The sequence below is a fragment of the Saccostrea cucullata genome, unplaced genomic scaffold (genome assembly GCF_032062105.1).
Source record: "Saccostrea cucullata isolate Sc308-1 unplaced genomic scaffold, CSIRO_AGI_Scuc_v1 ctg4650, whole genome shotgun sequence".
Taxonomy (NCBI): Eukaryota; Metazoa; Mollusca; class Bivalvia; order Ostreida; family Ostreidae; genus Saccostrea; species Saccostrea cuccullata.
Genome location: NW_026918471.1, coordinates 921 through 73,009, shown reverse-complemented (window position 1 = coordinate 73,009; position 72,089 = coordinate 921). Strand labels below are relative to the sequence as shown.

Below are 72,089 nucleotides of genomic sequence, written 5' to 3'. Positions count from 1 at the left end.
GCCTTTGCATTCAACAATTTGCATTAATTGACACCTAACCAAACGCATCCATATCAACAATCGCACGTGCAATATCGTCTGTCTCTTTCGTCAAGAATTTACGGCTTCTGGAGGACAAAATTATCTAATTTATTTAAACATAATAGACCTTAAAGGATATTCAATGAAAACAAATAATTAGAGCAAACTAAACATAAGGGTAGAGGACAGCCAAAGGTGAGAAAAGCCATGTAGGTAGCTGGTGCTTGGTCACGGTAATTACTGTATAAACACTGCCACAGGCGATAACGGTCATTTAGAGGCACAGGAAACCCTAAATACCCTATGTACAAGTGCAATGAACATTTTACGTTTCAAAACCGATGTTTTAATGCATTAATAAATAAGCTTATAAATATTTAAAAATATACATCCGAGTAACCGAGTACCGTTTTTAGTATTCGATACTCGGACGTTCGATCGAGTACCCGGTTAACCGGGTACTCGTTGACATCCCTAATTTATATCAGAGCGGGGTTTTACTAGCGAGCATTGGTTCAAAGACTTGTTTGTCCAGCCCTGTTTTTAAAAATATCAAACAAGTATATAGTTTACTTGCATAAGATTATCCCGAATACTTTGTTTATGTACATGTACATGAACGTATGTTTTGAAAAATCAATATATAAGAGTAAGTGCAACACTTTTTTTTATAAATATTTGAAACGTTGACTTGATAATGAAATCATTCAAATTTGAATTAACCTACATCTTTTTTAACATGATATAGTCGTTTCTCAGTTTTTTTTTTCCCTTTCAATTGTGTCTGTTTTTTATTGCTGTGTAAGGCGGAAAGAATAAAATTGTATTTTTACGAATTGGAATTTCAATCGAACAAGAAATAAGATTAAATGTAAATTTTAAAAACAAAGCTTTATTCTATGAACAGAACCTCTTTTCTCTTCAGTTGTATGAGTATAAATTAACTTTTCTTTTTTTCTTTTTTGTTTGTTGTAATTTTACCCATTCTTTCTGTCAATTTTTTCACACATTTTTATCAAATATTTACATAAAATTTCATTTGTAGAATTTGATCAATTCTGAATCAAAGGTCCCATCTCACACAATATTGGGGACAACCAGATCACCAACCCAGTGGTTCAAGTGGTGGGCTTATTTAGTGTCAAAAGAGAGACCTTCTTAATTTGTCTCGCATCCCCAAGTTTCGTTTTATAAATCGAACGACTCGGACATATTAAAACGAGGAAAAATATTCTTATTTGCGAAATATATTAGAATGGAATTTTAAAAAATTATTATCTTATCGTTTTTTGTCAAATCATCACAACTTTACGTGGTATCAGAGCAGAAAACGTCAAAAAACGCAATGTGCGTTAAAGTGCGTGATTGTGGGGTAAAGGTATATGCGTTAAAATGCGTGATTGTGGGGCAACGGTATATGCGTTAAAATGCGTGACTTTGGGGAAGGGGGTTAAACGTTAAAATATAAAATCAGAAGATACATTTTATACTTTTGACCACAAACAAACCGAAGTCCAATATACATAAAAAAAAATAACCGAAATTTTTACTTGCTTCATTTGTAATGAAAAATTTAAATTCACCATACTGTTGTAAAAGAAAAAAAGTTTGATTCCAGAATACCGACAAAAAGATACCGTACTTTTAAAAGTGTGAATAATATGAAAGCGGAGTTGTCATTTAGTTGTCATGGCAGCCCTTAAAAGTATGTGCACACATATGCTTATCACAAGTGCCAGTAGACAAGACAACCTCCCCATACTCACCTCCAATATGCATGCCGGGTCCCAAGATATTCATATTTGTCTTCTTTCAAAAATTAACCGTCTAAAACATAATTACAATGTATACGTATTTCATATGAACAATCCAAAAAGTACATAGAAATCACTTTTTATTTTAAAAAATTATGTCTAACAAAGAATCTCAAATTATTTAACTTTTCAACTGCATGTATCAATTTTGTATGTTGGAATTTTAACTGTTATTAATAAAAGACAGCCAAAAATATCTTTGGACCCGGATTTATATATATTCCAGGGGTTGGGAGAGGGGGGATAGGTCCTATGATGGCATGATTATATGGAACTTGCTCTCATATATCTTAAATTATGTCAAAATCACAATTCACTAAATCCATTTTTACTCCAAACCCCTCCCCCGTGAAAGATGGGGATATTAATTTCGGTCTGCTCGTTTATCTTATAATTATATCCGTCTGTAACACGTTTGTTTCCAGCAATATCTCGAGGAGCCTTTGAGCTTTTACAGTCGTGGTGAAATTAAAAACATAGTTTTGGGTCTGGGATACTAAGGGGGCAATGTCCTGTCCACTAGCATCCGTGAGAATTATATGAAGTTTTTTTAAGATACATGTTTGTAAGGAGAAGCTTTATCAACCGACAAATAACGAACGGACATCCCCCTGGATTTATAATATGGCTATGAAACCAGTGTATTAAAGCCATATTATTTCTTTTTTGCAGCATATAATATTTTGAAGAAGAATTTTGAGGTTTTTGCAATTTACTTTTAGACCATAACTCCTTATTGTCTCGACCGCCCTTCGTGAAGCACCCCACCCCCCATCGACCCCTATTAGATCCACACATACTATTAACTACTATTTTTTATTATATATTATCTTGTTCAAGCGATGTGAATCAGTGAAAACAATTTAGGATTTACAATTCATCCTACAAAGTCAGTTTCTCAACCAACAAAACAAATAGTGTTCTTGGGATTTATTCTTGATTCTAAGAAATTGATTGCGAGTTAAACGTGTGACAAATCAAACGATGGATATGGAAATAACAAACAGTATTTAATCTCAACGTCCATTAAACAATATACAAAATAAGAGCAGAGCAAACACGGACCTCCAAAACATCAGAGGTGGGATCAGGTGCCATGGAGGAGTGAGCATCCCCTGCCGACCGGTCACACCCGCCGTGTGCTCGTCGCAATAATCAGAAAATAACGGAAAAAATCCGTCGTCAATACAGTGTATAAATAATGGACTAACAATTGGTATGAAAAACGTCAGTCAGCATTTCATTCAATGATAAATTTTATTTGCTGACAAGGTCATTATATCGACCATAGAATTTACGAAATGATGACTTTAAACGCGACTGTTGATATTCTTGTTTCATCAACTTGCTTGTCAATAATTTACCTCGTTTAAGAAATTGTTCATACGTAGAGCATGCTCTTGCGTATAGAATCAACTGAGATATATATACTCCAGGTGTGATACGATGTGATACAATTATGTTCTCAGCTTCTAAAAAATGAAGTTAGTATTCGAAAGTTTGTAAAGGTGATAGGAAAATTAGTAGCTTGTGATCCAGCAGTTCAACATGCACCACTGTTTACGAGGTCTTTAGCACATGAAAAAGAAACCAATTTACGAATAGTCAAAGGAGACTTTGAAATAATAGTATCTAATACAAGCAAACAACAACTCAACTGGTGTGTTGACAATGTTAAGCTTATTTGTCTAACATAAGAAAGAAATCAGCCTACTTCATAACTAGACTAGGAAAATGTGGCTTTGTTGTATTGACAGAAATACATGGCTCAAAGTGAATCATGTTACCGGAACTAATTTCTACCAGATCCAACAGCATTTGCAATTGATGCTTTTTATATGAAATTGGATTGTAATATTTTATATTATTCCTTTCCACCTTTCAACTGTATCGACAGACTGTTGCAGAAAAACAAAATAGACAGAGCAAAGGTGATTTTAATAGCACCATTAAGGAACACGCAACATTGGCCCTTGAAAATGATGAAACAACTGTATCCGATCCAGTAATTCTTCCTCCGACTCAAAAAATATTGTCAATTCCAATGAAGCCAGAGAGAACCCATCCGTTAAAGAAACTGAGACTTTTGCATGCAAACTATCCGTCAAGTTCTCAGACAACGTGGGATACCACAGGAATCTTCCGAAATCATTATATTATCTTGGAGATCTTTTACCAAGCAGCAATATTGGGTGTATATCAAAATATGGATGTTTTTGTGAACAATGGAAGATTGATTACTTTTATCCATCAGTAAATAAAATTCTATTATTTCTAACAGAACTTTTTAAGCAGGGGCTAGGATACAGTAGCATCAATATACTGCTAAGTCAAGTTTTGCATTGTTTCTTCAAATGTAAATGAAGAGTCAAATTTAGGTGTAAATAGTAGCATTGGGAAAAGATTAACGAAAGACATTTTTCATATCAAACGTTTATTACCAACATATAGCAATGTTTGGGTGTTTCTTTAGTTATAGAGTATATAGAGCCTCTAATGCTTCTCCATACTATATCACTAGATTGTTAGCTCATAAACTTGTAACTTTGTTGGCCTTGTTATCAGGGCAAACGCTTCATCTAATGATGTTAGAAATATAAAGTTTAATGATTCTGGTGTGAAAATTCATATTTGTCATATTTTGAAATAAGCCCTTCTAGGTAGCTCTGGACACATCTCGAATTCAAGTATTTACTATTGAAAACTTGTGCGTTGTGAAAACTTTGTATATTTATATTGAAAGGACAAAAGGATTAAGAAAGGATGAAGCAAAATTATTCATTAGTACAATTAAGCAATTCCATAGGATATGTAAACAGACAGTGGCAAATTGGATAAAACTGTGCTATGTAAATCAGGAATTGATGTTAAACAGTTTTCACCCCATAGTACTAGGAGTGCAGCAGTTAGTGCAGCAAAACAGTGTAATGTCCAAATTAACACTTTTCTCAAATCTGCACGCTGGGCGACAGATTATGTGTTCAGGAAATTCTCTCAGAAAAATTTAGTTTCTCAAGATACCATGGGAGAACATTTATTGTTGCATTGTGCGAAAAGACTGCCTCAGTATAATTACATTATAATGTTGATGAACCGTGTACATTTTGATTATAAATATTAAATACATATTTATAGGAAAACGTGTACTTTTGATGCATTTCTCTCAAATCCCATTGGTTCCTCAATAAAACTGTTTGGTAAAATTGAAACTTGATGAATTTTATATTGAAGATGAACTTTAATGATAATTTTACCAGTAATCAAATGCATTTTATGCTGGTTTTTAAAATCATAAGATTCTGCTGACGGTTAAAAATCAGTTGAGAAATTCTATCAAATATCGACACAGTAAAAACAATTAGCTTCCAATACCACCTTCACTGTAATAACGCCAATGACCGTAATATAATTTACGGTCATCACAACGTCGCTCGTGTCGATCGGTTGAAATTTGTTGACGGCGATAACAAACATCATTCGTTAATGCTGAGCATTGTAAGATTATGATTATGCAAATATGGATGTTATCTTCACAACTGAATAGTTGTTTTTTACCCAAACAAATGAAAATAAAAATATCGACTTTGAAATTTGACAGTATTATGACCGTAGCAAACACATTCAAACTAGAAGATGATAAGCGTAAAACAAGTATACTAATGACCGTTTTCAGGCAATTCAAGATGTATTAAAAATCTTATTTAAAACCATGTCATGTTCTATAATACCCCTGTTATTACGCGATCGACAAAGTGGAAGGGAGCTGCGTACTCCTACTCCCCACCCAAAAACTCTTTAGCCAAACATGACCTTTTATTAAAAAAGATCCTTGAAAAAGCGATCCCCCCTTCCAATCAACTTTTAGTTGCAATATAGTCAAAACATTTTCCCCCTTCCAAAATTCCAGGATTTTCGAGTTTGGAACGTAACATAAAATATCTCAACTGATGTGCATGTTTTGATAACCGCGCGTTAACTACTGAGTATATATTACGATCAAAGGCTTTTCTAAAGCGGACCTTGGACCTGCTGTAAAGAAATTACGATAATGAGAATGAATTCTTACATCGAACCATAGTCTAAACAGGTAAGTAACAGCTTATAACAATAGTCAAATGCATTTTTTTTTGTAAAACACATTTTGATTCGCTATTGCAATGATTTTCTGAAGCAGTTAAACGATCATTAACGAGCATCAAGGCTTTTCATTACGATGTCATTATAGAGCCACGCAAAAAGACAATGCTCCGTTACAAATTTCATATAAAAAAAACCTTAACAAAAGAAGACGTAAACAACAAACAAAATGCATAGATTGCATAGGAATAGGAAAAACTATATTCTAATTTGGTACTTGCATTGCAAACATCCGTTTCAACGACTGCGCTTAAAATTACCGGCAGGTAAAATGCAGGTTCTGACCTTAAATCAGCATTAAAGGTCGCAAATACCAAATTAGAAGATATCAATTCCCTAATTCTGCATATAAGTCTTAGTCTTCTATACACTGTACATGGAAAAATATATACCTAAAGTATATTTGTTATGAACGAAAGGAAAACATATATTTGTGATACTATTGTAAAATCTTTCTTTAGCACATTTTATCTACAATTGATTATCTTCTCAGACAATTTTAAATTCTGTTAAACAAAATTTAACAGATATAATTTCAATTTTGGGATATGATATCTTAAGCTGTTAACTATCATTTGACAAAGAAAAAATTCATAAATTTTAATTTTAAAATTTGATCATTTTATAATATCTTTATATGGAGCTCTTCTTTTAAAGGAGATCAAAATAGTCTAAAAATGGCCACAACCACCCAGCCTCTTAAGTAACAATTTTTCAAACACAGGATCTAATAAAATGACACCCTTAAGAGAAAAGGGGAACTCTGTAGGGGACATGTATTGCTTATTCAATATTCGCAGAATGCTTGTAGTTGTACTACTCCAAAGTGCAACAGCACTACAAATTAAATTCCGATTGTCGCCCCGCAGTCAGCACTCTTTATCCAGAGGAAAATTGGAAATGATTAAAACTTGTATTAATAATCGTCTTGAATTATATTGTTATCGGCACCCTTCATTTATTACACTTGAAAAGTATTTTTTGATTAATACTTTAATTTTTACCCCGAAAAAATAGTTATACACATAAATGTTCTTGTAAAAAACGTTTGATATTTGACATATCTTCCCCACACAACAAAGAGGAACCTTGCATTAATGATAAAGAACTGTATTCCTTAAGCTACGTGAAAATTGATGATGCGATTTATAAAATACAGCAATACGGAAAAGGAAGCATCTTGTGTAAAACAGATATGACAGACGCCTTTAAACAAACCCTTGCCCTAAAAACTTTGAAAATAAGTCGTTTTGATGGATTATAGATGTTAATTAAATTATTAATTATAATCTTTATCGATAATTGCATTTATTATTTTTGACTTCAATTTCGAATCTTCACCGTTTAAATTTTGTACAAGAATCTTGAACAACAAGCGTTAATAGAGATGTTTTGAGCGTTTACATGTAGCAAGAAGACAACTCTGAATAGAAAATGCAACGTCTGATGGTCTACGCCAAACTACGATAGTGTGACACGCCAAAATCCTATGATGCGGAAACCGGTTAAATTTCATGACCTCATAGTACCACTGCGCAGAAAATGCAATGCCGGTGTAACGACGAAAAGTGACCCCCGTAGAATATTGACCGGGGGGTCATTTTTCTACGTAGAAAAATGACCCCCCGGTCAATATTCTACGACAAGTAGGGTCATTTTTCGACTGTAGAAAAACATTCCAAACCATTAATTCTACGACTTCACACACGTTGAAAAATGACCCTCATAGAAATTTGACCCCCCTGTATATTAAACAATAAAACCTTGTATATGTGTCTCCTGATTTTTTCATACTTTCAAATCCAAGTAGGGGGGATTTTTTATACAATCTTATCCTTTCCAAATTATATTCAATTGCATATCTTAAACGTAGCATCACAACCAATGCATGTGTCTGGTATGGGTATATTTTTTGCTTGCAGAATCCCAATGAATATTTATTCATCGAGAACATAATTTATGATTATATATTTTGTTTGTTTTTTTTATTCAAAGGTTTTATTCCGAAAATGGCATGATACGTTTCTAATTACTATAATCTTTGAAAATTCTTGCAAGAAAAAAATAGCACAGAAGCAAGAAAAAAGGATATGGAGATACCAAACAGTATTCAATATCAAAGTCCATGAAACAATACAAAATAGGAGCAGAGCAAACACGGACCTCCGAACATCGATAGCAACATTGTTTAACTATATAAATTCAATTCCATTGGCTCTTACCTTTAAACTTACATATACATCTGTATGCATTTATTCTGCTTTAAAATACATACTTTTTAACTACCTTATATATTACTATACTTTTTACTTTATATACAGGAAATACAATACACATCAAGAAGTTCTTATGATGATATTACAAATTTCTCCAAAACTGGCAAAAATTTACACCTGAGTGAAAAATAGTTCAACCTTCAGAGATATTTATAAATTAAAATAAAAACTTAAAAATCTCTTTTCAACACTTTCTATCCCACAGATACGTGACCAATGGTTGCTGTTACATCCACTTTCTTCTGGAATTTTATAGACACTGGTAACCTTTGCAAATTAATGAACTCTTAGTTGTCATGCCCTTACTTCAAAATAAATTTCTAGCCCATACCGTCCAAAAGTTAATGTTAAAATAAAAGTGTGGAATTGTTGATTTTTTCAACAATGCATTAAATGTATCAGATCCATGTAAACGCTGCGTATTCAAAGATTGAGGGGTAATATGAAAACCCTCATCCATAATGTGTTCAATAATCCAGAAGTGAAAAAAAATAGATAGATTATATGATCAGTACGTACTGGTCCTTGTCGACAAAGCAGGTAACAACATTGTCTTCGTTTGTAAGGCTCATTAATTGTATTTCAGAAGAACTTTTAAGATTTAATTCTACAAGTGGTAATCCTACTTATACTCAGACTTCCCTTTCTAAGGAAGAAATTCTTCAAAATTTTAGGTCAGTTTTAAGTATTTTTAATATTACACAGAACAAAAATAGATTTGAAATACCCGATATATATTGGATTCCATACAAAGACTCACTGCGGGTTCCAGTAAATGTTCATTCAAATCCCTTTTGTACTCCGCACTAAAGTATTGACAGTAGAGAAGGAAAAACTCTTAGTGTACTGCGCAACAATATATTCAAAAAGTGGTGTGAACCAGGATTTTTTTATTTCAATGACAGCTGCTTTTTTAATAAGACGGAACTTGTAAATTTACAATGGTCATTGGTAATTTGCAAAATTATTTTGTTAAAACACATTGCACACACAAGTACTCTGAAGTTGACGTGAAAGAGATGTTTGAGTTACTGATCGACAATATCTATTTTTTTTTTTTTTTTTTTTTTTTTGAAAAACCAGATATTCCGACAATAAATTGGAATTCCCATGGGTACCAATTGCGCTCCGTTATATGTAAACTATTTTTATATTCCCTTGAAACAGAATTTGTGCGAAGTCTAATGCGTGAAAAGAGGAAAATAATTTCTGTGGCCTTCAACTCAAGATTTAGATATATATATCGACGACGTATTGTCAATTAACAATGGTAATTTTTATTCCTACGTCGATACGATATGTCCTTGTGAGCTAGCTTGAGATGAAAGAAACCACAGAGTCTGACGCATCTGTCTCACCCATGGATATTTTACTTGAAAAAAATTTTACTTGAAAAAAGACGTTAGTGGTAATCTAACAACTAGGCTTAATGATAAATGTGATGACAAACATTTTTCTATCGTCAAATTTCCTTGGTTATGCAGCGATTTACCTTCACCACCTGCAAACGGAGTGTATATATCTCGGTTGATTCTATACGCAAAGTATGCTTTAGTACTTATTTTTACAAATTTAATTATCCCTATTTTTTTTAAAGAAGTTTGAAACTTCATTCATAGAAAATCAAATATTTTTATACGATTTTTCTATGTTGGAACACTTTTTCGAGCCCTTTTTAAAAAATATGGATACATTTTTTTAAACTTTTAAAAAAATTATGTATCCAGGGTAAAATCAAAAAGATTCATTATTGATTAATAACGGAAACTTTTCTTTCTGACACCATACTGTCAGCTAGAAATGACCCATACTACCCATAGTCTTCTGCTTCTCCGCAAACAGAGATTTGAGATTTGGTTTGGTACAAACGAACTCTGGCGGTAGTTTGGAAATAACCATTTTTTTAGAATTAAAATGGCAACTGTGGAAACTTATTTACTGGTATAAAATTACTGGTATAAAATTTAATAAAAGTTTCTATGAATTCTCGTATCTTTGCTCTTATAGCCCTTAGGTTAGAACATTTTGATACCGTTTTCCTCTAGTGGAGATATACAGTTTGTATCATTAATGCAAGGTATTTTATCGCTTTGATTTCGTTATCTTAGCTTAAAAGTTTTCAGAAATTAACACTTTAAATCATAAGTCAGCTTGATATTACCCGCTTGCATATGCCTAATAAGAATATTCCTTCTAAAATGAATTGTTTTGGCATCAAAAATGACAGGGGGTCATTTTTCTACGGGGTCAATTTTCTACAATGCACACGGAGAAATATGACCCCAAGGCCATGATTTCTACAGAAAAAGGGGTCATTTTTCTACGTAGAATATTGACCAGGGGGTCAAATTTCTACGTAGAAAAATGACCCCCGGTCAATATTCTACGGGGGTCACTTTTCGTCGTTACACCGGTCGTGCAATGTCGAAAACCGATTGTTTTAACAAAAGACTAACCCAATTTCTTATAGGTGCGGGACTAATCCTAATAGTTAAAATGTGTGTCAATATTATATTAGTTGGACTTAGCCAAATTCTCTAATGTTAGTTCCACGTTACTCATTATCAATCAAAAAATGTGCAAGGACTAACCCTTATCACTCGAGTGATGTGTGAGAACTAACCCTCTGATGGGTGTAAATAATAAGTCAAATTTTAAATAATGCGAGGACGAATACAAATTGAATTGATGGCTTTTGAATGCAAGAAAAATGAAGTCAAGGGTTGAGATCAGACTACTGTAATGTCAAACACATTGATTGTTCCTCCGCACTTTAGCGCATTGTGTCTCGTTGGAAAAGTCATCGGACTTTTCTGTTCATAAAGACAGCGAACAACGTTAACCTTCACACTTTCTGATAAGTTTAAATAAAATTACATTAAAAATAAAGATTTATGTAGACCTACTTGATAATTTTGTTTTCCATATATCATAGCCTCCAGTAGGGGATGGTTTTTTTGGACCTGCACAAAAAGAAAATATTAGATGAATTCTGTGTTCTCTCTCTCTCTCTCTCTCTCTCTCTCTCTCTCTCTCTCTCTCTCTCTCTCTCTCTCTCTCTCTCCTATTTGTATATCAGTAATAGATATCCAAAAATGTTAAATATTGTCATGTACTTGAGGTATACATGTATTGAGTTGACCAGATTGACGTTTTTAGGACAAACGGAATAATAGTAACACGGACAAAGAGACAGACAGACGGATCATAAACAGTATACATGTAACCCTGAATATTTGATCTCTGTGGCATAAAGATGAAATAAAAGTTTCGGGGTTGTCTTCAGTGTATTGATAAGGGGATATGTCAAAACATTACTGAGCTCAAGTTGGTTAATGCTGCATATGTCATCAATCTGAAGATACAGCTTACACTTACTTATTGTTTTATCTTTTTAAAGCCGCTTTTTAACCATTTAAACCTTTTTATATAGATGAAGTATTTTTATGATAAATTTAAACATTTCTCTTCTGCATGAACTTATGTATCATAGAATTTCTGAAGAGAATAAACTTTTGTTTGAATGACGCAGCTAAACGGTGTTATATCATTTTTTCAATATTTACATTCGCTTTTTTTTCTATTCAACCAACTGTGAAATCGATATGAAAACCATTTCCTTGTATATCTCTACGAGATATACAAGGAGAAACTTGCGTTAAAGTGTAATCAAGATAGGGCTACAGCGATGTTAATAAAAGTTTAAGGATATAGGACAGGAAGAAACTCAAATATTTAGTATATTTATAGTGCTTCCAAACATTTAAATGTAAATATAAGGAATGGTTTTAAGTTTTGCACAGACTTGCATGTAAGCATATTTTTCATGAAGCGCTAGCGTTCTTCATGAAACATACCTACGTGACAAATCTGTGTGTTGCACACACCAATAACACACAAAAAACTTAGAAATATTCCTTAAATAATACAGTGTATGAAGGATAATTTAAGATAAAAGTAACTCGAACAAGTCAACCTCTTTGTTTCAATTTACCATATCGATCATCTTTTTCGATCATCTTCCTCTGTTCCTCTATATCCTTCTCTGAAAACATTAAGATTTTTAAGAAAAAGCACAGATGCAAACAGTTTCAATTGAAATAATTTTAGTAACATTTTTTTACACAAAGATCTACTCAAACAGGAATTTTGAACATTTCGCTTTTTAAGGACATATACAATGTACCTTACCTACTGATAATTTTTAAGATATTCTAAATTTAAACTTATAATACCATTACATGTTCTTAGACACAAAATCAGCATGCATTACCAGGGGTTTTGAAAAGATATCAAATTATGAATTTTTTGCATTATTCAAAGAAAAATGTACAAAAATTAGGAAGCATAATTTCCAGATTTTTTTTCATCAAAATTTGTTTGAGAAGAGGTGTACAAATCCATATATACACATAAAAAGTATTGCACCCAGGTCCTTCATTTAGTGGAACTCTTCAACTCCAGGGAAGAACCCAGTAAATGATATTTAATTCATTCTTCAAAACTGAAAACCCGGTCCTTCGGATGAGACCGTATAAACCGAGGTCCCGTGTCGCAGTAGGTGCTGGCAAGAAAAAGATCCCTCACTGCTCAAAGGCCCTAAGTGCCGAGCATAGGAAAAAATTTGTAGCCCTCCACCGGCAAGTAGTGGAGTCTCCATATCAGTGAAAAATTCTCGAGAGGGACGTTAAACAATATACAATCAATCAATCAATCAAAACTGAAAACAGATGTGTGACAGAAGGGCTATTTTTCAAAAATAATCAATTTTATAATTTATGTATATTAATTGAGTTAGTGCCCTGTTCCTGAAAAAAAAACGTGATTGGAAGATAATCTGAAGTCTTAAAGAAGAGATAGGTGTCCAAATGTACAAGCATGTTTGAAATTTTATGTACGTAACTTGGTGTCTACAGTGACTGTTTTTTAAATTAATAAGCTATTTTTTTCTGGTGAATCCTTTTTGAAGTACTATATAAAGACTAGTTTGCATGTTTTATTGCATGACTTATTTCTGCCTTATTTCATTATTATCAGAAAATATATCCAAGATTTCCAATGGACACCGTTACTTACATTAGCACTAAACAAGTAACATATTACTAGAGATTAACAAGTTGTTAAAATATGAAAATAATGTAATAAATAAGGTATGATGAAATCAGGTTTAATGTTATATTAAATGGAATTTATTTAAAACGTCACAATTTATTTCTAGTTTCAAAAAAGGAGAAATTATGTTAGTAACATGGACACCTAATTAACTCCGAATCAGGCCTTAAAAAGGAAGAAAAAATAACAAGACAATCGAACACTTGTCTTTAATACTTTTAATATTTCATTTCAAAGCTTAATAATAGACTAGCTTTCAAAGAGAATTAATACAGACAAGTTAATTGACAAATGGATTGCTAAATATCCTAGGTCTTCTTTTTTGAGTCTTGTGGATCTTTGCGACATTGTTAAGAACATGATTCAGTCATTTCTTGTAAATCTGAAAGAAAAAAAAAAGATATAAAACAAAACACACCATGATGTAATCAATAGATATGCTGTTTAATTATATTTATTATATATCCTTGAAAAAAAACAGAAACAAGGCAATCAAAGCACAAATATGTCACTACTTCAAGTTTCTGTGACTCCTTTACGAACGTAATTTCGTAAACGATATGGCAATATTAAAAAAAAAATATTCAATAAGTATTCATCTTTGATAAAAACAGAACAAAGCTAACAAATATAGAATAAAATATAGTAAAATGTAACTTTATATTATATAAATAATGTAAAAACACTTATGTTCGTAACAAAAGACACGAATCAAAAGTCAAATGTTAAACCGAAAGTACTCGACTCGGACAGATTTATGCATTTTGTATGGTCATAAACGACATATTTTAGATTCTGATAATTAGCTACATGATATGAAGATACAATGACACATTCACTCAAATTGATACAATATGAATGTACTTACCGAATCTATTATGTACGTAACTTCTTTTTTCCTCATGGACACAATGAGCATCGCCATCATTTCTAGCAGACAGCTGTGTCACCTTTCTACTTTCGTTTTCAATTTATAATTATACCACTGCTACGGACTTCCTTTGCCAAACTTATGATTTATTGGTCGTTATTTTAGCAATCATACTGAAAGCTATTGTGTTCGTAACGGTCAAGACACCAAACATTTTCAAATCAGAGATCATTTTAAAATTACAAAAAGGAACTGAGTTATGTTCATTAAGCATATTGTTTTTAAAAATATATCACACATACTCATTTATCAAACACAGAAATTGAACTTGACAAATTATTTAGTGTTTGTAGAGAGGTGGCAAAAAATTCAATGCATATGGACACAATCCGTTATGAACATTAACCATATATTTTTAAGCTGTTTGACAAAATATATATATTATTTTATATATATACTATGACAATGTACACATATATTATCCCAAATGATTTTATTTTTTAATGAAACAATATCTTTATGCCTATTCGTACGAAAACAGGCTTATTCGAAATACGAGTTTCGATTCAAGATTCGAAATTCGAGTTTCGAGATTCAAGATCCAGATTTACCAATCAAAAGGGGGTTCAACATTTGATTACTCCCCTTTATTATGAGTTTACTATTAAGAAATCGTTTAATATATTTATAACAAATGAGTCATTTGATTAAATTACAATGCAAGAAAGAGTGTTTTATATATATATATATATATATATATATATATATATATATATATATATATATATATATATATATATATATATATATATATATATATATATATATATATATATATATATATATATATATATATATATATATATATATATATATATATATATATATATATATATATATATATATATATATATATATATATATATATATATATATATATATATATATATATATATATATATATATATATATATATATATATATATATATATATATATATATATATATATATATATAACTCTGATTTATGGAATAGGGAGACCATACCTTTATATATGGCTTAAGGAGACAATATACATTTTTTTTAATTATGCATTTTTCTAAAGAGGAATACCAGATCTATGATCTATAGAACACCATTTAGCTGACTCTAGCTTTATTTTTTTAGTAAACCTGCCTACTAAAAATATATGAAAAAAGTGGTCTCCCTAATATTTTATGTTTCTCTCATATGGCTTAAGGAGACCAGTGTATATTTTCATAAATATAACTTCTGGCTTAGGTAGACAATTTTTTTTTCACAGTAATTTCTGTGTTTATACATTAATTAACATATTGTATCCATCCAAAATAGTTGCTGATGATCATCCGTCAAGGTTAGCTGAAAGATATTTGTGGGTGATTCCACAAATTTGAGACAATTTTCATAAGTGAAGGAGTTAATATTGCTCTTTCTTCTTTCTGTGTCCAACATGCTTCAATGAGCTTTGCAATACATATGCTCTTTAATTTCAACGCTAGTCACGAGTCAAAGTAAACAGATTTTATTAAATTTAGGAAATAAAATCAAATTTTTTATGCTTTGGTCATGACCGCAACGATAAAAAAACATGCAGTTTATATTTTTCTATATATTGAAAAGAAATATTTCTTTTACCAATGAAAAGAAAATTAATACTCTGTTATATAATAGAAGTTGTAGAATTTTGCAATACGTTTCTATTCTGTGGGGGGCAAAATAAATCGCCAGATGTAAAAATATGCTATTTGAGTAATTACAAAATCAATTTTTGTTGTTGTAAAAAAACAATATTAATACGTTTTAGGAAGTAACATGCATAAAATGAAGTAATTTATATCACTAAGGCTAATTTTTTACTTATAATCAATAGCATGTAATTTTATTTGCGTGAAAAACTAGAGCTGTGGTCATGACTAAAATTTTCGGTCATGACATCAAATTTTTGGTCATGACATTGCTTTGAAATACATGTAAAAATGTCAATGAATAATTCTAAAATAAAAACCCCAAAACACCAATAAAAATAAAAATAAAAAACAATGTAACGTCGAATAAATTAAACGGTCTAATTCTGCATGATTTTTGTCTGTCAAGTCCAACTCTTTACGAAACACTAAAAAATCAATTGTTTTATGCTTTATTAAATAAAAAATCAATTATAATGTTGATAGTTTAAAATATTTAATGATATATGTTGTTATTATAGCAGAATTAAAAAATGATAAAAAGTTTGAGTTGAAAATTGTAACTATTGTCATGACCACAACATATTAAGTTGCGGTAAATGACAGTTTTGGTCATGACATAAATTGAGTTATTACTTGATCAGCTCACCATACATACTATATGGATGGTACAATGATGTACATAACATTGCAGAAACATTAAATAAAGCCGTTTGGAACAAGTTTACAAAGTAAAATCATTGTATTATCGTGTTTTAGAACATTCGGTCATGATCTAACATAAAGGAACTAATAAAAAAAGATACATACAACGGGATTTTTCTTCTAAACCCTTTGACCTGCACTGTTCCTTTCCTGCCATCAAAACTTTTGGTAGTTTATTAGCCTTCTTTTATGGAGAGCAATAATTCAAAGGGCAGTAACTCTATTTTAAATAGCAGATTGCACAATCGTTTCGGTCATGACGAAATATTAAGTGACACAAAAATATACAACTAAATTTTAGTGGTATGATCGATAAAGCTACTGAATAAAAAAAGAAACATATTTAGGAGAATATTATTAGAGTAAATAAGACAAGTGAAACTGAAAATCAAAAACTAGACGCGTCAAAAAAACTACAAAAAGTGTTAAGTCTATCACAGGGACACTGATATACGTCATTGATACATGAATCAGAGATATTATATTTCATTATTAAAATCAAACTTTAACATTTTTGCATATCAATACAAAAAAGAATATCTTTTTATTTGATTTTGGAACAAAATCAGGGACATTTTGTTATATATAACAGGAATATTAGGGTGTTTTTCATGAGGGACAAAATTTGTCTCAAATTTGTGGAATCACCCTTGTGCTAATATGACTCAACATGATCAGTTAGGTGAGGTAACCTTGTACATGTTGTATATAAAAATATAGTCATTGCATTTAAATCTTATATAGAGAGTACAGTTTATAAGCGTACAGTAGCTTGTTGCTGTCACCCACGTAGTACAGTGGTAAGGGCCTATGCTCAAAAGTCTATGAGTTAAGAAGTTGATCCTTATGACATGTGTTTGAATTCCACTGCGGGAAACAAATATCTATATCTGTTTAAATACTTTGTGATTGAAGAATATTTCTATTTGTTTTCAGTCTCTGTGATGACTCTTTGAAAGTTTTCAAATCTAAATTAACAATTTTTTTTTTCACAATTAAATGGAAATAAAAGGAATCACTGTCTAGCTAGTAGTTGTGGACTATGCCAGGGCTTCTATTAACTGGACAGTGATACCTTTAATACAGTTGACCAGTTGAAACCATGACCTCATGTTCTGCATGTACAAAAAATTTCAAAGTTATGATTAAGATAATAATATTCGGTAAAAGCTATGCCCCATATGCATGAAGTATAGCAATATGTGGATGCCATGTTCAATATGCATATTTGCAATCAATAAACATGCAGAGACCAAAAACAAAACAAAAAATCAAAATAATTCAAATGCTTAAAAATTATTTTATTTTCACCGCATATGAAAATACACTCACTCAAGCATATCCTTTGCTTATTAAAAAAAAGTAGTTGTTTAACATTTAATACCATACCAAACTACAAGAAAGTGCATATTTGACTGTTTAGACTTTTATTTCATTGACAGTTCAATATACATGATATACCAGTCCCATGTGCCACTATAAAACTAGAATAAGCTACATGGTACTTTTTACTTTTTTACTTCTTAAAAACAGAATAGTAATCAAATCAAAATTATGACACATCTACTGATTGCATGTACTAAAATATCAAACAATGTATCAAAAGAGCTTATACAAATTGAATAATACATTCAAAGGTACAAAAATCGAATGGTTTTCATCCATACTTTTACATTAAAGATGCACTACAATTAGTTAACTTGCAACTTAATGATAAATTGAACTTGCTTTAACAATTAATTTACATGCAAGTTTACACACATGTATTCATATCCGATATTCTAGATAAATTATTTCACAATATCAAATTTGGACAATAATATTTTTTAATCTAGCTAGGAAATTATCATTCTTACTTAAATTTCATGAAATAATTGAAGTATGCGAGCTACAAATTATATATTTTAAGATTGTACTAAAGTGTTTATTGTATTTATTATACATGACTGATGACCTAGTAAGACATACCAGTTAAGTCCAGATTTCAGCTGAAAGGCTTCAAGATTTCTAGTGGATCTTTCTCTCATCAATATTTTACACTGAATATTTTCATTTTTTTTTTCAAGACACTGTTTTTTGTCAAGGTCTGTAGGCAGTATGATGCAATCCACGAACTCCTAGGGCAATTTTAGAATTTCTGAATTTCTCTCTTACCTGGCACAAATAAAAGTTTTAAAGTTCAAAATACATTAAACTTACATGAAGAAAACTAATAAAAATAATGATGATTGTAATAGAACTTTCAGACGTTAGGAAGCAACTTCATGTACCTAATTTAAAAATCAAAGGCCTGAAGAGCCTGTGAGTTGACTCGCTTGAGTTAATTGAGCTATTTTCATACAATTGGACACCATACCTTATATTCAGTTTATTTTGCATCTTAAGAGATTTAATATTATATGTCTCCATGTTCAGTTATAAAAAAAAAAAGTGTATATTGCTTTTCCTATATATATATATACTGGTTGGCACTAATGGGCTTCCGTACATATTATTGTGAAAATCAGCACTGCAAACCTAGATTCTATAATGAATTATAAACACACTAACTGCAGTGGTCAGTGTTATGGAGTAATTAGTTTAAAGATTCCCACAGCAAATCTGGATTCTAAAAATAGATTTTTTAAGTACACTAGCTGCAGCTAATGAGAGCAGCAGGTGTTTGTGTTAGGGAGTATTCTAGATCAATTATACATAAACTTCAGATGGGAAGATTAGATCCGCCTAACATGCTTGAACATATATTCATACGCAGTGATTGTACAACATACAGATATTTAATCAAAAATTTCTTTAAAAGCATGAAGACATAAATAATGAAACAGTATGAAATTTTATACAGTTTTTACCTCTTAATTTAAATCTGTTCATACAATCACTCAAACAAAAGCATGTTTTGCTAGAACTATCATATTTGGCGTATGGATGACCTTGATGAATGTGTGAAAAATTTTACAGCTCTGAAACGGCTATGCCAGCAAAGAGTAGCTCGCTACGCGAGCCAACTCAAAAATCAAAGATTGAAGTATTGAGAGTCACCTGTATTCTTAACAAGGGATATGTTTATTTGACAGACAGATGAATGAACAGACTGATCACTATGAAGCATCAAATCTTTTTGAAATAATTTTACTGTTGATATTATATAGGAACTAGAGTATTTTGAGGAATGTATAAGTAGCCTGCTATGTGGCTTCGTTAAAGAGATAAATAAATCTAAGAGTGGCCAGATATTAATATAACATAAGCATGGAGCCTTGGAGGTTCATGCATTTGTCTGCAAGGAAAAAAGGACCAAACGGAAAAGACTGGGATAGAATCTGGCAATCAAATGAATAATTTAATTGAAATTGTGAGAAATAACTATTTATCATTTTATTAATACACATGTAGGTGCTTCCAAAAATCCTCAGAAAGAGAGGGTTTCAAAGTATAGTATCGTGAGCTCATAAACATGTATAAATGCTAATTAAATTCTCTCAAAATTTGAAAGCCATAATTTAAAACAAACTGTACAGAATATTTTTTGTAAAGAAGGGCAAGTCAAGTAAATTGTAATAATAGCATATTCATTTTCAATGACAATCAGTGCATGAGCTAAATAAAAATGCCATTGACTTGGTGCTTTCCTCATGATTAAATTACCAAATTTATCGGCAATATAATTTTGCAAAGTAGGTCAAAGGTCATGGGGTCAGTAACCATGGTGATTTACAAAAGCCCTAGTGCCAAGAAATATATTTGCAAAATATCAAAACCATACCTCTTACAGTTCTGGAGATGTAAAGTGTGACAGACGGACAGACAGGCACCAAGTAAAGTTATCTCTAAGTGTCGTTCTGCTCTGAAATTGACACAAAAATGAAAGTTAGTCAATTTTTGACCATTCACATAACTTCAGTGACAAAAAGTACACTAGTTTAAGAGTGGTACATATATGTAAGTTTATCCTAATTATTTGAGAATATGTCGACACCATTGGTCTGAATATAAGTAAACAAACAAAAGAAATAGCAATTTACTGATTGTAAAACATTGACCTCAAATTTTAATCAGTGAAACCAGAATGAAAATCTTATATATATATCAAAACTTCATAATTATAAAAAGGATATTGAGATAACAAACAGTATTCAATATCAAAGTCCATAAAACAATACAAAATAGGAGCAGAGAAAACAGACTTCTGAAACATCAGAGGTGGGATCATGTGCCATGGAGGAGTGAGCATCCCCTGCTGACCAGTCACACCGGCCGTGTGCTTAACGTCACGATCATGAAATAACGGAAACATCCATCGTCAATTCAGTGTATAAATAATATAATGGACTAACAATTGGTATGGAAAACGTCAGTCAGCATTTGACTCGATGATAAATTGTATTTGCTGACAAGCCATTGTATCGACCATAGAACTTACAAAATGATGACCTGAAACAAGAATGCTGATATTCTTGTTTCATTAACTTGTTTGTCAATAATTTACCTCCATTTAGAAATTGTTCGAATAGCATTTAAGAAATAGACAATTCGTTTAATGATTTTCAAAGTGTCATTGGAATTGGGTTTGATTAAAATGACGTCAAATGTGTAACCGGCGCACAGAGATGTAATTAATTGTTTTGGATATGGTTTATATACACCAAAGACGGGAAAGAAGAGTACATAAGTGACATTACAAACTAGATTTTAATAAAGAAGTAATTTTAAATGTCTTGAGATTCAATGAGAGTTTCTCCTCTATACCAAAAATAGTATGTATACTAAGAATAAGAGAACAGTTATTTATATCAGGCAATGCAGTCACAATGAAAAGCCTTCTTCCTCGTTCATGCTCATTTTACTAATTCACACATCAGTGCATTAGCCAATCAAAGCGTGTCAGATATGCAGATTTACATGCATACACATGTACTTGTCTTTATTCCATATATAATATGGAAAATATGCAAAATAAAAAATGGAAATGGTTACGAAGTTACAAATACTTATACTAGTTCCTGTTTAGTATATTGCAAAAGGAGGTATTTTGAGGTCTAAAGAAAAATCATCTGCGTAACCAGCTACTTGAACTGAAAAGTAGGCGAGTACCCGGTTACTAAAAATCATCCGATTTGACAGCACTAATCGTAGGTCAACTCATACTAGTACATTAAACTAAAAGTGCTCCCTTGATATATTATACTTTACTTATTTTCTACAGACTTATTATACCCTGAAAAAAAAAAAAGAATAGAGAACAGAGGCAATTTGTTTAAATGACCAGGACTACAAGTATAGAGATTAATCCCTACCTCAAAAACAGACTGCCATGGGCAGTCAGCAACTTCCAACTCTGATATGAGATGCTAAACATACTAATTGTCCAAAATTAACAATTTAATTCTTAATGCATTTATAATATATTAACATTCTTAAATTCATGATTCGTACTTGTAGATTGGGACAGATGATAAAATCATTTCTAATTCTATATTTCATGATAATTTGGCTGTTGACTTGTGTGCTTGAATTGAAAGAACAAGTCAACGACCACTATCATTCAGAGTATATTTTGATTTTCACATATTATAGATACTTAAATTTACATAATATCAGGCTTGGGGTCAATTACTTTGAGATGTAATTAATTACTTTCAAATACATTGATAATTTTGTCAATTGCTTGCAATTACAATTACATTGATTTTTTCAAATGTAATTAATTACTTTCAATTACTTTGACAAATGTAATTAAATACATTTCAAATACTCGGGTTTTATTTTTATCAAAAAAAAAAAAAAATGCAGATTTTTTTATTGAAGATTTTTTCTACAGTGAACTTTTATTCAGTGTTTTTGTCCTTGGGTATGAGGGCTTCAAACCTGGACAAAAATAGACCTTTACCTAATTAATGCACTGGGCAGTGTGACACACTGTATAAACAAATTACACATCATAAGACATTGAATTATTGTACAAACACAACCCCATGCTACACCAGTATGGTGTATTCAAGATCTTTTTGGTTAGTTTCTCAAATCCATATTTTTGAAGGATAAAAATATTTATTACAAATCCATTCATTATTTTCTATCTTAAAATGAATAGAGTACAGGTAAATCTAAAGAGGTATGTATAGTTAGTCTAATTACTGTAAAACAAATTAACTATCCAAACAATCTATTGTTATTTGCAAGTGGGAATAGGTGGAAGTGAGATTTTTAAAATGTGGGAATAGGTAGCATAAACACATCAGAATAAAAACTGTGTATCTTTTTTATATACTTTTATTTTCCAAAGAGTAATTGAAATGTAATTGAAAAATAATTGAAAATACTTGACCTTTTTTGAATTGTATTTAAATACATTCAATTACTTGTAATTGAAGGCTCGCTCAAATACAAATTACTTCCAATTACTTTGAAAAATGTAATTAATTACGCTCAATTACAATTACTTTATTCAATTACCCCATTCCTGCATAATGTACAGTATGCATAAGGGAGACCAGATATATTATTACTGCATTAAGGAGACCAACTACTATCCACATGCAAATCAGCATTCACAACTTCAGATATATTTCAATACCCTAGTTAATTACATGCTTTAATTATTACATGAACCAAATTTATGAGGGACATTAAACAACAAAGAAACAAAAAAAAAATGCATGTCAGTCTTTAGATTTATATAATACAGGGTGTCTGAAAAGAAAGGTAACATTTTACCATTTTGATAACTTCGCTAAATCTCGAGCTATTTCTCACAGTGAATCGGATATCATTAGAAAGGGCTCAAATGAAAGTTTTTACCATGAGAAAAAATAATGTGCTAAAACTAATGACGTTCCAACACTATTACGTCATTTCAATTAAATGTTATTTCAATATGGCGTGACTTACGTCAGAAAAGTGTATTTTAATCGTTAAACAATTTTTTGAAACAAAATGTGTAACGGACTTTAAGCGAAAGTTTGGATCCCATTTTAAGAATTGTAATGAGCAGGAAACATGTCTACAAAATTATATCTAAATTCGAGTGACATGGATCAGTAGCAGATGCGCCAAAAGCAGGTCGACCCAGGTCAAGTGGGAGAACTCTACAAAAATGTTAGTACGCTTCGAGAAATGCTTTCTAACAGTCCAGAGAAATCAATTAGACATTCCTCCTCAGAGACTGGAATCCCTAAAACTTGTGTTCATGACATATTTAGGAAGGATCTCAGACTTTTTCCATACAAAATTCAGATAATGCAGAGTTTGAGAATTTCAGATCAGGTTCAAAGACTTGATTTTTGTCGTTGGGCAGCTGACATTGCTGACAATTACACAGATGCATTTCAAAATGTTTGGTTTTCAGACAAATCACATTTCCTCCTCTCTGGACATATATGTAAACAAAACATGAGATTCTGGGGAAATGAACAGCCTCATTGTTACACAGAGAGACCATTGCAAAGTGAAAAATTAACTGTTTGGTGTGCCATATCATCACATGGAGTGATTGGCCCTTACGTGTTTACAGACACTATTAATTCACAATGATACCTGTCAATTTTGAAAAACAAATTTTGTTCCTGCGCTTCGAAAACGAACAGCAAATATGCAAAATGTATGGTTCATGCAAGATGGTGCTACAGCACAAACATCATGTAATATTGAATTAGATTATCTCAATGAAATCTTTAGTGACAAGGTAATTTCCCAGCGATACCCAAAAGTGCAGAAGTGTGGACAATATTGGCCTGCGCACAGTCCCTATTTGTACCCGTGCGATTGCTTTCTCTCAGGATACCTCGTCTTGCGTTTACAAACTAAAAACCAGTGGACACAAATATGCTTTTGTCAAATATTAAACGAGAATTTAAGATCAGCAAAGAAATGTGTCAAAATGTGATTGATAATTTCAAAGTGCGAGTTAGGGAAGGGAAGCTGGTGAAAGGACGTCACTTAGAGAATGTCATTAATTATTGAAATGACGATTAGTACTATGTACTTAAAATGCTGCAAAAATAATATTCTTTGACATATTAATTAAATTAAGCTATCGGATTAAACTTACTTGCTTGCTTTATATGTGTACATATTTTGATATAAATTCTTCTATATTAAAACTGCATTCTAAAAGTTTGAAAGTGTTACCTTTAATTATTTTCGGACACCCTGTACATGTATATTTTATGCATAAGGGAGACCAAATGTATTATTACCTATTATTATGCTTCCTGTCAGTTTGTCTCTATATAACCCATATCCTACTATTCTGGCATAGTGGTCTTAGGATTTAAATAATGTAAGCATACTATGCCAAAATAGTGCACGGACTTACTTACTGAATAAAATTCTTCAAAGCTCACGCCGGGAAACGAACTCACGACCGTAAGTTTAACCGTCTGATGCCTTATCGATTACGCCACTGAGACGATCACTGATTTGTGGAATTTAATTAAATATTTAAACTTAATTTATACAATTGACACAATAAGGAGAAATAGACAAATATTATTTGAATAGTTTCGAACTAATTACATACAGACTGTTAGATGACCTGATGTCATGAAGTCATTAAAAGCTTTTTTATTTAACTCTTAATTTAAGGGTGTGAAAGAAAAATTTCAATGAGAATTGACGTATGCAAACAAATCAGTCGTAATAACAAAACAGAAAATAAAGATGAGTCGCTTTGGGACAGAAAATCCTGACTTATTTAGAGAAAATAACCTTATGTCCTAAAAAAAACCCCTAAGCATGTAACCAATTTTAGCATGAAGATTTTGAATGAGTTCTTGCAAGAGCATCGTGTTAGCACCGATATTTTCAGGAAAAAGTCAAATTGCCACATAAATAATTATAACAGTCAGCATATTAATAACAATAGTGTTGCATTATGCATGTACTATGCCTAAATAGTAGGCAAGGTTTGACACATAGTGCACTCACCTCTGGCTCATGCACCATGTCTACTATTTAGGCATAGTACATGCATAATGCTACTCTATTATTTAAATGTAAGAGACCAATCCAAATGTAAGTCAGTATTCAAAACTTGAGATTTTAATACTCTAGTAATTATATGTTTTGTTAAATAAACTAAATATAAGAGGTACATTAAACAACAAACAAAAATACATGTTGATCTTTAAATTTGTATAATATATGTAACTATGCATAAGGGAGACCAAATGTATTATAACTGCATTAAGGAGACCAACTACTTTCTACATGTAAATCAGTATTCAAAACTTGAGATTTTATAATAACCTAGCAATTAATTTTCATTTTTTCCAAAATGTTTATCTCAATGCGATAGTGCAGTAATTTACTTTAAATTGTTTGTATTTAGATGACCTTAATCAATTTATCTCAGCCAGAATTAAAACAAAAAAAAGCTAATCACACAAGTGGGCAAACACATGAACAGAAAGATGGATATGATGATTCCTATGTACATGTATACACGCATGCTTATAATCAAACAATACACACTGGTATCAAATTTCAATTCAATATATGCAACCTCTGTGAAGAAAATTTAGCAAAACTAGTGACGGACCAGGGCTCTCGATTCTCTAAAATTGGGGCCGTTCAACGGCCTCGTTCCCAATGCAAAAAAGGTACCTTTTTCCCAAAAGAAAGGTGTAAATTTCCCAATTTCCATCCAGAGTAAAATATTAATTAAAAAATAAAAGTCCATCAAACCTAATCGCAAAAAAAAAAAAACAAACAAACAAACAAAACACATTTGCAAATGAAAGTGAAACTGTACTACTATTTTATTAGTTTGCGCAAAATGCATTCGTAAACTGGTTCGGGGAACCAGGTTATGGTTTTTACAAAAATGTATACAACTATGAGTGCAGAGTATCTTGTTATGTAGTTTCGACAAAAACCAGCATTTAATTGGGTTTCAAAAATAGACATTTCATTTAAACATTAGTAAGCTGCACCTAGAAACAAACCCGCGCTTCAGCATGTTCAGTCTCGTGCTGTATTGGTAAGCAAAGTTGCCCATGTGATCAAGGAAATTCGGGACTATGTGACTAGCGACTGTCACGCAGTAAGACATATAACCGCAATATCAACACTCAAAGATAGTAATGACAAAACTTTCATAAATTACGTACCCATTTTGTTCTGTTTAACTGTTTATTCAAACCTGAGTTAGCATTGATGATAAAATGCTAGAAATGCAAAATTTGAGGATTTTTTTATAAAAATGAATTTGTGTTATCCAACTTTTCCCAAAATGACGATAATTTTCCCAATTTGAACGGCCCCGGCCCCAGTCCCAAAAAGTGGTGTGAGAGGCCTGTGGACTACCAAACCTACCAACAGCATAGCAGCAAAGCAATATGTCTTCCCTTTTTTGAAAGGGATGCAAGCATAATTATAAGTGTACTTTTAATTGAATTAAAAACAAAATTACCCTTTGTCAGAATATAGATTAGCAGGAAGGCTGTTTTTCCTCATTTTTTCCATGTTAAATTCAGACTGTTCTTCGAAAGAATCTGGCATACACCCCTGCAAAAGTAAACAAGGAAGATAATAAAGAGCTCCTAAATCAACTGCACATTTTCTTAAAAGAGAACAGAGATAAGTTGTTTAAATGACCAGGACTACATACACAGAGATTAATCCCTACCTCAAAAACAGACTGCCATGGGCAGTCAGTAATTTCCTACTCTGATATGAGATGCTTAACATACTAATCGTCCAAAATCAACAATTTAATGCTTAAAGGCAGAGATTTTAAGCACCGCCTTCAAAAATACCTGGTCTGGGTAGCCCTGTCAATCAAGCGCGTGAAAGTCCATCATTGGATGCTGGAACTTGATTGTTATTTACTTACTGGTCTCTGTGTATACCCTGTACACCTTGTTTGGGACTCGTGGTGACCCTCTAATTAACTTTTGATCCTTTGATTTTTACTGAACATGGTATACAGAAACTGTATTATTACTATGAAAATTTTATATTGATAATATATGAATTAAATATACCTTTAGTATTATAATATAATATGCATTTAACAAAAATTATCCTTTAGCACATAAAACTTTTTTTGAAATTGAAATTTCGATATTAATTTTAATATGCTAAATGGTAAACCTAAAGTGGAGATATATTTCAATACCCTAGTTAATTACATGCTTTATTACATGAACTAAATCTAAGAAGGAATTAAATAACAAAGAAACAAACAAAAATACACGCCAGTTTTTAAATTTATATTGTATACATAAGGGAGACCAAATGTAATTTTACTGAATTTAAGAGACCAACTTCAATCTACACGTAAATCAGTATTCAAAACTTGAGATTTTTGTATTCGCATGAAGTAGAATATATGCCAAATCTTATGCGTGAAAAGAAAAAAACACTTGCTGTGGCCTTCAACTCGACCCTCAGATATATCGACAACATGTTGACAATTAACATTGGTAGTTTCCATTCCTACTTCAATACGATATATTCAGGAGAGCTTGAGATAAAAGATACCACAGACTCTGGCACATCTGTTTCTTACTTGGATATTTTACTTGAAAAAGATGTAAATCACTGTTAATGGTAACCTAACAACCTAGTTATATGATAAACGTGACGACTTTTGTATCGTCAACTTCCCTTAATTATGAAGCAATATATCTTCATCACCTGCATACGGAGTGTATGTACAGTGAAAACTGTCTAATCCGACATCTGAGTTATCCGACACACTGTGAATTCCGATGTTAAATTCTTTTCCATTTGAGTAATTTCCTTGTTTTTAACACTGTGCAATCTGACACTCTGTCTATTCCGACACAATATTGCTCTCCCCGTGCATGTCAGATTAGACAGGTTTCTCTGTATCTCAGTTGATTTGATATGCAAGAGCATGCTCTACATACAAACAATTTCTAAAAAGAAGTAAATTATTGACAAGCAAGTTCAAGTTGATGAAACAAGAATATCAGCAGTCTTGTTTAAATTCATCATTTTGTAAGTTCTATGGTCGATACAATGACCTTGTCAGCAAATTTTTACAGTTTATAATTGAGTCAAATGCTTACTGACATTTTTCATACCAATTGTTAGTCCATTATTTATACACTGAATTGATGACAAATTTTCCATTATTTCCCGATTATGACAAAGAGTACACAGCGGGTGTGACTGGTCGGCAGGGGATGCTCATTCCTCCATGGCACCTGATCTCACCTCCGATGCTTTGTCGGTCCATGTTTGCTCTGCTCCTATTTAATATTGCTTACGGACTTCAATATTGAATACTGTTCGTTATCTCCATATCCTTATTTTATTACTCTAGTAAGTTTTACACTGTATGCTTTGTTAAATAAACTAAATATTAGAGGGACATTAAACAGGTCGAGGAAACTACCTTATATGGATATTGTCGCGATTGCGCACAGAGGTTCTCACAGCAAACAATAGTCCAATCCAGTGAATGAGCCGAAAAGCATGATAGTCTGCTACATGTTTATTTTTACTAACAAACACATGGGTCAGGGAAATTTAGGATGCGATTTCAAACGACTACAGGAGAGTCAGCAAACAATTTTTTTGAAATGTGTTATGAAAAATACGTAGATTGGGTACTAATTAAGATTCCCCATGGTGACATTAACAAATAAAGTAAGTTTTCCTTGTTAAATAGTACTTTGAAATACCCCTCTACTGCTCACAGTCTTCACATTGATAAGTTTTTTAACTTGATAATCATTAATTTGCTATGTTACTGGTTAAATTTATTCAGTTGTTGCTCAGTTATTTGTAACTAGAAATTAAAAGTTGCATTTTATAAACAAAAAAGAATTCTTAAGTTGCATTTTTTTATTATTTACCTGTAAGTTATATAAACCCTCATGCACATTGATCACAGAACGTGAGTAGCATATAATTTGAAGTTGTATACGTTGGAAACATTGACAATACGTAAGCACACCTCAGAGTTGATTGTTTTTGGACCAAGGAATAGTCACGTAAAATGACTTTTCACTGACAGCATAACACAGGGAAAGCTGTCAACAAACGGACTTTTACAATGGAGTGGAGAAAACCCTAATTTTTACCATTGTAAATCATTTGTATATAAATGTGAGCATGTAATTAGTAGATAATGATATTCATATTGTATTAAGTGTGTAAAATGCTTGGGAAAATGCATCACGTTTTTCCAAGAGCAATTTAAAAAACTGGCCTTTTGGAAACACACATGTAGTATTTTTTGTAGTAACCCACAATGCAACTCAGTGAGCTGATTGGTCGATTTGTCAGTCACGTTGGTTCCTCACTAAACATGTAAATTTATTCCGACGTCACAGAAAATAGTTTCCTCGACCTGTTAAACAACTAACAAAAATACATGTTGATCTTTAAATTTATATAATATACTGTATGCATAAGGGAGACCAATTGTATTATAACTGCATTTAGGAGACCAACTACTATCTACATGTAAATCACTTTATCAGTATTCAAAACTTGAGATTTTAATACCCTAGTAAGTTATATGTTTGTTAAATGAACTAAATCTAACAAGAACATTACACTTCCCGTGAGGATCCGGGTTAGAATAGGTCCTCAGTACCCCCTTGCTTGTTGTAAAAGGTGACTAAATGGGGCGGTCCTTTGGATGAGACCGTATAAACCGAGGCCCCATGTTACAGCAGGTGTGGCACGATAAAGATCCCTCCCTGCTCAATGGCCCTGAGTGCCAAGCATAAGCCCAAATTTGCAGCCCTTCACCGGCAATGGTGACGTCTCCATATCAGTGAAATATTCTGGAGAGGGACGTTAAACAGTATACAATCAATCAATAAACAACAAATAAAAATACATGTAGATCTTTAAATTTATATAATATAATGTGTGCATAAGGGAGACCAAATGTATTATAACTGCATTAAGGAGACCAACTATTATCTACATGTAAATCAGCATTCAAAACTTGAGATTTTATAATACCCTAGTAATAAAGCTACATCTTTTCCAAAATGTCCATCCTAATACAATAGTAATTTACTTTAAATAGTTTGTATTCAGATGACCTTAATCAATTTATCTCAGCCATAATTAGAACAAAAAAGCTAATCACCCAAGTGGGCAAACACATAAACAAAGAGATGGACATGATGATTCCTATGCATTTATTAACCCATGCTTATAATCAAACAATATACGAGGGGTGATCAAAAAGTTTGCGAACTAATTGAATAACTTCCATAAAAGAAACAATATTTGGTTTCAGTGTTTGTTATATTTTAAATTATTCCTCTCCGATTTTAATGCACATCAACCACCATTCTACACATGCACGAATTACGTGATATTGGCGGTCATGTGACCCCCTCCGTAGCGTTCTGTCACAAAAATTGAAAGATTTTTCCGAGTTTTATATTTCTTTCCATGTGAGTAAATTTTTATAACAATAACAGTTAATTTGTTAGAAATGGTCAAATCTCGGCAACAGAATGGGTGGATAAGAATATCCTTTCAAAAAATAAACCATTAAAACACAAATCTTCTGTCTCTGGAGAGACCTTTATTCAAGGTGAATAGAGAATGGGTGCATCCTTTTTGTCATATCTAATATGTTTAAAATCCAAAGTAAACGATATCTTAGGTATTTAATAATTATATTATTCTTCAAATATTCAACTATTTTTCAAAGTGTAAATTGGAGGTCTTTGATAGCAAATTGCTTAATTAAAATCACATATCTTTTCAAACTTGCTTTGACTGGACAAGATCACAAGTATCATTTTTAACCTTCTGCCTTCCTTCACTTAAACGATCAATCCAATCACGCAGCACTGTTAAGGCTAGAAAAAGGGGGCGGGGCCTAATTTATTCGGGAAAAGTTTACTGTGACGTCACACAAAAATATGACTTTTATGCATTTCATCATATTAACCGAAAATGAAATAATTTGCAACTTTAAACTGTATTAGCATAATAAACAACAATAAAACTTACCAATGCATTAACAAAAGTCGCTAGTTAAATCCCATACAGCTGGTTTTAAACAAATCACTGATCTCGATAAACTTGTCAATCATGACGTCATTTTGGTAAAAATGACGTATTTCATGTACTGTGAAAGGCAGATTTGGGAATTTTTTAACAATGAAAAATGCGTTTTATTATAAAACGTAATATTATTTACAGGTTTTAATAGGCTAATAATACCAATGTTTATCCTTTGTTAAGTGCGATTATTCATCAACTATCGAGAGAATGTATTTAAATAATTCTGTCGTGTTTTAATGTTCAGGTTAGGTATATTTTACATTGAGGTGCCTCATAAAATCGCTTTTTCGCAAGGGCATACACTAAATAAATCTTGACCATTTTTTGAATATAAATAAAGGATATGTTCCTTAACTTGAAAAGTGCTGCTGCTTTCTTTAAATCGAGAGCATGACTTTATAAGTACACAAAATATTTGGTAAAAGTCAAACATATTTCGACATCAGCCTATTTACTTGAAATTATAACTATTAAAACGCGAATTCTATTTAAAGCAGCAGCACTTTCCAGAAAGTACAAAATATGCAGAAACAATTAATAGTTTGAATTTTTAATTTCAACTAGGGTATTCCCTTGCGATATTGAAATTTGTTCATGACCTACATTCCTTGTACCTACTATGCATTCATCACGTGACTGTCCATCGATGGGACCAAACTCCATACAGTACAGAGTAGGTTATACTATGCTATTTCCATAAGTATTTAAGTTCTGTGGTAATAGTGCAGCTGAATAAAAATAAATTCAGTTCTAAAAACAATTCCCGTTTTTACACTTCTATTTTCCGTTGATTTCTCGTAGTAAGCCTTAACAGTGCTGCGCATTAATCAAATTTATAGAACCCAATTTATCTTAATAAGCTGTGTACAAATTATTATATGATACTGCAGAGGGATTTCTAAGATATACGATAAATTGTACAGTTGTTTGTTGAACGAGTTCGACTGAGACAACCATTAATCGTCACAAGTGACCTATATCGTGACGTTATTTGCACATTGTGACATCACAAACAAGGAGAAAAACTTTATTCAGCATATGCTATTTATAGACCTTGTGTATGGCTATGTGCTTAAGAATTTTCATTCTAATCTGAATTGTGGTTTTGTAGATATAGAGATAGTTCGCGAACTTTTTGATCACCCCTCGTACACCAGTACCAAATTTCAATTCAATATGTGCAACCTCTGCGAAGGAAATGAACTAGTGGTGGACTATAAAACCGACCAACAGACAGCAGCAAAGCAATATGCCCTCCCTTTCTATGAAGGGGTGGGGGGAGCATAATCATATATGCACTTCTAATTGAATTAAACAAAATTACCCTTTGTCAGAATATAGATTTGTAAGCAGGAAGGCTGTTTTTCCTCATTTTTTCCATGTTAGATTTAGACTGTTCTTCAAAACATTCTGGCATACACCCCTGTAATTAAAGTAAACAATGCATGTAATAAAGAGCTTCTAAATCAACTGCATATTTTTTTTTTAAAGATCCACTCTAATATAATGTAATTTACATTTCAGTAGAATGGTCAAGAAATCAATTGTAAGCTTTGCCAAGCTATTGGTAAAGAGCTAAGGCCTAAAATGCATGTAAATCTAGTGCGTCTGTCTTTGTATCTGATTCTAAGGAGACCTAATATGCATGTACAGTAAATCTTGTTCTGCTATCTTTGTGTTTGACGCCAGTGGCCTTGTTTAATTTTAACCTACTAGTGTACATTTAAAAAATCTAAACTTTTAATTTTATTTAACTATGCAATGAAAATGAAGTTATCACTGACTAGTTAATAGAGTATGCAAGGGGCATTAAGGATAGGTGGAAATGTGGGATAAATTCTGCATCATCAGTTTGCCTATCACGCAAATTATCCCACGTTCCCAACCCTCATTGATGCCCTGGCATACTCTACTAACTAGACTGTGATTCCTTAAATAAATCAATACATCTGTGACATTGCAATACCGTATAAGTACAATTCTTAGCGAGGATTTAATTTTGGCATTATTGGCGAGGGATCTGACAGCGCTAAAATTTAATATCGCTAAAAATTAATTGCGTATTATTTGTAATAGGTTCTTTGGTTAGCATTTTAAAATGGCTAAAATTACTTCTCGCTAAATATAAGAGAGCTGCATCTCGCTAAAATTTCCACTTAAATGGTATCATAGTAATTTACATGTTTAGTTTCATGAAATGAATCTATTTAATAGCATGTGTTTAGGCAATATGTGATTTGTTGGATGTACTCCGACTGACCAGTCAAATTAAATCACCCCTTCCCAATCATTTTTTTCAGCAATTTAAATATTTAATTTCTTTTCCTTCTATTCCACAGTATACAAAGTATAATTTTTCTAGGGTGATTTTTGATTAAAAATTTTTTTAGCAATAAATATAAAATTACGAGGGTTGTTCGAAATGTGGACAACTGTCATATCTTTTTTATTTGACGTCATATGTTATCCAAATTTGGTAGAAATATTTTAACAATAAATCCAAATGATATGTATTAATTTTGACAAAATATTACGATTGATTAAAGACTTATCCAGATTTTAAAAATGCAGAAATCGGATCGTGGAGCAGGTCAAAATTTAGTCAGTTACAGATAATACATAAATAATGTCTATAGTCATATTTTCTGTCAAATGGAGGAAAAACGAAAAACTACCTAGAAATTCAAATTAAGAATTGATTCATTGATACGTGTACCAAATTATGGTTTTATATTTTGCTTTGTTGAAAAGAAATCAACTTGAGAAGACAAGTTGTCCTTATTGAAAACGACAAAAATGATGACGTTTTAGAACGTCACGGGGCAGCAGGTACCGAAGCAATTTTGTGTTTTTCTCAAGAAAAATCCTGAATAAACTCTAAAAATGTTGAAGGAATCAAGAAAATAAGTCACAAGCAAGTTGTGCATGTGTGTACATATATTACAGGCAATATTTGAGTGACAGGGACTCTGTATCGGATGAGGATGACCTGTGAAGAAACGGTTTTACTGTAAACATCTGAACAAAACTTTAAAAATTGAAACGTAAATGAAAGACAAATGCGCTTCAGAGTTGCTTATCCTGAGAAAGCAGAGTTAAGTACTAAAAGAAATTAAAACATTTACAAAGGAAATTATACAGAGAGATTAATTCTTAAAAAAATAAATGTCAAGTATTAGAAAAATAATTTAATGAATGGGAATTAGAATATTCTGTGTGAAATGAATAGGTATAGTATCTTTTATAAATTCTCGACGCTATGTGTTGACGTTACATTGCCGTTATGTGTGCTCCACGGGTACAAAACATGTTGATTTTAAAATGAAGTAAATTTATTTGTGTTAAATCGAATGGAATGAAACTTCACACATCAACAAAACAAATATTTTTGCTTATTATAATGTGCTTGTTTTGAATTTCCGGTGAGTAATATAACGAAGATGGATATCTTCCACGAACATTTCGAACAACCCTCGTACATATATGGTCTGTGATTTTTATGACAGCTATCATTTTGTCCAAGTAAAACAAATAAGGCTACATAAAATTGAAATTCTGGTTCTCGGGCCCGCATGCATCTGTTTTGAGGTAGCCACATTGCTAATTTTATTGAATTTTTGATAAAATGAAAAGCTGGTATTGCAGAGACCAATCCAGAAAAAAAAACTGTCCTCATTCTTTTCGTAGATTAGTATTCAAATATCTCTTCCGGTAGCCATTTTCAAAGAGATTTTGGCTACTTGTGTACATCAAACAGAATATTTTTAATAATGGCCTTACCTTTGTCCAATGACCAATGAGCATTAGCACTGATTTTTCCTGTTCTTTCCTAATTGAATCAACCAGGCCACTCTGTAAAGTGCATATTTGTACTGTGTACAGGCGAATGAACAATATTTCTATACTATATACATTCGTCATTTAAGGCCATAATAAAAATATTCCTAGATTCTCATCCCGGCCCCAATTGATTCTATACCCCTGCCTCGATTTTTTAAATTTCTGTTTTTCTTCGTCTTAATTCTGATCGGGATCAGTATTCATCTACCATTCTACTTTCGTTTTAAGTCCCGCGAAAGTCGATATGATTTTGACAGCTGAAAAGATGGTAATTGCTGTAATACATGCATATATATTTTAAACAAGGGTCATCAGTTAAAAAGATTGGTGATGATGTGAAGTAAGAGATAATTGAACCTTTACTATGACTTTTATTCGGGTATTGTAGATAAAATTACACCATTTGACCCGGTAAATAAAAAATCTCCAAATTCAAAAAATATAAAATAAAAGCCGCCCGCCCGCCTTGATTTTTAAAAAATTTCGGATGAGAATCTAGCAATTTATTTATTATGGCCTAACTTTAAATTTATTTTTTTTTCAAAATTCATTATTTATCATGTTTATAGTGTTATTCTATTATCAAAATAAAAAAAACTATACTGTATATACTGGCTTTTAATGTGGTGTATTTTTTCAGGTTATTTCAAGTTTTGAAGGGATTTGGTATTTACCTGCTTATACAGTCCAGTCCAATACGAAAAATCGTAATATTACAGAATATCGTAATATTATTCTTATATTACTATTTTTCGTAATATAGTTAAATTACGAAAACTCGTAATATAGCATGTTGTGAGAGACTATGTTACGAGTTTTCGTAATGTAAGACAAAATTAAGCATTTAAAGAAACTGAATGATGTTAAGCAAAGTATGACGTCAGAAATACATTATGCCAAAATGGTACTAGTATCACGTGGTCATTTTGGTCAGTGACGCCTATCGAAAAGTATGAAAACGCAAGAAGAAAGTAACAATAGTAATGGGTGAGTGAAAGTTTTGTATTATTATTCTTATATAAGAATTTTCCCAGGGATGGGAACAATTTTCCATAAAACTTCAATGTATCCTAGAACTTGTCATAGTGTTCTATAATCCCCGAATTCCCTATATTTTTCCCGAAGTCTACCCTAAAAATCAGACCCTCATCTCCAACAACGAGATGTTACGGGATATAACTTGTACAACTTTCACTAGGCTCTGACTCTGCATGCTCTTGGATCAAATGCATCAAAACAAAGAAAATGCATGCATATCCACGATGATTTGATGAAACCAGAGACGTATAATCTCTCATGAAACATAACAAGCAGATTGTATCAGAAAAAAGGGAAGTAAATCTTAGAAGGGTTAGAAATTGCTTATATTACGAATTTTAGTAATATTACGATTTTTCGTATTGGACTGGACTGTTATAAGTTGGTGCAACTTTTTGACAGAATACATTAACCATTTGAGATCAATGCTCTGATGTTTAACTTGGATTGGACATACTTACCTTTTTATGTTTTGCTTATAAGTTTGATATAGAGTTCTGGACCAGAATTTAAATCCCTTCAAAATACTTATAAGCATGATCATAAGCGAGTATATACATTAACTGCTTTATACATGCATTAGGTGGACCAAATGCATTTTTGCAATATTACAAAAGACCATTGCAGCAAATGAAATCAATGTATGAATTGTATTCAAAACTATAGGTGTACTAATTGTCTAAAGTACAGGATATTTACATACGTATACCCACATGCCTAAATGTAACAACATGTAGTTTCAAAATTAATAATTTCAAATACCGTATAAGTGGAAATTTTAGCAAGACGCAAATTTAGCGATTTCTACCTGAAATCTGGTATTTCATTTTTAGCGAGAAGTAATTTACCGATTTTGAAATGCTTACTAAACAAGGTATTACAAATAATACACAATTTATTTTTAGCGAAATTCAATTTTAGCGATATCAGCACCCTCGCTAATAATGCCAAAATTAAATCCTCGCTAAAAATTCTACTTATACGGAAAGTTTAAATTAAAGGGTTTAAAAAAATTTAAAACTAAGTCAAAATATTTTTGCTTTCTAAATATGGATAAGAAATGTCTACATGTAAATCAATCTAATCAAAATTATATGTTCCGAATCTGCTACCGCTTCTCAAACATCTAACAATATCTCATTCGGGTCACGTCAGAGTGACCTTTCGATTATGAATGCACATAAAAAATTTGACCAATCAGATTCAAGCTTCAGTAAACAATTCTAAAATAAGTTCCACAGCTATATATCATAATTGATACTGTCTTACGTTAAATTCAAGTAATTTCAATATAAATTCAATGTATATTTCACCAGTCTAGCATCCTTAAGTGAATAACGCAAATGAAAAAGCACAAACTATACAAGATATCCCGCATGTCACATTCATAAATAGCACAGCTTATGCAATGCATATTTTGTTTACTACGAAACTCCTCGTAATACGTATCATAATAACACAAGGAGTGCAACGCATTTTAGGTCACCTGGGAACCCCTGGCTTAATATCAAGGCTGTTGCACAATTAATCTTCAATCGAAAATCATAAAACACAAACCAATCTTTTTGGTAGGGACCATTCTTTATGGCTCTTAATGCATGATTTCAAATGCATGTTTTACAGCAGCAGCGGTGACATTTCTCCACAACTTCGCTCAAATATCCGTTGTCCGCGACGCCATGACGTGACATCACGGGCGCATCCATTTACCCCAAGAGGAACAAAACTGCTTGAAATGCTAATCTAGACGATTGAGGTTGTATGCGAAAAGAAACCAGAGACAAGTTAGTAGACATTCAAGAAAATTTAAAATGGGGAGGTAAAAGTACTTGTACTCATATCTAAATAATATCGTCATCTCTAGTTAATCGTGTATGTTTGTTTATTTTTTTTTCCTTTTGGGTAAGTGGACCACCCATGATGTCACGTCATGGCGTCACGGACAACCGTTGCACTCCTTGTGTTATTATTATAGGTATTACGTATTTTTTTTATTTATTGAAAATTTCGGCAAAATTGATAGGTTCGCGAACTCCTGTGATCATAAATTGCACTTTCATTTTCAAACTGTTGTTAGGTTACTGGTATGACTACATTGTTTGTTCATTCTTGTTCACACAATTTATAAAAGAGTATATTAGCAAAAGTAATTATCAATTTACCTTTCTTGGAATAAAGACATGTTGACCCTGGAGCTAAGATTTCCTCTCTTTCCACTTGGGTCCACAAAATTCTATCATAGACCCTGCAAATAGACATTAGGTATTTAATGGAAATAAAAAAAAAAATGGAATTAAGATCCATATATTTCTAACATGTCTAATGACTGACATAATGCAAATTCAAAGTAAAATAATAATATATATGTTTTAATTATAACTTAAGCAGACCAATTGCATTATAACATCCTTCAGGAGACCAACTTTAATCAACGTTTGAGAACTATTTGCAAGAACAATAAATTTGTTTATTATACCTCCGTAAATTTGTTCAGTATAAAAACATGACGAATAAACATGCTATCTTTTCCAAACAGCCCCTACTGTGAAATAGTTTTTGTGCTATCTGCCCATGGTGAAATAGTCATCAAACTATTCACCGGCAGCATTCTGTTTCCCTCGCTTTTCATCTCGGAAAACTTCTGGTTTTATACGGATTGTGACGCGTACATATTATGACGTAACAAAAGTTAAGTCAGCATTGGTATAATATGGAATATCATAATTAAGGACTCCCAAAAGTTAACAAAAGTTAAGTCAGCATCGGTATAATAAAACACCTATCTACTGGCTATGAGGACAATAGCAAGTTTATTGTCCCCCTCGACAGCAAACTATTTCCATGATTTCCCGAGGCGAAAGTTTACTGTCTTGGGGAACGATAAACTTGCTATTGTCCTCATAGCCAGTAAATAGGTGTATGCTATTTTACAGCATTAAATATGAATATCATTTGACATTTGATGAAAGTATAAGTAAAAAATTGGAATTACACTTTTTATGTTAAAGTTTTAAGTACCGCGATATAATGAGACACCAGTATACATGTATTGTCTACTGATAGTCCGAAATTTCTAAATAAAAAGAGATCGCTATAAATCTATATAACAGTAAAGTTACTTAAGGAATCACTGTCTAGTTTTGAGGGTATGCCAGGGCATCAACAATAGTGGGAAACATGGGATAATTTGCATAACAGGCGAAGCCTGTTTTGCTAAAAATTATCCCATGTTTCCACTATGGTTGATGTCCCTGGCATACTCAATATACTAGACAGTGATTCTTATATTTCCATTTTTACTTGAAAAAAAAACCATCTTAAAATAAATCGAAATACCGTCTAATTGAGTAGATTTGAAATGCACAAGGCCCCATGACATCAAATTTTACTATTAAAAAATAGTCCCAAAAAAAAAACACGAAACAAATTTATTGATAATTTAGATACTGTAGTGAAATATCAACATTTATAGAATAAACAACAAAAAAATTTTAAATTACGATCAAAGTAATCTTGTTAACTTTAATTATATATGTGACCTAGATTTAGGTTGTCGGAAGCAAGAACATATACAGTCTTCACGAAAACTTTTCAAACTAACTGGCCAGTCAAACCAGTGAACTTTGTAAATATACTAGCCCACCAAAATTTTTACTGGTCCCTTTCATAAAAAAATAAAATAAATACATTTTCATAACTGTAAATTTATTGCTAGCGCTCTCGAGCGCTAGCAACTACGTTAGTCCAAATTCCTTGAATACGCATGCTCGGCCGCCATGGCCATGCATTCTGGGAAAACTAATTTGCTCAACCAGACGCTCGGCTGTCTCCGTAATCTCCGACAAGCATCCTCTTACATGCTAGTTAATAATCGGGAAAACTGTGAAAACTACAGACCGTACGATAACAATTTCGTTGTATAATGTTGTAGCATGAAATAACTGTTTATTTATTGTGTAGCTTACACTTTAAAGATAACTTCATATTTATAATATTTCAAATTCTGGATTTTTTTTGACAGAAAAGCCCGATCGAGTCATCATATTGTTCTAAACAATGACAAGGGATTTTTTTTTAACATCTAAGCACAACCAAAGATAGATTTTAATTTCTGATTGGTCAATTCAGCCAATCTTACAAATTCCAGAAACAGAAGCAAGAATTTACACTAAAAATAACGAATAAATCCACTATTTGTGTTTAAAAAATTTGGATGTGTATGGCTTTTAACCTAACATATCTTGACAAAGATGACCGAAAGGACCAAGCTACTTCACATGCCTTCCAAACTCTCTGGACTCTTTACACAACATACACTTTGAGTTATTTTCTATATTCCTTTCAATCCCATTTTTTTTCTAAATTGCCAAGAAATTCTCTTCTTTAAATCAGCTCATACATGCAATGTCTCAATCGGCATCTTCTTCATATTTTAGAACCCCCCCCCCCTCTCCAGTAAAGGTCACCCACCCCTTGTTTCTATAAAATACGCTTCACAAAACAATAATAACTTTATCTCTCTCCAGCCTCGAAAAAGTTAAAGAATGCAGCAAAATAAATCACTTGATCACGGATCTATTTCTGTGTTTAAAAATTGCTACGGCGCTAGCTCACCTATCTTTTTAAAAGATAAACTTGTACATGTTTACGTACTTCAACTTTTGAAATGCCGCCATTTTTCGCGTTTCGGTAAGTTGTTCGTTGGAACTTTGCACATTTTACGTACTAGTTAATAATTACTAGCTACTTCCGGTTTTTTACGTAATTAATACATCCATGTTATAATAGGGTTATAACAATAGGATTCAATAACACGAGCTTCTTTTAATTATTTTATATATTAATGAAATTTACGTAAGTAAATCAGTTGAAATAAATTTTGACTGTATGATTTTTATGATCAACGAGCCCATCGGACTTCTTGAATTTTGATTTTCACTGACCCGACCTCAAAATTCACTGGCCTCGGTCTTCGGACCAGTGAGTTTTCGTGAAGACTGCATATATAGGCACTATGTCACTTCTCCGCCGCCATATTGAATGGAATGTTGCAGTTGATGAAACGGGAGTTGGTCAGCATGGTCAGGAAACCGATTTGTATGGATGTTAAAATAACAGAAGAAATTGAGTTGCTTAAGAAGTCGGGTGGTAATGACTGAGGGACGATGTCTGTATCAGATGATGGAGTACGTGCAGATCCACGTGGCAATGTCAATTTCTCCACGTGGCTGTTTACCAGGAAGTGTTCTCGGTCTCGCGAGGCCTCGGTGATACAGTGATTGGGAAGGGCTTGTGCCATGCGCCATAGTCGCATTGAAGTGAAAAATGGCGCATTAAATCAATCAATCCTGGCGCCAAGGTGCGCATTCAATTTTTAGCGATGTTATTTGGAAATATTTTGCGTACGACTTTCTTTCTTGTTTTACTTTCGTTTTAAATGTAGTCAATTTAAAACAATAATTTAAAATCTCATTGGTTGAAACCTGTCAAAAAGTACTTCCGGTTAAACGAAGCACTTACATGAGTAGACTGGTACCCTGACATTGGTTAACGGGCGCAAGCGCCTTAAAAACCAACGACAGGTAACCACTGCCATTTTATCGCGTCACAGGAAACAGCACTGATGAAAAAATCTATATTTAGACTAGCGTAAATCCAAGTGCTGAAGTAAATAAACTCTTCTCTCTGCACTCTACACTGCTGTTAACAAAGAAAGTAGACGGATTTTAAGCATCTATAAAACCATAAAGAAGTGCTGCCTCAAAAACCATTAAATGTAAAGCGATATCACAGGTCCCATATGCATATACTACCAAAATAATTCAAATCAAGATCTATTGCATGATTAATTTTCCTACATATTTGCCACTGATATGAGAAATAAATCATCGATTTAGTTATAACACTTGTTCTTTATCATTATTTATGTTCTAAAGTTTACGGGGAATGCTTTAACTCGTCTCTCTAACTCCATGTGTTATGGTACATGCACCAGGAAGAGGAGGATTACAATGTTTAACACTACGGAACATTTGAAAGTTCCTTGTGACAATATATTGTAAGTTAATGATATACTCAGTTAATAAAGTCCTTACTATGTTGTTTGAACAATTTCATCGTATTCAATTGCTCTATTCATCAAGAAAGATATGCTACAACGTTTTGTTTTCTCTGCTATTTAAATCGTTGGATCCACCTAACATTCTTCTCTGCAAGCATTGATGCCATTTATTTTTGGAATGCGCAGTACTATGCGCGGAGCAAGCAGTGAGTTTTTCCACTGTCATGGCGGCGGAGGTTACCTGTCCTTGTAATTCCTAGCGGCAGCGACTGGAATCAAGGGCAGAGAACCAGTGCTATTACATGAGGTGCAATACTTCATTCATTGGTATGGTAGGGCTGTTCCCTTTCCAAAACTGTCGTAATTTTAACACAAAATATGAATCAGTTATATTCTAAGCAAGTTCCTTTAAATTTGCTGCATTTCATGCATTAAAAATCGGATTCAGTTAATTAAAAACGTGTTTTCTCTTGTATTATTGGTTAGTCACTTTGTTTTTTCTTGAAATGGCCCTTCAAATTATATTGATGGCCCATTCATTTTAGAAATGGCCCATCAAAAATGTTGACAGTTGCGCCATAGTCCCATTGACCATTTTGGCCTTCCCAATCACTGGTGATAGTGGACAGCGTTGCGCTAGTGACTTGCTTTCAAGCCAATTCATTATTTATTTTGTTTGTTGAAAAGAAATATCATATCAAATTATTTAGTTAAACAATTAAACAAAACATCTATTTTTTCTTTAGTATATTTATACGCCAGTGATATACATGCAGGTTGACACCTGACCTTTCAGTAAAAGAGAAATATACATACCACAGGGTATTTCCATGAAATTAACAAGATTCACTTTTGTAGTGTTATCACAGAGAAAACAATTGGAAATGGAAATATATATGGTAAACTAACATAAAACAAGATTACGAGAATTATGTTTACAAGGTCTGTAGGTAATGTAAACAGGTAACATTACATGTAAACACACGCGGGCTGGTGGCAGAGTCACTGCAAATACATGAGCCATATTCATGATATTAGGCCTAACCAACTTAGGCCTATGAAATTTAAAATGTAGTCTCCTAAATATTCATCTGCACACAGGGTATTCCATAAAGATAATAATTTAAAAAGTGTCAATATAAAATAAACAAACCTCAAAGTTGTTTCGAGGCTCTTCGTTCTTCCCTGCAATCCAACATTCTGGTTATCTGTCACTGAAAATGCAGGAAACAAGGCTAGGTTAATTCACTCATGCACATATTTGTTGACTTAATTTAAAAAATACGAAATAAACTTATAAACACATAAAAAAGAAGCAATTATGCTCAGATATTAAAGAAGAACACGATAACCTACATAAAATGAATGCACACGAATCACAATTTATCAATCAATGTTGACAAAACACGTGTGGGAAAAGTCGGGTGAAATCAAGGGACATACTAAAACAAGTCCCACGGGGAAAATAAGTCCCACATGAGTCCCACAGAAAAATAATGAGTCCCACCAGTAAATATGATATTTTATTAATATTTAACAACATATCTTTATAGATAATCATTGTTTTAGATATATTTTGAATAAATTTTGTCGCAAAAAAGGTTTTAGAAGCCGGTTACAATGATTAGTTACAAAAACAAAGAACGATAACTCCTATATCCTCATATAACTCTATAGTGTTTCCTAATCCCAACAAAAATGATAACATTTTAGTAGTTTTTGAAAGCAAAAATTAAAAGATAATATAATTTTATTATAAAATTAATTATATTTTAAAAATGCAAGAAGTTCTAAGATGTATTCTAATGATCATGTAATATAAACAAAGAGCAATAACTCTTACATCTGCTTCAAGAATTGAAGTAACAAGCCATCCAAATTTTAATTCTAAAGATTTTATGAAACTTTCACAATGTTACTTGGTTTATGTGCCTTCTGTAGCAGTTCTAACGACTAAAAAAAACTACTATCAAAAACAGACATTTTCCATCAATTTTTATATAAATTTAACAATTTTACAACATCAGAACTTGGGAAATTCAATGATTTTTTTCAATCTTAGTCTTGTATCTATCAAGCATATGAGAAAGAGATTTTTAGTTAATATATGCAAACTTTCTTTTGAAAAATACGACTATACAGTCCTAGGAAATTAAATAGACCTACAAGTATTGTTTTAAAGATATAGAAAGTGAATTAGTTTACTCATTCATAACACGGTATGAAATTGAAAGTGATTTATATCTGACAACAGTGGTAAACTAGTATTTTAATGATATCTTTAATGATATCTTGATTTTTAAAAAAAAAATTACATTAAACTTTTATAATACTTTTATAATACTTTGTATTTTATAACAATTCAGTGAAATGAGGAATAGTTATGGACTATTAAAGTTTGGCTACTGAAGTCCGTATATAAAATTCGTTCATTAAAAAAAAAAATTCTTTAAGATCAAAATTAAATTAAACATCTAAATTCGTTGACTTTTTTTTTTTTGGTACATATAATTCATGGTGTAAATCAAATCACTATAAAATTCAAAGTTTATTTTAAAAAATACTCTTTTTTGACAAGTTCCATATCCAGGAGTATAACTGGCTTTAACATTAATTGTTAAATAATCTAAATTTTTATCTTTATTTACATGATGATTAATAAACACATTTTTTAATAAAGAAAATAGATAGATATAAACAGTTAATTCTCTGCATGGTATTTGTTCTACAAATTAATACAAAACATCATGGTTGTGCCTTTAATACTATTATTTGGAATCTTTTCATACACGTCAAGAATTTACAATACAGTTTATGCTGACTTAGTCTATTAATTCTAAATCATAATTCTTCATTAATTCAATTTTCAAGGAATTTTTTTATTTATGAAATCAAATACGAAAATTTTTTATTAATAACCTTATTTGTCATACATAAATAGTAGCTGAAATTTCAATAACTCTACATTTAATTAAATATTTTATTTGAATTCCAAATGGTGTAACCTAGCCCCAGCCTTGTTCAAAAGTTATTGTAATAGGTATACAAACAACAGGGAGATTGAAAGGTGTGAATAACATCCCCCAGGTGTTGTGTACAGGTATACCAGGGTCCGTACCTCTACAGGTGTCTGTGAAATGTGTATATACACAATAACCATGGGTGTCAGGAAAAACTAACCAAGTTGTTGTTAAATTACATAAAACCACAGTAAAACTATTTTAGTTTGTAAGAAACAAAGTAATGATATAAAATTATGATAATAAAATAAAACGTAATTTGAGTTGTATAAAATATAATCATGATAATTGGAAGCATATTTTCAAACGAAACTTAAAAATTCAAGTAAAACAGAAGAACATATTAAATTCAGAAATAACACCATATTAAATTAACTTCCTTATTAAAAATATATTTTTACAAAAATTTTTATTTTGTTTTTTTTTTTTAGAAAAAAAGTTAGCTATCAGCAGTAATTAAACATTGTCAATATAGTTCCTGGCCATTGTTTACATTTGAACAGAGTTATCGTTCTTGACTGTGGTCTGAAATTTACAATCGTCTATTTAACACACTTAAAACATTTTATCAAGACTTTTTTTGATATATGATCATATAAATATAATATTCTTTCAAAATAACCCTTTATTATATGTATTTATTGGCTCTTTTGCTGTGGGACTCACGTAGGACTCATGTGGGACTTATTTTCTCCGTGGGACTTGTTTTAGTATCAGCGGAAATCAACCGACATAAAAACAAAAACAAACGGTAGATCCGTGTCCGGGCGATTCCAGATGTCGTGAGACGATTAAAACAATACTATCTCCAAGAAGTAACAGTATTTATTACCCACAAACCTGGTTACACACAACAAAGAAGGGCCGGAGAGGAGTCTGGCACAACATCAACATGTCACGTGTTTAGTGGATGTAGTTATAAAAACTTGGCACTTCGAGCCCGATGATATTTATAGAAAAAGGGTACTTGTACCACAACAAAATAAAATAAAATAAGAAATTAATAATTTTGAATTGTTTCTAAAATAACCATAAATGGTTGTAATTTAATTTCTATATCCATTAAAATATGCATATAATACAAAAATGTACGTCCAAACAATTTATTGTTTCACTCCCTGTCACATCTTCAGAAAGGGGCACCCCGCAAGCATATGCCTAAACTGATGTAGGAATAAATTTTAGTTAAAGGAGGGGGGGGGGGGGGGGCAAACCCAAACATTTTCAGTTTCATTTCGTGGGGAATGGGGGGAGGGTTAAACCTCAAACGATTGTTTTATTTCTGTCACTGAATTGCTGAAAATAATGCAGGGAACTACATATCGTCGTGTACCCTAAATTCGTCCGTACCCTAAATTCGTCCCCAAACTTCTCGAGACCAGCACGTTTCGAACTCTGTATCGATGACGTCATTTTTAATTGTTATGACTAGTGAACATAATGATACAACTGTTTTAGCAATTATTTTTTTGAATTTGCAGTTTAAACTAGTATTAAACTTAAAGAAAATAAAAATACTTAAAATATCTAATTTTTCCTTATGTCCATTTTTTATTGAAAGTGCACACAGCAGTTACGTTCCCCAAAATTACTTCCAGATCAAAAATTCCTTCATTTTATTATTTTATACCTGTCAGTGTATTGAATTACATGCATGGGCTTTTAATTTAAGAATTTAATAAAAAGAAATCAACACTCGAAAATCATAAGGATCCTATACACTTCTTACCTAGGATATTGACGTTACCCGTGTTTGGTTGACGTACTATGCGGCCATGCGAGTATCCCTAATTATTTCAGGGAAAAAAATCTAAGTCATCATTGCAAATGATAGAGTCTCCAAAAATCGAAGATTTTAACACTCACTTTAACTATAACGGCTGTGAATGCTTCCAACAATAGAAATTCTGTTGGTACTACATGTACATTAAAACAATTTATACTGTGCTGCTGATTTTCCCTTCTCTTGTGTGTGTTTTTATATAATCCTGATAATTGAGATTTTTTCTATACAGGAATATGTTATTTAGACGGCAAATAAATAAAACCAAATATATTATATCAAAAATATTTACCATACGTGTATAAGAATTTATTATACCACCACCGTTCAAAAAAAATCAATCTTTCAACATGACCAAGCATTGATGATCACATTGTTTGAAAAGATCTACTTTTGACCTTGTCCAGTCGCAAGTCCTCATCACCCCCCCCCCCCCACCCCACCCCTCCCCCATTGCCTGCAAAAAAAAAGTCGGTAAGTAGTCAAGTAATCAAGAAGAAAATATTTTATTTCAACAAACCAAGAATTTATTTTTTTGAATTGTCGATTTATTAAGCCGATCAAAGAAGGTGTATTTTTGTCACAATTTTTACCAGTTTGACAGGTGCAATGTGCATTGAAGCATTACTAATCCTGCGTCTACTGGGGCGAACTTCACGATATAATCAAGTAAACAAGATCTTTTCTGCGAATTCTTTAATTTCTCATCTACTGCAGAGCTAGTAGATGAATTTTTTTCCCCTGTTACGTGAATATTTCACATATTATTATAATACATGTAATTAGGTGATCAATTCAAGTCTACACATTAAATTATAGTTTTCCTATCGTTTTTCATTTCAGATTGTGCCAGACTTGCACTGTTCAAATATTTTGATTTTCTATCGGCTTTTGCCAGTTAGGTCAATGAATTTTGGAAAATCTAAAAATAAAACATTGTTTAAATCGCATATCAGGTAATTTGATGAGCATACATGACATCGTTGACAATTTTAATCCGAAAGCACTTTCATGTTTTTTTTTTTTTCGTTAAAAAAATGGAGTCGGTAATTGCGAAAGCATTTTTAATGTTCTTAAATTGATAAACATTTTTTTTTTTAAACTTTGCCTAGAAGAACTTATTTACAATTTTTATTTTAATGATTTTCCAACCTTTTAAATCACAAATCACGGGAGAACAAATAGACCAATCATATGCGGCCGTTTTATATCTGAAGGACGAAAATAGGGTATGGGTGATATTTTTAAGTGTAAAAGTTTGATTATGTAGAAGAGCTCTAAAAATCTTGTGAAGAGTGGTAAGAAAAGATAAATTTTAACATTTAATTAGCAATTCCATTCTATAACTAGCACTGAAGTTTGTTTATCAATTTGCACGCGCTCGTCGTTACTATGACGTCAAATGTCGTAAGGGGACGATTTATGGGTACACTAGGATACTATAGGCTGAGAAAATGATTTGTTGATTGGATAAAAATACTTAACAAATCACTATATATTCGAAATATCATAATGCTATGAAAAAATGAATTTCTAACACCTTGAAATGTAAACTTTTCGTGTACAGTGTAGGAGTGGAGAGTATACATGGTATAGGCCTACCCAATACGTAGGGGGGTTAGTACAACCAAACACCACATTATCAGTTTCAGGTTGAACGAGGCTACCAACAAAAAAAAATTGTTGATAAGCAAATAAAAAAAAAAAGATCACGAGGCAAAATAAAAATAGAATCATTTAAGACTAGGAGGTAACTGTTATTACATAAAGCTTGAATAGGTGCTTCAGCCTGAGAGTGACTGCTTTTTTCTACAGAACATTCGGCTTTATTTTTAAATTTTGTTTGTGGACTTGCTTAATTTAAAAGAATAAAATACTATGACATCATTTAACTTTATTTCGAATTTCCTTCAGGTTCAAATACAGAACCATAGTTTAATTAAAATCTTACTTTCTTTCTTCAAAGTTTAATTACCCCACCCCCTTCCAAAAAAAAGCAATGCTCTTCTTGTGTATTTTAAAATACAACTTATTACTATAATATTTAAGTTACTTACCGCAATACAACTCTTTCACAACATTCACGGTGTTCAAAGGTCATTCTCTGAAAACTGAAGAGGCATTCCGATGGTATTCGGAACAAATGACGGAAAGCACTTGCTAAGAATTCAGAACTTGGTGCATAAATTTTCATTATTTTTCCTCTTAAGTTTTTTAACATAAAAAATGGAAAAATAAGTTGAAAAAACACTCATTTGAACACATCAAACGGTGAAAAAAAATTATATGCAAGATTTTTCATTTTATTGCATGTTTTCCGTGGTCTGCATAATGCTGAAAAAATATCCTTTGAAATTATACACAGGTAACACATTCTTTTCTTTTTTAGGTAAGATGATAGAAATTAGACAACTTTTAAATGTTAAATCACAGACACAAAGATAACTTTTATTTAATGAAAGACTGTTTATTTACCTAAAACACGTCATTTGCAATACTCATGAGGTCAAAATATAAGGGAGACCAGAAAAGGTCGCCTTAATCCAGCGGTCTCCCTAAGCCAGATAATATATCCTCCGTGGTCTCCCTAAGCAACGTTTCATATATATATATATATATATATATATATATATATATATATATATATATATATATATATATATATATATATATATATATGAAATTAAAATAATCATTGGATTTTTGATCAGCAAGATATACTTCAGTTTATATTATGTCTTTTAAATATTAAATAGAATACATATATCAGGAGTATATATATAGAGGATATTCAATGTTTTGTAGTTGAATATGGAATTTATTTCACGAGTGGGACAGGATTTCTTGATATTTTCACGAGTGCGAAGCACGAGTGAGAATATAAAAAAAATCATGTCTCACGAGTGAAATAAATTCCATATTCAACTACAAAACATTGAATTTTCTGTTTATTACATTTTTTAAAATAATTCTTTGATATTTCCTTTGCCTCTGTCTTTTTGTAATACAGTCATAAGTTCGTGACGTCATAGTTGAGCGGAGACGTCATAGCTAAGTGAGGTAAGAACACTGTAAACATGGATTTAGCAACATATTTTGGGTAATTTTGACAGTTTTATTCGCTGTCAGAATAGTTTATTTATTTCCATCTATCTTATATTAGGTAAAAGATCATTTTACAGCAATCTTTGTTATTGGAAGGGAAATCGAGAGTTTTCCCGCACTTCTGATATTCGTCAAACTGTGACAGGATATCATTTTGATATCCTTTCACACTGTGACAGGATATCATTTTTATTCAATGTATAAATTACAGTATTTCACGGGTAAAAATGTAATAAATTTTTGTATTGTCTACTCTGTTTCCGAGGTTGAAGACATATAAAAATGTTATAAATTAGTGTCAAGTGTCTAAAGATTAACAATTACCCCACCCCTACCCACCAAACCTGCCTATTTTTCCAAACACAATGAAAATGTTACATTATAAAACTTTAAAGGCGACGTAGTACTGAAAAACAAATATCGCATTCGTTTTCCCGATAGAGGAAATACATAAAAATGAAGTATTTAATATCCATTCTCTGTAACCACTTAAACTTTTGTGGCACGCATAGTGACAGATTTTTTTTTTCAAATTTGGCTGGAAAGTACCACCTCATAAACTACTTCAAAAAATATAGTTAGATCATATGAATGTTGAGTAGTTACCATGGAAACGGTGTCTAAAGTTGATTTTTTGTGAAAAAATGCAATATTTGCGAAAGTTTTTTAAAGAAATGCGGCTACTTCAATTCATGTTACTCACAGAAATAAGAAATATAACATCTAACTTTAAAAGGCATGTTAAAACCTTGTTGGTATTCTCTCTATAAATATGAGAATTCTTTGATTAAAATAGCAGACAATAACATTGAAATTGAATTATCTCCCTTTGATAATTGTGAGCTCTTCAGTAAGAAAGATAAAAAAAATTATTATATAAAAATGACTGGAAGTTGTTTACATATTGTCAGCATACAGCTCTGTTTATCCAGGAATTCCAGTAAAATCAACTGTTTTTCCTGTTTATTTAATTTACATACAAATATTAGCCTCTGTTTATATCCTACATGCAAAAGAATAATTTTGATATATGAAAAATGGTGAAATGTAAAAGCTAGATTACATAGTACAGGAAATCAGCTCTGTACATAAGCATTAGTCTCAAGGTCTAAGGAGTTTCAAAACGGGATTTAAGATAAATTTGAAATATCAGAATTACTTGTATTATGAATTTGTTTTTTTTTTTTTAAGAATTACTGTGTCTTACGATCAGTCAGTGTGATATACTGGAGGACTGCAATGGATACGGCGTTAGAAAGCAAATGAATTTTTAAACTGAATATTATTATAGAGACTAATAATTTTTAAAAAACTGAATATGTCCTTGGCTGAAAGGAAAAAAAAATATACTGAATAATAGCTACAATTCCCATCCACAGGTCGTTATTTGAAATTCAGCAATATTTTTTGAAACCCATGGTATAATACATATTATATATGGGTTAGAAAATTGTTACCTATATGAGCCCCCCCCCCCCCCCCTTCCTTAATGAAAAAGAGTTTGGGCATTTAATATATATATTATTGTTATTGTTTTTTTTCTTTGCTCTTAAGACTTTTTTCTGTGAAGAAGAAAATTAATAATTTTCCCTAAAAAACATCTTGGAAATAAATGATATGTCCTGCCATGAAAATAAACCTAACTTAATCCCCCCCCCCTTCTGGATCAAAGGTCGTCGTCTAACCCATAGTAAACGCAGTCATATTATGTAGTGTTGGAACAGGATAAACAAGTATAAAATGTTTTGTTAACCAGTCAAAAATATACTTTTGATGATTGGGGTAGTTGCATAGAAATACAAATTGTCTGTGAATCAAATTTAAAGTTAACGGTTTATCATTTCTCTAGACTAAGATACATTATGATTTAAACTTATAGCAATACAATATTAAATCTGTCTAGCAGTATTTTATTAATAATGAAAATAATTTTTGACCCCCCACCCCAAAAAAAAACAATTAATTAAAGCACAATAGCAGATTATTCGAACAGGTCCAGCAGATGTTTACAACAGATTATTATTGATTAAACTTTGGGAATATCAGATCTTTTGCGTAGATCCAGGCATATTTGTGCTGAAATATTATACCATCAACATCGCTAAAATCTAATTTTTTAAAGAATGATATTTCAAAGTAAATTAGATTTTCCCGTCAATTTCTCTGAAAAAAAGTCACTGGAAAACACATTTTGACTGTTACTTGAAAAGTTCGGATTGTTAAATATGGTTTAAAAAATGTACATTTAGGAGCAAGGGATTAGTTTACTAAAACAGCAGAAGAGTGTCTTTACATTCTTGTAGCGCAATTCTCTACATACAAGAAGTCTTGCACTCAATACTGTATACAGGGTTATTTTCGCCCCGTGTTATTTTCGCCCTTTTGCGCATGCAAACAATTTTGCCCCGTTTTAAATTCGCCCATTCATAGTTCTGTTTATGAAATTATGCTGTGTAATTTGAATTCGCCCCGTTTTAAATTCGCCCAGGCAAGAAGAGGGCGAAAGGGGCGAAAATAAAATGGGGGCGAAAAGTTCCCTGTATACAGTATGGAAAGTGTATAGTCGTCCAATATTCTTAAATGCCTACCTTTATATCAATAAAACCTGAAAACTGTACTTATATTAGCATTTTCACATTATGCATCAACCTAAAAGGAGAATGTAAAACCAGTTTTCAATTAAATACATTCAATATACGGGATCGAGGTCAGGATACAACATTTACAATACCAGTATTCCGAATAACCGAGTATAAATGCATTATTAACAAGCTAATTCAAAGAATATTTTTCCCCTGCTTAAGGAGATAAAAATTTCTGTAGATTAAGGGGGGGGGGGGTGTTGGAGGGTGGTTGGGTAGGGGATGGGACACTTAAAGTGGGGCGGGCGGGACCATGGAGCGTTATGAACAAAAAATAAGCTAACCTAAACGCTTTTTGAGATATTACTCGGAAATGAGAGGTTTACATACAAACAATGTCTTTTTCTACCTTTACCTTTTGACCTAGAAATAAATAGGGGTCATTTTAAGCCAAAGCAAGTTCTGGTATAAACTCAAATTGAAAAAAATCATAGGCTTCTTAAGATATCCCATGAAAATAAAATGTTAAAACAGACAGAGGGGGGAGGGTATTTTTATAGACAAAAAAAAAGAAAATAAATGACTATTTTCTCCCAATTTCAAAGTGATTAACAGCTTAAACTGTGTATTTTATTAAGTATGTTTTACTTATTTGTGTAAAACATGAGAAAAAATCTGTGTAACATTTAATTACATCCAAGATTTTTTCAAAATATGGTGATGCTTGAAAGTATTTCAATGGAAAATATCATAGATTCCTCCCCCCCCCCCCCCCCCCCCCCCGTTAATTCAAGAGTTGGAATAAGGGATAATGTACTATTTAGCACAGGTATTAAAATAATGAATCAAATACCATTTAACTGTTTTTTATATATTTAATAAAGATTTTATTGCTAAATTGCCATTAATATTGAATAAAATGGTAGCAAAATGTAGGCGGGAATTGAGAGTTAGCGTGCATAGTTCTTTATATACCACTGTGACCTTGAACTTTGACCTTCTGTCCATACGGGCACACATTCATATGATGCTAGTTATTGTTGACCAGAACTGTAACTTTGTTTCTTCATTTGTTATCTAAAACACAAATATTAGTTATGACACAGAAAAAATGTTGTTTAGTTTTCTTAAATATCTATCAAAATTGGCCATTTTGACCTTGACCTTTGACCCTTAGTCATGAAAATTGATTTTTTCGCTTTGTTTTTGCTATTTTTTTACCATATATCTAAATTTGATTTAATACATTTCAATATACTCAGGCAATTTTATGGATCCTGATTGTATGTACGTATTGTACTTTTCTAGGATTTTGAAAAAAAGCATAAGTTTGTAACCATGGTAACAAGAAAACTAAATATGAAAACCAAGTAGTTCTTTGTAGTGTATATTAGAACTATACGTGGACTTTCGAACCAATGTATTCATTTTTTCCAAACTATCCGCAAAAAAATTATACCTGGCTTTTCAAAAGAGCCTAAAATCTACAATTTTCCACAAGAAAAATCCTACCTATAAATGAGGGATATTTTTTCTATGAGGAAAAAGTTACTGAAATACTAAAAATTTTCTAAAGCACTGTAAAATGATGTATTTTGGCAAAAAGGTAAAGTCATGTTGATAGCTTGTTCCATTAAAGACTTTTAATAAGTCAAAAAGGGTCATTTTTTCAACAAAATTTAGCGATTTTTAGGCCATGAAAAATGTATGTTGATTGCCATGGTAACCATGGACCATAGCAACCATTTTATTATGAATTTTAGGTACATACATCAATATAGGAATGTATGCCAAGTTTCATAAAAATCCAAGACCATGCGTGCCACACTCCCTATATAAGAGTTTAAATGCTTATAGAGAATGGCTATTAATTGCTTATCTTCCTCAAAGGATTTGATTTTTTGAATTAATTAAAAATTAAATATACATTACAGATTGTCAATATGAATTTAAATAAATGCGTTTATTTTATCTTATATCAATACATGTAGTAGACTGAGTCTAAATTAGATGCAGAACTATAGCGTTATGGTTTTAAATTTAAGTCTCTGACCATACCGTTATGACCAAAGTCTAAAATATATCCGTGAAACCTTATAACACTACAGTCCAATTCAGCAGTCAAGTCTCACTGCAAAAACCTACCCGTTATAAATGTAATGAAATATATACCCTTGAATTACTGTGCAGTGTAGAGACGATTCATAATACTAGTATTTCATATCTAATAATGATCAAATACAATATTTTCCCTCAGCAATGATCTGATTAACCCTCAGCAATGATCTGATTAAAAAAATAATCGACCTACTTGTTCTTCAAGACCATATAATATTCCATATATACGTATTTACAATTTTGTTTAATGAGAAAATAAAATTATATATGTATTTTTTAAAATGTAATCCAAATTTTATCTTATTTTGTTTTGAAACATAAAACATTTTTTTTTCTTGCGTTATCATTTTAGCAAATGACCCATTTGTTGTAAAAATATTAAACTCGAATCTTGTATTTCGAAACTTGAATCTCGAATGATCCTTCTGCGCTTTCGTATATTCGAAAATTATGTCACATTTTCTGTGATTGAAATCTCCTAAAAGCAATTCAATGACCAATATTTTTTTTATTCCTCTACTCACTTTCATAAAACTATCTATACTCTAACATTACACAAGTATCAAATCATATCAATATCAATCTATCTGCTTACACATTAATTATCGGAAAATAAAGGAGAAAAGAAATATATAAATAAATTCACCAGTATTGAAGAATGAGCTATTTATCAAACACTTGCAACCACATCCTATGTTGAATGTTTATTAATGGATGCTGTGAATAATAGAAATCAGATAAAAAATTAAGAACAATACCTTCTCTCGATTCCTTCAGCCTCTTTAAAACAAATATCACCAGAATTGCAGCAAAAAGGGCGCCAAGTATTCCTACAGAAATTCCAACCACAAATCCTGTGGTCAATGTTCTATTATTGAGACCCCGTTCTGTTGTAGGTGGCTCTGTTCCTAACCTTAAATATACTATTAATTACAAAATCTTCGCTTGATACAAACATCTGCATACTGTAGTTTGAAACAGATCTCTTCTTGGATAACGGGTTGAAAAAGTTTGGTTTGATAAAATGCATGTAAGTAATTGTATAGTAGAAATTTCCTTGATCAAATTAATAATATGCAAATAAGTTAACAATCAGATGCTTCCTAGTGTGTTGGCTCTGTAACATTAAACGTTGTGGTGACCAAGACAAAGACGATTACTCAGCGTCTTTGGGAGACTATTAATACCGGCGAGCACCTAGGGACATAGAATCATTAGAGAATCATTGTTTGTACATATTTTAGTAAATCAAATTCCACGTAATTCCCATTTACTACTTTATTTTGACCAATCAATCATAGACGTAGGAAACGTTAGGAAAATTATATATATTTCTTTCTCCATGACTGATGAACCCACATTCTGGAGTTTTATTTTTTCCCAAAACAAAACATAATATTCCGTTTTTTTTTCTCTTATATTGATTTTTTCTTGCTTTTATTTAATTTTTTTTGCTTTGTCTGACTCGTTGGAATTTTGGTTATCATTATAAATTATAGGAAATTAACATTTCGAAGATATGGCCGACTATAATATATACCATTCAAAAAAAATTAAGAAGTTAACGTATTTTGCAAAGAAAAGAATTGAGAAAAGGGAAATGAACAATGAAAGCCTGCTAATATGTTATTATTCATCTTCCTTCTATCATTAATTCCAAATTAATACGAATAGACGTATTTCTGAATATAAAACAAATCAGAATTGGAGCTATGCAGAATGAGAATATAAAAATTGTCTGATATGCATAGCCATGTTTCGAAATAAATGATTGGGGAAACCTAATTATAATTGTTTTAGGGAAGTTATGCAATTTGTTCGCAACCTTTTGACCACCCCTTGTACATATGGTGTTGTTCCGTTTTGCACAATTTGATAATTAGGTACATGTATAGAACAATATTGGTGTGAAATGTGTTTGAATAACAATTATAGTCTGATTTTTCGTTAGGATATACCTGAGTTTACCAGTAATTTACCTACGTATCATTAACAAGAGTAATGAATATTAATTTAATGTACATGACTATTTCTTGCAAAAATGAACTAATTGAATATTAAATATAATATTTATTATTATATTTAAAATATGACTGCCATTTCTTGAAAAAAGAAACAATTTTTAACGATGATAATTCAGAAATTGACACCGATTACTATTCATTATGTATTAGCATTATTTGTTTATTGTTATGAAAGTAAAGATTGAAATTATTGAAAACTTTTTTGTTTTTCTAATTTCTAGTTTAATTTCTCAATTGTCTCTTATAGATTTACCTTTGCCCTATATTCAAGTTTTGGTACAAACTATACCAATTAACTACATGTAACTATCTCACCCGGTCAAATTCACGTTTTGCACACATTTCTACTATGCCTGAAATTCAAATCTGTGAAAACGGGAACGAACAGTATATATTATATTAAAATATAATGAAATAAATGTAAACTCTGTATAGAATACATGTGGATGTAAGAGATATTTAACTTCTTCTACCTCTCTTTCTCTTCTCTATTTCTCTCTCTTTCTTTCATCTATATTTCTCTACTCACGTTATGTTTGGACAAGAAGGATCCGCAATAAAACACCTTCCTTGGGGATTTATTTTATGACAAGCAGAAACTGTCGACAAATAAATTAATTTTTATCCAATTTTTAAATATATACCATGATTAATATTTCATTTAAGTGACGATTCATTATTTCATGCCAATTGATCTATTGATAAAATTTTGTATAATTATTATAAATCATACAAAAGACAATTTAACAAAACAATATATCGATAAATGTCCCCTTAGAAGTGATATATCATATGTCTCCAATCTCCTGTAAGTTCTGGCCTATATTGACTTGCACTTTATTTTTTTTATTACGTTACAATGTTTGAGTAATTATTGATGGAATAAATACTTACAATTATATAAGTCAGAAAGAAAGAACGGGTTCGAAGGACATCCATGCGTAAACTTTTTACAACTCGTTTGATCCACATTTCCACTTTCATAAACCTCTATACAATTTTCTATGCAAAATAAAATATCTTTCAAATTAATACACGTCTAGCATAGTTCAAAATTTCAAACTATATAAGTACAAGACAAATACCCTTTTCATAAAATCCAACCGTTGACCTAAAACAGAACTCCACTAGACTTGACCTCTGGTGATTAGGAACACAGACGTACTGACTCCGCCCATTCTCATCCACACCACACCCCAGTCTGGTAGCTGAGGTTGTGTACTCTGTCTTGTTACCGGGACAGGAGTCCACAGTGTAACCAAAGGAACCAAACGTCTTTGCCATTTCCTCTTAAAACACAACATTAATATTATTGAAGATGATGAGCAGAAATTTTCATACTTGTATCTTATGTTTAAAAGAAGACATTATTTCTATGAAAAATAAGAATCTTACTGATCTCTTGTTATTAGAATGTTAAAAAATTCCACTATTTCTTCGCTAAAGTTTTCCAGACTTTTAGAAAGCTGGTAATGTAGTTTCAATAAACAAGTTCAGAAATGAATATGTCAAGAGATATACACCAGACACGTTGCATGAGGGGAAGGGGGGTAGGCTCCCCCATTTTCCAAAAGAATATTCACTATAGAAACTGGTCATTGAAAGTCCGCTTTGGCCAAAACTTTAAACTGCAGTTTACAAATAAGGATACACATGTAGAGTAGTATGTGTGTTTTAGAGAAAAATAGTAGTTAGAAGTTGGAAGATATCACTCCCTCCCTTCACAATGTAGTATTTTCGAGCTTTGATTTTTTTTCCCTTTTTTTCTGTTAAGCTGAATTTTTTTTTTCAGTGATTCCCCCTTCCAAAATAATTACTACATCCATGCACATAAATATAAGACGTAGTTATTATGTATATCTAATAAAACATGTATTACAATAGAATTCTACCAGTTTCGTTAAGTAACAGTTTAAACGAAAGAACAAGGTCAACACTTTTCTATATTATCTTAAAATTTGAATTGACTGCCTTTGATTCTGATAGAAGCTATTTTCGATAGAGGTTATTTGTGACAATTAATGTTTATAAATACATTAAGGTAAAAAGTTTATGCAATATATAATAATTCTGTAACTTCAGCAAGTTATATTTATTTCAAATTTCGTCCGAAACGTTAAAAACTTAAGTACATCAAAATAGTTAAGTTAATGTGTTTTAATACCTTCAAGTTTATATTTTTTATGCTTTATTTTTTACATACTCTGCCATATCTCATTCTTTTAACCCCTTTTTTCTCTCAGTCTAATGTTTGAAAACACGTATACAACACCGCACCCATTAATAGTATATGAATTCATGCACTATAAAACTACAGGTTAGTGAAGTCACGAATAAAGCAAGTAAATTAGAACACTCGGTAACCTTTATCTTGAATACAATTGATGACAAACTGAAGTATGGAGGTGTAAACGCAATTAGATGCAAATTATCTGTTGTGGAGGCTAAAACAACTGATCTCGAAAAATCTGCACAGAATACTCATAGTCAGATATTGAAAACCGTGAGTTGGACGTACAAGCAGTGGGGAGTGTTATATCAAAACTTGACTGTGAAATGAAACGTCACTCGACTATGGTTGAAAGTATGGCACGCTGTCTGGACACTGGAAGGAGAGAAAAAACGCAAACAGATGAACGCATAACAGGTTTGCAATATCATACAATGACAATGAACTTGGTATTCACAGGATCATGGGGTGAATCAAGAGGCGAAAACACAGAGCAGAAATTGTGTGCGTTCTTAATGAACGAATTAGAGATTGACTACCACATAGAATGTGTAAAACATACACAGATTTGGTAGATTCCAGAGAGGAAAAACCGAGACCAATCGTCGCACGTTTCATATACCAGGCAGACATCGACGTGGTGCTGGAGAGAGCCTACTGGCTGAGGGGGACAACATAAAGAATCCATCGTCAGTTCCCAGCAGCAATGGACGAACGACGCAGGTCTCTGATTCCCGTGATGAAACAGTTTAGAGAAGATGGTGCAAATGTTAAACTTGTACGCGATCGTTTAATCGTGAATGGTCAAGTATACGAACCAGAGAGTTATGAATACGCCGATTGCGACCCAACAGAACCTATGAACTATGCTCGAGCCGTGCAGAGTGGCACAAACACCAGAGATGCATCTGATCCGATCCGATAGGGACGAGCGGCCGCAAAGCCCAGGACAAAAACGGACCAGTACGGAAGAGGCCAGGACTGCCCATATGGTCTAAATATTTTTTCTTAGAATGTAACCAGGTCAATTGTAAATAAGCTAGAGGATAAGAATTTTGTTGAAGTTATTCGAAACTATGATATTGTATTTCTTTTTGAATGTTGGATTGACAAAAACTATAATTTTTCAGATCATATTTTAAATACAGTATTTGACATAAATTTATTTCACAGGAGTAAAGGACAAGGTGGGGGTCTTATCTTATTGATCAAAAAACACCTATAGCTAGCTAAGAGTATACATATTTTGAAAGGTACATATGATACTGCTATTTTGATTAAAATAGACAAAAGCCTTGTGTTATGCCCTAAGGATGTATTTATATGTTTGTTGTATATTCCACATGAAAATAATGTTTATTATAATCTGTATGATAAGAATATTTTTGAGGAGTTGGAATATGATATGTTAAGGATGACGTTTACTCAGGTTTCAGAAATCAGAAAGGAAATTTTATAAAGTATAATATGTTAAATCAAAAATTGTTCTAAATTCATAAAATAACTAAGTTTTATCCTAATATTAATTTAAAAATTTAATATTTTATTTTTTGAAGAAAATATACAGGAACAAAAGCCAATATATGGTACTGCAGAGGAAATACGGACTAACTTTTTATTTTTTTTTTTTTTTTTTTTCATTTTTTGTCAAAATTTTTTATTTCTTGCAATATTATTCACAAAGCAAAGGTTACATCTTTTTCAAGACATCATTTTGCAAATATTTTATGCGTTAAAACTCATAAATTATTTCAATTAATTGGATGCAATGAAATAAAGAAATTCAGAAATATGTACAAAACCATTCCAGACAACATATCTCATTAATTTGTTTTTTATTCAATGTAATGATATTACCTATTACCTAAAATATACTATAGAAGAGACTTCTAACTCCCCCTATCCTACATTTGACTAAACAGGAAATGTATAAATTTTTAACATCCGGCGATGTTAATACATTCGAGGTTGTTTTTCCGATCTCTGACGGAAAGACCCGACATGATGCAATTGAGGCAGGAGATATTAACGGTGAACTGACTTTTTTTAATCACCGAGGATGTAGTGTAGTAGACTATGCAGTAGTTTATTATGAATTGTTTGGTCATTTCGTCGATTTTAAAGTTCTTGATTTTAATGAATGGTCTGATTACGCACCAATATTCCTTACTTTTAAAAATTGTATGGAAGAACCACTGGACCAAATTTCTCAGGATTTCAATAAGATAAGTGGTACATGTTACTTTTATAGATAGAATCAAGATAATATATCTGAAATGAGAGAGAATTTACAAAGTATTTTACACGATTTAAATGGTATGGTATCCTCTATGGAGAATGGTGTCGATATCTCGGAATCTATGTCTAATTTTACACATTGTCTGAACGAGTTTTTTGAGCCATATTGTAAACATAATATTTGTAATAAACAAAAACATATTGAAGTAGCTACGAATGAACCCTGGTTTAATGAGAGATGTAAAGAGCTGTATAGAATTTACAAAGAGAAACTTTTCATATTCAATGTATGTAGAAGTCATTTTAATAGACAATTATTGATTGGATGTAAAAACGATTATTAAAAATGTATGAATAGGGCAAGGTGTGAGTTTAGGCGATGTCAAGGTAGCCAGTTAGAATATCTGAGGCGCACATTGCCTAGGGAGTTTTTTTTTTAACTTTTTTAAGAATCGTAAGCCGTAACATAATTGTAATCTTAGTGAAGAAGATTTTTTGAACATTTCAGAAATTTAGGTGTCTGTAAAAATGTTACATATACTGTTTTTGGAATACAGAATATGATATGAATGCAGTATTTGATGAACTAGATGTAAGTATAACTGTTAAAGAAGTTGTAGATGTTATAAATTGTTTTTAAAAGCAGAAAATCACCAGGAAAAGGTAATTTGATAAATGAATATTTTAAATATATGTGTGAAGACTGAAGTCCACTTTTAACGAGAATATTCAGTGTTATGTTAGATACAGATAATATTCCTTTCACCTGGTGTGAAGGTGAAATAGTACCTATTCTTAAAAAGGCTGACCCAGGTGTAACGGATAACTTTTGGGGGATTACCCCCATGAGTTGCATGTTTAAAATATTTACGACTATTCTTAATAAAAGACTGATGAAATGGTCCGAAAGCAACAAATTTATTTTAACGGATGCACAGTTTGGATTCAGACCTGGGGTTGGTACCATAGATGCAATTTTTGCACCGCAAAGTATAATTGATAAACATCTTTCGAACGGGAAAAAACTCTACTGTTGTTTTGTGGCATTTCGTAGGGTATTTGTTTGAATAAATAGAAATTATCTTTTTAAAAAGCGCATAACATCAGGGATCAAGGGGAAATGTTTAACAGTATGTGGCCTCTGTATAAGAATGTTAGGAGTTGTGTGAAATACAAAAACAATTTTAGTGACTTTTTTAAAAGTAGAACAAAGAGTCCGTCAGGGAGAAGCACCGTCTCCACTGTTTTAGTCTTTATATTTAAATGATTTTAAGAATGCTTTTATCATGTCCAATTGTCAAGAAATTAATTAGTCTCCAAGAAGTGTCGTTGTTTTAAATGTTATATGCAGATGACATGGTATTGTTTTCCGATTCTCCTGAGGGATTACAAAAAATGATTGATGTGCTTTGCACATATTGTAGTGATTGGAAATTATCTGTAAATGTAAGTAAAACTAAAATAGTAGTACTTAGAAAATGTGGTTGATTGAATGCAAATATTAAATGGTGAGGAAGTTGAAGTTGTTAATCAGTTTATCTTGGTCTCACTCTGACATATACAGGTAATTTTCATAAAGCTCAGTTAAAATTGGCTACTCAGGGGAGGAAATGTATATTTGAACTTTTGAAGTCTATGAAAAATGTGCATTTTAATTATGTTACTCGTCTGTCTTTGTATGATACTTATGTAAGTAGTCTTTTGAATTATGCAAGTGAAATATGGGGCAGGGTTCTCCATGAGCTGTTTATTGTGTTGCTCTCAACACAGTAAAATTTTCTCCGGCACAGTAACGATTTAAATTTTATGCGTGCGACACAGTAACACAGTAAAAATTTTGCCGACACAGTCAAATCTGTGGTAATTAGAAAATCTAACCTTGTAAAGTTCTCTAACTAAATCTTTAATCAAATAATTTTGCCGTCTTTCAATTCTAAACGGTGGAGCACTTAATTACAGGGGCTTCAACTTGCTAATCAATTATTTCCTAGACCCTCGCCGGACTTAACGCATCAAGGAACACAGGCAAATAATTTGTTTTCACACTTCCATAACGGTTAATTGGTAGTTGCAAAAAATACATTGTATTATTTTTGAAAAAAAATATTTGAATATGTCTTTTCTATAGAGGCACGGCTCTAGAATTATGTTACATGTAGCACTGACAGACAAACATAACTTCGTACCGAAGTCATTTCATTGATGTAAATAAATTGCTGAAAATTTTCAACATGTTCAAGGAACTCTTAAAAGTATTTTACCATTTACCAAGTTCGGTAATTCGATCAACAAATTACGGAAAAGTAATAACGGCAAATTTACTTTCAAAAATATTAAGTCCAAGTAGTTTGACAGTATCGACCAGAATTTGCTCTGCTTTTCAGAGCATGTTTTTACTTTTATCAATTTGCACGACCATACCATTTGTGTAACGGATTATCGATTCTTAAAAAGCATGTGTATGTATTCTTTTGTAATTATAATGAATAGTGATTCAGATGCGAATTTAACCGCGAAAATATCGCGAAATTTTAGTGTTTCGCGTAAACTCTGCAACACAGGAACATTTCAAATGATGGAGAACCCTGATGGGGATTTCATAAAGGTGATGCTATAGAGAAAATACATTTAAAATATCTCTAAATTATGTTGAAAGTAAGAAAAAATACTTCGTCATTGATGATTTATAATGAACTGGGTTGCTTACCTCTTTTTATTCAAAGAAAAGTTCGTAGTATTGGCTAAAACTATTAGAGTCAGAAAACTGTATATTGAAAAGTATTTACCAAGATATGCTTGAAAGAATTGAGACATGTTCTTGACAAAATACAATTGATTACTTAATGTAATATACTTATTATTTTCAGTAGGATTTGGAGACGTTTGGTATTGTCAAAATATTACAAACAAAAATATATTTTTAAACAAAGATTAACTCACTGTTTTCAACAAGAATGTGATGCTTTTTTTCTTCGTTTGTCAGATGGAGGTTGATGAGTATCATTTTATTTTAAAATGTCCACTTTATCATGAGTACAGGAAACTGTATATTAAAAGTAGTATTGGTGTAGACCTAGCATGTATAAACTATTACAATTATTATCAACTGAAATTGTGAGTGAACTTTATAATATAGGGAAACTCATCCAAAAAGCAGAGGCAATTAGAGATTTACATCTGTAAACTGAGAATTTTTTTCTATGTTTGGTTGGAAATATTTAATACAACAAGAAGTATTAACTTAAAAGAAGTAAATGTGAATATTTCATTTATGTATATTAATTCTGTGCTTTACATCCTGTATTTTGTAATTATGTTATCTGATAAGTCATATGACTTAAGAAATAAATAAACAACAAAAAACCCGAGTCAACTTCGTACATAATAGCCTACTTAGAATGACATTAAGCATTGGGGCTGTATTTTTAGAAGAGCGGCAAGAAATAAGACCGTCACTTGTACCTGTCCTCTTCATTTAAGGAGAAAAAACGTAATTTAAGGAGTCAATGCAATTTAATGCAGCGAAGTTGCATTTTTAGCTTCACTATTCCTATCCCTTTATATGATCATTAACGTGTCTTGTAAATTTCATATTTTATTATAGTTTTTAATCATTTGTTTTACTGCTTCTTTGTATTTTGTTTTGATTACTATCGATTTGCAAGCTTTTCTGATGAGGTTTTGATTGCGTTTTTGATGAACCATCTTTTTGCCAACTTTTTCTTTTGATGTTTGCCTATTTTGTTTTGATGTGCCATCTATTTGCTTACTTTTTAATATGATAATTTGATTGTTTTGTCTTACAGATACTTTTTTCTAGTCATTTTTAGGGGATCAGATATTATCATATTTTACGTAATTGATGAGCAAAGCTTGTGAATCTGACCCCCTTCTTGATTGTTACATTGTTCACATTTATACCGTCATTTTAATAAATGACATTATTCATCAACATGAAAGTGCTTTATTTGACTTTTACAAAATTAGCAAAAAACAAGCTGCGATGATCTTGCCTATAAGCATTAGAAGACATACATGTAAATAAACAACAACAACAAACCTAGTGATAGCTTACTTTGAATGACATTAGTATTGGGGCTGTATTTAAAGAAAAGCGGCAAGAAATAAGACCGTACTTTTTTCCTGTCCTCTTCGATTCTTTTAAAGAGAAAAAATCGTAATTTAAGGAGTCAATGCAATTTAATGCAGCCAAGTTCCAATTTTAGCTTCAAAACCTCTTCAATATATAATACGACAAATCTGAGCTCTTCTGTGTACAATGTTCTCCTTACTGATCACTCCCTACACTGATGGAGGTATAAAGGATCAATTGTTGAGACCTCGAAAAAAAGTTATGACTTCGAAAAGATTCTTATTTTCTAATATCTATGTATGATTAAATATATGATTAAATACCCCTTCAACTGCTAATAGTACATTTATTTTTAAAAATAGTCAATGCAATTTGGCGCATTTGAATATATGAAAAATAAGACCCTCTCCAAAATAATATTTTTAGGTCACCTGAGTAAACTCAGGTGACCTATTGCTATCTGTTTTCGTCCGTCGTCGTGCGTCGTGCGTCGTGCGTTGTGCGTTGTGCGTTAACATTTGAACATTTTCAGCTTCTTCTCTGCAACCACTGAACCAATTTTAACCAAATTTTGCATAAAGCATCTATGGGTGAAGGGAAACAAAAATTTTGAATTTCATGATCCCTGCCCCCCTGGGGCCTGTGGGGTGGGGCCAAAACCACTAAAATTAGTGCAATCTTTAAAAATCTTCTTCTTTACTCCTGGACATCAAGCAGTCAAACTGTTTGCATGATTGTAATCAGCAATAAGTCTTCTACCAAAATTGTGAAATTCATGGCCCTGGGGTCAGGGGTTCTAGTGCTAGGGCGGGGCTAAATAAGTAGGTAGTGAAAATGCATTATTTCTTTGAAAATCTTCTTCTCTGCTCCTGGGTGTTAAATAAACCAACTAAGTACATAGTTAAAATGAGCAAGAGTGCCTCTACCAAAATTGTGAATTTTATGGCCCCAGGGTCAGGGGTTCTGGTGTAAGGGCGGGGCTCTATTGATTATATAGTGAAAATATATGAATTCTTTGAAAATCTTCTTCTCTGCTCCTGGGTATTAAATGAACTAACTAAGTACATAGTTAAGATGAGCAAGAGTGCCTCTACCAAAATTGTGAATTTTATGGCCCCAGGGTCAGGTGTTCTGGTGTTAGGGCGGGGCTCTATTGATTATATAGTGAAAATACATGAATTCTTTGAAAATCTTCTTCTCTGCTCCTGGATATCAAATAAACTAACTAAGTACATAGTTATGATGAGCAAGATTGCCTCTACCAAAATTGTGAATTTTATAGCCCCAGGGTCAGGGGTTCTGGTGTTAGGGCGGGGCTCTATTGATTATATAGTGAAAATACATGAATTCTTTGAAAATCTTCTTCTCTGCTCCCGGGTATTAAATGAACTAACTAAGTACATAGTTATGATGAGCAAGAGTGCCTCTACCAAAATTGTAAATTTTATGGCCCCAGGGTTAGGGGCTCTGGTGTTAGGGCGGGGCTCTATTGATTATATAGTGAAAATACATGAATTCTTTGAAAATCTTCTTCTCTGCTCCCGGGTATTAAATAAACTAACTAAGTACATAGTTATGATGAGCAAGAGTGCCTCTACCAAAATTGTGAATTTTATGGCCCCAGGGTCAGGTGTTCTGGTGTTAGGGCGGGGCTCTATTGATTATATAGTGAAAATACATGAATTCTTTGAAAATCTTCTTCTCTGCTCCTGGATATCAAATAAACTAACTAAGTATATAGTTATGATGAGCAAGAGTGCCTTTACCAAAATTGTGAATTTTATAGCCCCAGGGTCAGGGGTTCTGGTGTTAGGGCGGGGCTCTATTGATTATATAGTGAAAATACATGAATTCTTTGAAAATCTTCTTCTCTGCTCCCGGGTATTAAATGAACTAACTAAGTACATAGTTATGATGAGCAAGAGTGCCTCTACCAAAATTGTAAATTTGATGGCCCCAGGGTTAGGGGTTCTGGTGTTAGGGTGGGGCTCTATTGATTATATAGTGAAAATACATTAAATCTTTGAAAATTTTCTTCTCTGCTCCAGGGTATTAAAGCAGATGAACTACCAATATATTTATGATGGACAAGAGCCCATATCTTCCACAATTATGAATTTCAAGGCCCCAGGGTCAGGGGTACCATAAAGGGGGGGGGGGTTGTACTTATATACTGAAAATGAATAAATGGTTTGAAATCTGCTCCTTGGTATTAATCAAATATTAAGGCCTAAGGGTCAGGGGTTCATGTATGGTAGGGGCACTACTGATTATTGCTGAATATTACTGATTAGTTGAAATGCATTTTGTGTTCCCTTACCCTGCGTATGGGTATTAAGTAAACAAAATAAGCAACTGCTAAGTGTATTGTTATGATGATCAATGGTGCCTCTTTCAAAATTGTGAATGCCATCGCATCTGGCTTAAAACATGAATCAAATTCAATCACTGGAAAGTTGTTGCATAATGCTCAGGTGACCTATAAGGCCCATGGGCCTCTTGTTAAAGAGAGAATTGATGTGGAATGAAATCTAGATTTTAAAAAAAAGTTAAGTCACTGTATTAATGTCAATGAGAAGGGAGGAGATACGAACAGTTATCGAATTCATAAAAATCCACAAAATACAAATTTATAGAAGAGGGCAAATGATACCGACAACTATAGAAATGAAAGACATTGGTTCAGGTGCCTAGGAGAAGTATGCATTCCCTGCTTACCGATCACACATTTATCCTCCATTGATCGGGTAGTCGGAACATTTCCTTATTAAACTCTGTAAATAAGTACCCTAATAATGTCATTTACAAGTATCAAACAAGCAAGCAAAAATAAGAAATAGTGATAGGCTATGTTTGCATACAATTAAGGTCATTAAATTAGACACGAAGAAAGACGTGGTTAAATAAGAGAATCATGAAAATATTATTGCCAGATAAAACATTTTGTAAACTTTTATTGGTCTAATAACACAATTTAACTTCAGATATGTGGTATCTTTGGTAACGTAACAATTTACAAGCGCTGCTCTAGAAATTATTCAGAGTTGTTAAAAAGAAAAAGAAATAAATTTCCCAAACTGGTTATTCTAATCATTTTTAAGGGGTGTCGGTCAATTTTGTTTCTAAACACAACAGGATTTTTTCATGTATACCACATTTGCCTTTCACTGAGCATTTTCTATGATAAAATCACAACAAAAATCGTGGATACTTCTTCATCTCTTTTAGAAATCTAAATTTGGCAAAAGACAAAACCCGCTCGGAGAAAAAACGGAATTACGAGGGACGTTCAATAAATCACGTCATTAGCTCGATTACATAAAACATAGTAGTCATGTGACAAAAAGCTTGCCTTTCTCTCATTATTGAATCTTTAATGAATTGATAACAGTTTGTGTGACCACTTTTTATTGCATCACTTCATCGTGGGAAGGTGGAAAACAAGGGCTATTCGAGACGCTGCACTGAAAATGTATGGTCAAGAGTCAGAAAACTAGAGTAAAATTAAATGCTTCATTAGAGCAGTTGTAAAAATTGTTAATATCCAAGAAATACATTAGTTGAAATATGTGAAATTTACAGCAACCAATGCCTGTTTTATAAACAAGTGAACAAGTAGATTTCAATAAACAAAAGTTATATAATGGGCATCAAAAATGTGTACCGTGTTTGACAACAATGACTTACAACAACCGATGTAAATTTGCGAAATTTCAACAAATAATCACTAATTATTTTTTATTGACTTTAAGACACAAAGCAAAATTGATAAAAATCATTTTGGGGATAGTTCATACCGTTTTAAAGAAACATTTTATAGTAAAAAAGTTAAATACTCAAAGATCACCCTATATTTTGATAAATGAGTGAAAACGACAGCGTGTAGGAATATCCAAACAATTATTTTTAAAAATCAAAAATTGTACTTATCCAAGTCTGTTTGAAATTCTAACAGATAATGAAACTTGAATCCATTTTGCTTTAAGCCCTCAAAAAAAATTCACAATAAGATGCACTTGACAAAACTACAAAGGCCTAAAAATAGCAAAGAATTCCAAGAGCATAAGACAGTTTTATATCCTATTTTCTTAAATATTAGTGGTTTTGTTGTTCAAATTCATATTCGGGGAGGAAGTTCAATTTTTGGAGGAATCTAGAAAACATTTTTTGGGGCAAAAAATAAAAGTTTTATGAAAGGAAGGAAACAGAATGAGGAATTCACTACATCATATTCTTCATGACGGCGTCCAAACCCACAGGCCATGAAGGGTAAAGGAGTTTTAGGGATAAACGGAAAGTTAATGTTTTGCCACACCAACAAAATGTGTCAGATCTTTTAACCTTTGACTTGTTTCATTTCCTAAACTTAGAAAAACATCTATCAGAAAGAACAAAACAAGTACAACAAATCATAGGATCTGCCATATTCCAGCAGTATATGAAGGGTCTTACTTAAAAATGTGTTCGAAAAAACAATTAGAAATTGAATGAAAATGTTACGGATAAGCGTTTTAATTGAAAGAGAATATGTTAGTTAAATCATTAAGACTAACTCATCGAAAAGCGTTTTTTTTTTTTTTTGTTGTTGTTGTTTCTTTCCGAGCTCCAATGACATTATTTATTGAACGTCACTCGTATTTTAATTTTACTCAAGAAGTAAGCCAAACCTAGAAAATTTGAAATGAAAAGGAATTTCATTTATTCTTTATCAATTTTGTTCGGGAAATGCATTATTACAGAAAAAAATGAGGAAGGTTTATAGTAGAAGGGAAGGGGGAAGTAAAACAGAGTTCAACTTTACACAGGCCCTATGACTACTAACAAATTATTTTGAATTAATGAACATTTAAAGGACATGTGCACTTAAGCAATACTTAATGGGCCCTTTTTATGTGCCATTTTACTTTAGAATATATTACCAAATCGTTCTCTATTGGTAATACTTAGATACTAGAGGATATTTCTAATCAAAGAGCATGTTAAGCGCCACTTAAATCAGCATGGATTTGAAACAATTGAATATTTTGAAAGGCCTATGGATACCCTATACATCCGGAAAAGTCGTACCGAACCTTCTTTTAGTTTCGTTTATGTAAATCAAGGGAATAGATATTTAAATCGATACTTGAACAATCTGATGGTGGATCATAGTCGGTCGCGTTTGCAGAATGATATTTCTTGAACCAAACCTGTTTTTAAAAATATGGAATGAAGTTGTGTAGTTGCCTGTATCTAAATTGATTAAACAAGAAATTGGTACTCTTGCTTTTGAAAAATTACAATTATAATAGTTTCATTGAATTTGAAATTAAAAAGGAGTGTTATAGGTGGCTTTCAATACCTGTTTCATTGTCTTGCATGAAGATTAAAAATGTTTGACACTTTATGAACGACACTTAGATCTCCTTACCCTCACATGTTCTTAAAAACAAATACATACAAACATCTCTAGAGTAAGCGGCACGACTTTGACTTACTGAAACAAAACCTGCCTATGTTTTACAGTGAGCACTTTTGAGGAATGTTTACCTGGGTAGAACTCACGTGACTATCAGTATTTTAAATAATTTATTCCACACGTGGGTTCAACATGGGTCATACAGGTAAATAGCTCTCACTTGCTATAGGAAAAACATTGTACTTTTTATACATTTTTAAAATTTTAAGTACGAGCCTAATCGTGTGCAAATTTCATACTTTCACACAAGTTTTATAAATGTAATATGCGTCTTTTGTCATTCGCACAAGTTTGCACAAGGTTAGGCTCATAGTTAACAAAGGCTTTGAAATGAATGACCGTTCTCGATTTACTATAGAAAATCGCCAATGTCGGCTGACCCCTACCACATTGTATAGTTTTGTTCTTTGTATATTCGTGGATTTCAGCGGTAAAATTTGTTGAATCATATGGTTTAGATATCAATTAATAATTTGAAATGAAAATTTTTTCTTAATTTGATTGTTTATTTTTTCACATTTTACCGGGGCCCATAAGTGCACTCGTTCTTTATCTTGATATATATTATTGAAATTGAAATTTTACTTGAGTAGAACAAGGACAGATGAGTGAACACTGTTTCATATGATTCTCATATGATCACTGTCAAAATATCATTTTTACCTGAGTAAAACAAGGAAAAATTAGTGAACACTGAAACGGATCATATGAGAATTATATGATCCGTTTCATATAATTCTCATATGGCAACAATCAGAATACTCATTATTATCCTTTGCTGGTTCTTTGAGAATCCTATGTATATTTCTTCATACGATTTACATATGTGTAATCATAT

At 31.9% G+C, this 72,089-nt stretch overlaps 1 long non-coding RNA gene across 4 annotated transcripts; it reads right to left on the bottom strand.

Moving 5' to 3' along the window:
• Window positions 1-17,927: 17,927 nt before the first annotated feature.
• LOC134266569 (uncharacterized) lies at window positions 17,928-49,985 on the bottom strand. 4 transcript variants are annotated; one of them, XR_009991994.1, is made up of 9 exons: window positions 48,836-49,409; window positions 46,453-46,935; window positions 43,754-43,814; window positions 38,702-38,784; window positions 35,442-35,513; window positions 32,986-33,084; window positions 27,055-27,149; window positions 20,407-20,487; window positions 17,928-18,797 (listed from the first exon to the last, which is right to left on the bottom strand). It is a non-coding gene; the product is annotated as an uncharacterized LOC134266569 (long non-coding RNA). The 4 variants fall into 4 exon arrangements; XR_009991995.1 differs by having other exon boundaries at window positions 46,461-46,935; XR_009991997.1 differs by lacking the exons at window positions 46,453-46,935; window positions 48,836-49,409 and adding an exon at window positions 49,461-49,985.
• Window positions 49,986-72,089: the final 22,104 nt, after the last annotated feature.